General features: G+C 36.0%; 1 long non-coding RNA gene across 1 annotated transcript; it reads left to right on the top strand.

Annotated features, from left to right (window-relative positions):
• The first annotated feature begins 32,336 nt into the window (after positions 1-32,336).
• On the top strand, positions 32,337-48,597 carry LOC116536115. The gene is made up of 3 exons (XR_004262483.1): positions 32,337-32,347; positions 39,959-39,964; positions 48,282-48,597. It is a non-coding gene; the product is annotated as an uncharacterized LOC116536115 (long non-coding RNA).
• The last annotated feature ends 23,492 nt before the right edge of the window (positions 48,598-72,089 follow it).

The following is a 72,089-nucleotide window of genomic DNA, read 5'->3' as shown; positions in this document are numbered from 1 at the left end:
CCGCTGCCGAGTGAACTTTCCTGCAGTCCTGATTATATGGGTGTAGTTAGAACTGCTTTGGCGATGGTGGCCCGCCTCTGTTGGGGCGGAGTCTCTGCTGTGGCGGGTTGCCTTGGCAACGGCGGGCTGCCTCAGCAATGGCGGGTTGCCTGGGCAACGGCGGGCTGCCTCGGTAATGGCGGACGCCCCTCCCCGACAGAGCTGGACCGTCCCGGGTTCAGCTGCGCTTGCTGTGAAACTCTCAATCCAGAGTTTCTGGTTGCTGTTCTTTTGTGGGGGTGGGGCCAGCCGAGCCTGATCGCCTGGCTCCCTGCCTCAGAGCCTTTTTTAAGTTGGTGTTCCAGTCGCCTGTTGAAGAGGCGCCGGGGTCTGTTTGTTTTCCCCTGCGGCCACTCACTGCGCTGGCTTAAACAGCAGCACTGAGGTTTGTGGCGCTTTTTTTTTTTTTTCTGCCCTGGAATCTACTGTCCTGGTTCTCTGCTCAGTTCCCTTTTCGAACCAGCATATGGGCGACTTCCCGTGGCTCCAATCGCCAGCCAAAAGGGCACCCGGACCGGTGTATTTTGTACGGAGAACCGCGGCTCCGGGGCGCCGACAAAGCAGCCGCGCAGGGCAAAGCAGCGGCACCAGCCGGCACAGCCGCGCTGGCCGAAACAGCCGCGCTGGCGACCGTGGAGCTCCTCTGCCCGGGAATTTCCTAGTCTGTGGGCAATAAAAACGCGGCGTCCACTCACCCTCTGCGCTTTCACTGGGAGCTGCAATCCTGAGCTGTTCCTAAACGGCCATCTTGGATCGAAAGTTGTTTTCTTTAAGGATGTTGAATATTGGTCCCCACTCTCTTCTGGCTTGTAGGGTTTCTGCTGAGAGATCTGCTGTGAGTCTGATGGGCTTCCCTTTTTGGGTAGCCCGACCTTTCTCTCTGGCTGCCCTTAGTATTTTCGCCTTCATTTCAACCCTGCTGAATCTGACGATTATGTGCCTTGGGGTTGCTCTTCGTGACGAGTGTCTTTGTGGTGTTCTCTGTATTTCCTGGACTTGAATGTTTGCCTGCCTTGCTAGGTTGGGGAAAGTTTCCTGGATAATATCCTGAAGAGTATTTTCCAGCTTGGATTCATTCTCTTCGTCGCATTCAGGTACACCTATCAGACGTAGATTAGGTCTTTTCACATAGTTCCACATTTCTTGGAGACTTTGTTCATTCCTTTTTACCATTTTTTCTCCATTCTTGCCTTCCTGTTTTATTTCATTGAGTTGATCTTCGACCTCTGATATCCTTTCTTCTGCTTGGTCAATTTGGCTGTTGATACTTGTGCATGCTTCGCGAAGTTCTCGTGTTGTGTTTTTCAGCTCCATCAATTCACTTGTATTCCTTTCTGTTTTGTTCATTCTCATTAGCATTTCGTGAAATCTTTTTCAAGGTTCTTAGTTTCTTTGCACTGGGTTAGAACATGTTCACAGAAGTTTCTTACTACCCACCTTCAGAAGTCTGATTCTGTCATTTCATCACACTCATTCTCCATCCAATCTTGTTCCCTTGCTGGTGAGGAGTTGTGATCCCTTTTAGGAGGAGAGGTGTTCTGGTTTCAGGTGTTTTCATCCTTTCTGCACTGGTTCCTTCCCATCTTTATGGATTTATCCACCTGTCGTCTTTGTAGTTGCTGGCTTTCAGATTGGGTCTCTGAGTGGACGTTCTGTTTGTTGATGATGAGGTTATTTCTGTTTCTTGGTTTTCCTTCTGACAGTCTGGCCCCTCTGCTGTAGGTCTGCTGAGGTCCACTTGCCTAGGGATCACCTGCAGCAGCTGCTGAACAGTAATGGTTGTTACCAGTTTTCTTCTTCTGCTAACTTTGTCCCAGAAGGATACCCACCAAGTGTCAATCTGATCTCTCCTTTATGAGGTGGCTCTTTGGATATACAGGGGTCAGGGAGTTGCTTGGGGAGATGGTCTCTTCTTTATAGGAGCTCAAATGCTGAGCTGTGAGCTCCATTGTTCATTCAGAGCTGCTGGGCAGGTACGTTTAGGTCTGCTGCAGCAGAACTCATAAACCGCTTTTTGTTCCCAGGTGCTCTGTCCCAGGGATTTAGGGCTTTATGAGTTTCCGTTATGCTGCTGCCTTCTTTTTTTTTCCTTCAGAGTTGCCCTGCCCAGCAAGGAGGCAGCCTAGTCACTGTCTGCCTGTAGAGGCTTTGCTGAGCTGCTGTGGGCTCCACCCAGCTGCTGAGTGAACTTCCCTGAAGTCCTGTTTATATGGGTGTAGTTAGAACTGCCTCGGCAATGGTGACCCGCCTCTGTTAAGGCAGAGCCTCTCTGCAGTAGCAGGTTGCCTTGGCTACAGCGGGCTGCCTCAGCAATGGGGGGTTGCCTTGGCAATGGTAGGCTGCCTCAGCATTGGCTGACTACCTCCGTAGTGGCGGGCTGCCTCAGTTATGGCAGACGCCCCTCCCCCACAGAGCTGGACCATCCTGAGTTGAGCTGCGCTTGCTGCGAAACTCTCAATCCAGAGAGTTTCTGATTGCTGTTCTTTTGTGGGGGTGGGACCAGCCGAGCCTGATGGCCTGGCTCCCTGCCTCAGAGCCTTTTTTTTTTTTAAGTTGGTATTTCAGTCGCCTGTTGAAGAGGCGCCACCATGTGTTTTTTCCCATGCAGCAACTCACTGCGCTGGCTTAAACAGCGGCACTGAGATTTGTGGCATTTTTTTTTGCCCTGGAATCTACTGTCCTGGTTCCCTGCTCAGTCACCTTTTTAAACAGACGAATGGGTGACTTCCCGTGGCTCCAATCACCAGCCAAAAGGGCACCCGGACCAGTGTATTTTATACGGAGAACTGCTGCTCTGGGGCACCTACAAAGCAGCCGCGCGGGGCAAAGCAGCTGCACTGGCGACCCGTGGAGCTCCTCTGCCTGGGAATTTCCTAGTCTGTGGGCAATAAAAATGTGGCGTCCACTCACCCTCTGCGCTTTCACTGGGAGCTGCAATCCTGGGCTGTTCCTAAACGGCCATCTTGGATCCACCCCCATAAATGTCGCTGTTGAGTTTTTTGAGTTCCTTATACATTTTAAATGTTAGCCCCTTATTAGATAGATGGTTTATATGTATTTTCTTCCAATCCATGGGCTCTTTCTTCACTCAATTATTTCCTTTGACTTTTTAGATTGATGCAATGCCATTTGTCTACTTTTGCTTTTGTTGCCAATGCTTTTGGGTTCTATCCAAGAAATCACTGTCCAGACCAATAAGGGTGGTCATAAGTGTCAAATGCTGCTGAGAATTCAAGTAAGCTAACAACTAAAAATGTATATTAGAGTTAACAACACAAAGTCACTGGTGACTGTAGCAGGAGAAGTTCCAATAGAATAATAGGAGCAAAAATAAAATTAGATTCAGTTGAGGAGTGAGAGGGACTTTTTGACTTGGTGATGATAGATAGAGTGGTAGCTAGGGAGAGATAATTAAGGGAGGCTTTTATTTTGTTTTCTTTTCCACATAGGCAATTTTTTTCATCCTACCACCAAACCTCATGAGTTTGCTTTGCATATTTCAGATATCTTTCCTTTAGTGAGGTGTGTGCTTATGACTCCTTATTTATACTGCCTGCATTCATGAGTCTGTGTGACAGAATTTCTACTTTTAAAATCTTCTATTAAGCCCTCATGCGATTTATTTTTCACCAGTATTTATATATTTAACTACCTTTTCTACCTCCAGTATCTTGGAGGTTACTAGAAAAGTGGTAGTGCTTGGTTTTCCCCAAGGACAATTAGAAAGGTTCTCAGCTATATACTGCATGTTCTGGGAAAACCACATAGTTTTCTTGTTTTGTGGTGCCAGAAAGGCATAATTACATAGGTGGCATATTGGATTAGACTTAAAATAATCTACCCTTTTCACTCAGAACTGAATCAGGCTGATTTACTGTGATTTTGTTTTCAATAATAAAAAATATTCTAGACAAGAAAAGTTCAGAATTGAAGAAGGGAGTCTATCCTGATTTTGCCTAAAGGACAAAAGCTCCAGTATGATACTCAACAGAAAAACTGTGTTTTCAGTTGTTTTGACTGCAAGATAGATTAACAATTTCTTCTCTGCAAATGATTAAGAAAAACTATTTTTGAGATGAACAATAAAAACACTTCTAATGCTGAAGTAATAATGTGTATGATTACATAGAGACAAGCTTCTGGCTGAATACACTAAAGGTAAGGCAATAAATGGAAAGAGCCTCTCTTAGAGAGCTGAGTTATTAATCAACAGGGCACAGCTGCATGTTTCTGCTCACTTACCTTCTTATAGCACTTAGGTCTCAGTTTTTTTTTTTTTTTTTCACCTTGTTGAGTCAGTTATCATTCAGGTGGCTATATTCCATCCACTAAAATGTTGTCAAACTTTCAAAAATGCTGTGGCTTATTGCTTCCTTTCTTTTTTTCATCCTTCTGAATTAAAACCTTTGTGTATCTTTATTGTAGTGTTTTAAAAGGGCATGTTTGATATGCCACATTAAAAATTGGCATATAGCTTTATGAAAAGTATTGTGTAATTTGACATAAATTCTTTTAAAAATAATACATCTTATAAATAGTGTATTTTCAGAATATTTTATAACTTTTTAAGGGGTTATTTATCTCCACAAGCACTTATTCTTTGTGTTAGAAACAGTTCAATTAGATCTCCTAAATTATTTTAAATGTACAATTCAGTTACTATTGACTATAGTCACCCAGTTGCGCTATAAAACAGGTTTTACTCATTCTATTTTTCTTGTACCCATTAACCATTCTCATCTTTTCCTCAACCCCCTACGCGTTTCCCAGCTGCCAGTAACCATCCTTCTGCTGTCTATGTCAGTGAGTTCAATTGTTTTGACTTTAGTATCCCACAAATAAATGAGAACATGTAGTGTTTCTCCTTCTGTGCCTGGTTTATTTTACTTAATATAATGATACCAAGTTTCATCCATGTTGTTACAAATTACAGGATCTCATTTATTTATGATGGCTGAAGAGTACTTCATTGTATATGAGTATCACATTTTCTTTATCTATTCATCTGTTGATGGGCACTTAATTTGCTTCCAAATCTCAGCTAATGTGAATAGTGCTGCAAAATAAATGGAGTAAAGATATCTCTTCGATATACTAATTTTCTTTCTTTTGGTTATATAACCGGTGATAGGATTGCTGGATCATATGGTAGCTCTATTTTTAGGTTGTTGAGGAAACTCCAAGCTGTTCTTCATAAAGGTTGTACTAATTTACACTCCCACTAACAGTGCACAAGTGTTCCCTGTTTACCACATCCTCACCAGTGTTTGTTATTGCCTCTCCTTTGGATATAAGCAATTTTAACTGGGGTGAGATGATATCTCATTGCAGTTTTGGTTTGCATTTATCTGATGATCAATTATGTTGAGTACCTTTTCATATGCATGCTTGCCATTTCTATGTCTTTTGAGAAACATCTATTCGAATATTTTGCCCATTTTTGATCACATTATTAAATTTCTTTTTATAGCATTGAGCCCCCTATAAATTCTGGTGCTTAATACATTGTCAGAGTAATATTTTATACCATTCTGTGTGTTTTTTCTTGATTTTGTTGACTGTTTCTTTCACTGTGCAAAAGCTTCTTCACTTGATGTGATTCTGTTTTTTTTTTTTTTTTTTTTCTTTACTTTTACTTTGATTGCCTGTGCTTGTGTGGTGTTACTCAAGAAATTTTTGCCTATACCAATGTCTTGGAGAGTTTCCCCAATGTTTTATTGTAGTTGTTTCATGGTTTGAGGTCTTATATTTATGTCTTTAATCCATTTTGATTTGATTTATGTATATGGTAAGAGGGTCACATTTCATTCTTCTGCATATAAATATCCAGTTTTCCGACACCATTTATTAAAGAGACTATCTTTTTTCCTTTGTATGTTCTTGGCCCCTTTGTTGAAAATTAGTTTACTATAAGTGTGTGAATTTGATTCTGGGTTTTCTATTTTGTTCCATTGGTCAATGTGTTTGTTTTTATGACAGTACCATGCTGAATTGACTCCTTTATCATTATCTCCTTTGTCTATATTTATAGTTTCTGTCTTGAAATCTATTTTGTCTGAGATAACTACTACAACTACTCTTTTTGTTGTTGTTGAGAAAGGGTCTCACTTGGTCACCTAGGCTGGCATGCAGTGGTATGATCTCGGCTGACTGCAACCTTTACCTCCCAGGTTCAAGCAATTTTCATGCCTCAGCCTCCCAAGTAGCTGGGACTACAAGTTTGTACCGCCATGCCTGGCTAATTTTTGTATTTTTAGTCGACACAAGGTTTCACCTTTTTGGCCAGGCTGGTCTCAAATTCCTCGCCCATGTGGTCTGCCTGCCTTGGTCTTCCAAAATGTATTGGGATTACAGGTGTGAGCCATAACACCCAGCAACTATGACTACTCTTGCTATTTTTTGGTTTCCATTGGCATGGAATATCTTTTTCCATCCCTTCATTTTCATTCTATTTGTATCTTTATAGGTGAAGTGTGTTTCTTATAGGTGACAGATCAATGAATCTTGTTTTTTTCATCCATTCAGCCAGTCCATATCTTTTGACTGGAGAGTTTAATTCATTTACATTCAACGTTATTATTGGTAAGCGAGGACTTACTCCTGCCATTTTGTTATTTGTTTTCTGGTTGTTTGGTTGTCTTTTCTTTTTTCTATCTTTCCTTTCTGTCTTTAGTGAAGATGATTTTCTCTTGTCATATGATTCATTTCTTTTTCTTTTTTGTGTACCCATTGTATGTTATTTGGTTTGAGTTACCATGCAGCTTGCCAATACTATCTAAATAAATCCATTATTTTAACCCAATAACAACTTAACACTGTTTGCATAAGCAAACAAGAAAAAAAGCTAATAAAAACTCTATGCCTGAAATTCATTCCCCTGCTTTTTAACTTTTATTATTTCTATTTATATCTTATTGTACAGTCTATGTCTTGAAAAGTTGTTATTATTTTTTATTAATTCATCATTTAGACTTTTTACTTAAGGTAAGAATAGTTTACACACCACAATTACTGTGCTATAATTGCTGTGTTTTTCTGTTTACTTACTATTACCAGTTAACTTTGTACCTTCAGGTAATTACTTATTGCTCATTAACAGCTTCTTCTTTCTGATTAAAGTACTGCCTTTAGCATTTCTTGCAGGACAGGTTTTATGTTAATGAAATCCCTGAGCTATTGTTGTTACTGAAAATTTTTTTTATATGTTTTTGTTAAGTTTGAAGGATATTTCAACCATAGAGATTTGCTAGATGTTCTAGGGTTAAATATTTTTAACCCTGCCTATGTTCTAGGGTTAAATATTTTTTCTTCAGCATTTTAAATACGTCATGCCATGCTTTCCTGGCCTGTAAAGTTTCCACTGAATATTCTTCTGCCAAACATATTGGTGTCCCATTGTATGTTATTTGTTTATTTTCTCATGTTACTTTTAGGATTCTATCTTAATCCTTGATCTTTGGGAGTTTGATTCTTAAGTGCATTGAGGTAGTCTTCTTTGGGTTAACTCTGCTTGGTCTTCTATAACCTTCTTATACTTGAATATTGCTATTGTCTTGGTTTTGAAAGTTCTCTGTTATTATCCCTTTGAATAAACTTTCTACCCCATATCTCTTTCTCAACCTTCTCTTTAAGACCAATAACTTAGATTTGCCCTTTTGAGGCTATTTTTTAAATCCTGTGGGCCTGCTTCATTGTTTTTTATTATTTTTTCTTTCATTTACTCTATTTTCAAATAACTCATATTCAATCTCACTAACTCTTTCTTTTGCATGAGCAACTCTGCTATTAAAAAGCTCTGATGCATCCTTCAGTATACCAATTGCACTTTTCAGCTCTAAAATTTCTGCTTAATATTAAAAAATTATTTCAATCTTCTTGTTCAATTTATCTGATAGAATTCTGAACTTCTTTTCTGTGACATCTTACATTTCTTTGAGTTTCCTCAACATAGCTATTCTGAATTCTTTCTCTGAAAGGTCACATATCTCTCTTTCTCTAGGTTGGTCCCTCGTGTCTTATTTAGCTCATTTGGTGATGTCATGTTTTCCTGGATGATGTTGCTGCTAGTAGATGGTCTTCAGTGTCTGTGCATTGAAGAGTTAGGTATTTATTGTAGCCTGGACTTATTTGTATTCATCCTTCTTGGGAAGGATTTTTAGATATATGAATGGACTTGGGTGTTGAGATATAATCTGTATCTTCTTTAGGAGGCACCCCAAATTCAGTAATGTTGTGTTTTGTGTAGAGTCATAAAGTTACCACCTTGATAGTCTTCAACAAGATATGGGAGAATTCTCTGGATTACCAGGCAGAGACACTTGTTGTCTTTCCTTATTTTCTCCCAAACCAATGGAGTTTCTTTCTCTGTTCTGAGCCACCTAAAACTGGAGGTGGAGTGACACTAGCATCCATGTGGCCACCACCACTATGACCGTGCTATGCAGACCTGAAGCCAGCACAGCAGTTAAGTCTCAACCAAGTCCTGCTGTAATCACTCCCTGGCTACTGCCTATGTTTTCTCAAGACTGTGGGCTCCTCAATCAGCAGGTGGCAAAGTCCGAAAGGTCTGTGACCTTCTCTTTGTGGCACTGAGTTTCTTTAGGCCCTGGATAGGTTCAGATGTGCTATCCACGAGTCAGGGACTAGAGTCAAAAACCTTAGGAGTCTACCTCATGTTCTATTGTACTGCGGCTTAGCTGACACTCAAACCACAAAACACATTCCTTCCCACTCTTCTCTCTCTCTTCCAAAGGCAGAGGAGCTTCACCCCCTAGCTATAGCCACTGCCACCATAGGCAACAGGAAGTATTGCCAGACTACTGCTGATGTTCCCTTCAGGTTCAAGGGCTCCTAAGTCACTGTGTTGTGAATGCTGCCTGGCCTGGGACTCAGCTTTCAGGGCTGTGGTCTCCCTTCTGGCCCAGGACAGGTCCAGAGATGCCATCCAACAGTCAAGTCATGGAATTGGAGACCCCAAGACTCCTCTTGCTGTTCTACTTCTCTGTGGCCATGTTGGTATCTGTGGTGCAAGACAAAATCCCCTTTACTTTTCTCTCAGCTTTTCTCAAATAGAAGGAGTTTTGCTCTATAGCCACCACAGCTGGTAACGTCCTGAGTCTCACCTGAACCCAGCGTGTCTCAGATGTCCACTCAAGGCCCTCAACATAATACTTGGGTATCACCGATGGTTATTCAGGGCTCAAGGGCTGTTCACTTAGCAGGTAATAAATAATGCTAGCACTGGGTTTTTCTTTATAGCACAACAGGATTCCTTCTTGCCCAGGGCATGTCTAGAATTGTGCAGAAGATAGGTCCTGGAAAAAGAGCCTCATGATTCTGGCTGGTGACCTATTCTGCTGTAGCTGAGCTGGTATTCAAGATGCAAGACAAAGTCCTTCTCACTCTTGCCTCTGCTTTCCTCAAGCAGAAGGAAGGGGTCTCTCTTGGAGCCATCAGCTATACAGTCTGGTGGAGGGGTGATGCTAACGGTCCCTTGGCTTCCCAAGCTGCTGTCTCCATAGTTGATGTGCCTTCCCAGTCAACTGTCTCTGGGCCCAATCCAGCAGTAGGTCCCACCTATGAGTTGCAGCCCTTATGGCCTACACTGCATTTCAAGTTTATTAAGAGCACAGAACTTTTTAGCCCATGGTGGTGAGGTTTGTGGAAACTCAAACCCCACCACCATGAGCTAAAGGTTTGGAACTGCTGGGATTTGCTATTTGACTCTGGTTAGAGTCGTGTTGAATTCTCCTTTGTGGCCTGGCATCAGCTCAGTTTGATCCAGTTTTCCTTTCTGATCTAACAGGTCAGCACTGAGTTCAATACCTCCCAAATGCTGTGTTCTCCCTCCTCCAGAGCCCAGAGATGCCCTTTCCACCACATTGCCACATTTCTGGGGGTCGGGGGTTAGGGGGCTATTGGCAATTCAAGAACATTTTTTTGTATCTCTTCAGTGCCTCTTTCAGCAATATGGAGTTAAAACTAGGTACTTTGAGGGCTTACCTGATTTTTGGTTCTTAGGAAGGTGTTATTTTCTGTGTAGATAGTTGTTAACTTGGTGTTATTGTGTGGAGGGGATGATTGGTGGAGACTTGTATTCTGCCACTCTGCTCCACCTTGTTTCATAACTTTTTAACTAACCATTTGTGCCGCGTTGGGTTAAATAGGAAACCATTGAAAGGTACTGCTTAGAAAAAAAGCATTTTACCTAATAATTGTTTTTTATGATATTTGAATGCATTATTGGATTGGTCGCAGTAGCAACTTCTTATAAATCAGGAAGTATAATGCTACTTAAAATTAGTATTATTATTACTCCAAATAAGTTAATGCTTTTAGTCATATAATTTTTCTTTAAGAGACTTCAAATGGAAACTAAATAGCAACATAGAATGAAAAAATGGCTTTAAAAGATGTCTCATAAGTTGAAAGGTATTTCAATTTTATTTGTGTATTATAATTTGAAATAATTTAATGTTAGTACTGAAAGTGAACTTCATATGACAATAAAACTGTGAGAGAGCTATCAATACACATCAAGAGGCTGCATATTCTAAACATGTACTTTTGGAATGACATGCCAGTCAATGAAAAATCACAGTTTATGGCGGTTTTCTTTATTTAAATTTCTATGGTAGGAGTGAATAAATATATTTGTGAAGTCAGATTTTTATGGTTCAATTTAGAGTGAAAGGCAGAGTAGATAATACATGCAAGTATAGTAAAAATGCATATAAATGGATGCAGAGGAAAGAATAATGATTTTATATTTTCAAGAACTTAAGAATAAACTCATGTAGATCAGTCCTTTAGGGAAACTTATATTCTAATTAAACCTTTTAGTTACAGGGGTTTGGCCTTTTCTTCCACTTTTAAAAATGTATATAAAAGAGAGTGGTTGGTTGTAATTTTGTATTATTAGCACCCAGAACTAACAAGGATGGATATCAGTTTTGTTTTCTAACTTTTTTCTTCTTTGACCATAGATTTCCAAATGTGCCTCACTGACTTTCACAAGCAATCTTATCAATATTATAGTTGAGCTCTCCTCAGTCTTATCAAATACAATTTCATCACCAGAGAGGAGTCTTAGAGTCACAGGCTTAAAAAACAAGCAAAAAAAGAAAAAAGTCTCAATCAATCCACTAAAATTGAGTCAATACCCCTAACAACCTATATATTGCAAGATATTGAGTGATCCTCATACAACTATTCAATATCAGCATTAAGTAGGGAGGCTGAAAGCATGAAGGACAAAAGAAATGTTTAATAGCATAGGGGAGCATATACTTTCTGTGGTCAGTTAGTTTACACCAGGAGCTCTATGCAAGAAACTCAGCACTCAGGACTCAAGACAGTCATAGTGATATGGCTCTGATGACTGGAGGAACACCAAGGTCCTTTGTCTCCTGCCAATTAGATAGATGACGCAGACACATGTGGAGTGGTTTTAAGGAGCAGAGAGTTTAATAGGCAAAAAAGAAGAAAAAAGCTCTCCAGTACAGAGACAGAGGGAGGTCCCAGTGGAGACAGAAGAACTCTGAGTGCAGTGGAAAACAGTCCTTTATGTTAGGAGGCTGGCAGAGGAGGTGTCTGATTTGCACAGGGCTCAGGGTATTGGTTTGATCAGGTGTGTCATTCAAGTAGCCCATGAAAAAACTGGCCTTCCCCCCAAGCTTTTAATATGCAAATGTGGGTCACCATGATGCCCTGAATATGTGGAGTTACGTGGAGACGGCCATGATGCTTGGCACATTGGGTAACAAGAAGAGGGTGGGAATCACCATGTTGGATGGACCCAGGTTCTAAAAAAAAAGGATGAAACTAAGCTATAGTGAAAGAAAGCAGATGGTGAATTTATTCTAACGCTAGCTTAGGGGAAGGAGCGGAAAGTGTCCTGCCCTTAAATGTGCTGCTTCCCCTTTGGCACAGAAAGCACACACTTTTAAAGGTAAGGGAAGAAAATGAGCAAGGGAAGAGATCCCTCTGCTACCAGGCAGTTATCTACTGGACAGTTGAGTTGGCACCCTCCTGGGCAGAAGTAAGTTGTAAAAGTGGCCAAGTAGGCATACTTTCAACATACCCTCCTAGTAAGTGTGAGTTCTTAGGTGACTCCTGAAGAATGGAAGTTCTGAGGCAACCCTCTGTAGGTGAAAGTTCCTTGGCAGGTATGCTTTGATCTGCAAGTCAACTGTCAACTCTGGAGGAGAGATTGTCTTGGAGCACATAATTAGAAGAACTTGACCTGTAGGGAATATATGGTGAGAGGAGAGGTGAAAGGTTATATTTGCATTTCTGAAGAGCTGTCAATGAAGAGTCAAACTCTGTAAAATATTTGAAAAGATTTATTCTGAGCTAAATATGAGTGACTGTGGCCCATGACACAGCCCTCAGGAGGTCCTGAGAACATGTGCCCAAGGTGGTCGGAGTACAGCTTGGTTTTATACATTTTAGGGAGGCATGAGACATCAATCAAATACATTTAAGAAATACATTGGTTTGGTTTAGAAAGGCAGCACGACTCAAAGCAGGGGCTTCCAGGCTATAGGTAAATTTAAACATTTTCTGCTTGGCAATTGGACGAGTTTGTCTAAAGACCTGGGATCATCAGAAAGTAATGTTCAGGTTAAGATAAAAGATTGTGGAGATCAAAGTTCTTTTGAAGTCTGATAGTGGCTGTCCTTAGAGAGAATAGATGACAAATGTGTCCTGTTCAGACCTTTAAAACGCGCCAGGCTCTTATTTAATCTTATTTAATCTCTTCAGGATCAGGAGGGCATGGAAGAAAAAGATATAGCTATTTTAATAGAGATTCTTTTCTGATGCAAAATTTCCCCCCTCAAGGTACAGATTTGCAGGGCCATTTCAAAATATGGCAAACGAACATGTTTTGGGATAAAATATTTTGACTTTGTTCTTTGTCACATAATGTTATATCAGAGTTGGATTGGAAATTCTCATCACTCATCTGATGAGAATTTATGGTTTGTAGAGCATGAATCTCCAGACCACTTAGATAATAATTTGGGTAAGATAAAAAAAAAAATCAGAGCTTAGTCCTCAGGGATAATTAGGAAACAGTGAGCCAGGGAAGTGAGAAAAGATAGAGGAAAAAAGTAATTAAACAACCTCTAGAAAAATGGGGATACTCTGTTATGTAATGACTAATTGAGTAAGAATTGTGTAAGAAATGATACTTGGTCCAGCCTGGGCAATGTAGTGACACCCCATCTCTACATAAAAATAAAAATAAATAGCTGGGCATGGTGGTGGAGGCTCACATTTGTAGTCCTAATGCCTTAAAAGTTTGAAAAAAAAAAAGGTTGACACAAGGATCGCTCAGGGGTTCCAGACTACAATGAATTATGATTGCCTCACTGCACTCCAGCCTGGGAGACAGAGTAAAACCTTATCTTAAAAAAAAAAAAAGTGATAAGTGATGCTTGGAAATACAGAGTAAGCAAAACTTATACATGGTAAAATTGACAAGTGCAGTCATGTCTCATATAGTTTATAATTTCTTGTGCATGTATATAGCTCCTTGAAATTAGATTTGGCAGCAGTTTAGCCTATTTTGGATTATAAATAAAAGATTTAATTTTTAATTGTACTTATAGAATATTTTATTACTACGCATGAGGAAGAAATGAACAAAAAATTGTTTTGTTATATGGGAAATGGTGTATATTAAATCCCTCTTGTGGGAGCTCATATATAACATTAACATTATTAACACACAGTGCATATTAACACAGTGCATAATAATTACATTCCTGCAATTGGAATCCTGTTTAAACTGTTTCAAAGCTAAGTAGTCATATTTGTACTGATGAAGACTTCTTACATCTTTAGAGGTTTTCTTTAAAGTCAAGTTAGAAGGGTCACTAATCAATCAAATATTTATTATTCTAACTAGTGTACGATTAGGATTGCCTGGAATAATAGTAAATCATATGTGACAAATGTCATCAAATTTTTAAGAAAACTCTGCCAATTATCTTCACGAACAATTTTGTTTGCTACTGACATAACGTTGAATTTTAAATGCATTAGCCGCATACTGTGGAAATGTTTCGTTTTCATGGGCGTTAATTTAGAGTCCAAAGGTTCTGACTTTCAACTGTTGAGTTTTCTGAAGTAAGAAAAGAAAAATAGCTCAGAGCAATTTCAGGTCTGTGAGCAATGCAAAATTTATCAGGGCAAGAAAGACATGAATATGGGGACTTCAGTCATGGCCACCCTCATCCACTCATGCTCTGGGGCAAGTGTTTAAAGGCATTTTTTTTTCTGACTTGCTGTCTCACCCATTATCTTTATGTCTTGGAATTTGTGATACAAAGAACAATGTATAGTCGATTGATAGCTTATGTTAATTTAACGTAAATTATTGACAAAATTAGAAACTGCTTAAAAAACCCAACTACAGCTTCTGCTAATCGAATGTATAATCAGGACATCTTGAATCCCACGTAGCTATGTTTAAGCTTTGAGCCGAAATAAACTCTGTGCTTAATTTTATTTTCTGAATCTCGTTATTTAAGGTTAACAGAACCAAGTCTCACCACAGACCTCAATGCTTGCTTTTTTGCAGGACTATCAACTTTAATCACTATTCTCCTGATACCCATGGCTGGCTCTATTTTCCATGTGAGTACATTAACCTTGTGCTCAGGGCAATTTAAGATCTTGATGCTTCCCATTCAACTCACTTTTTCTGTATTAAACCTGTAATACTTAACTTTATACTGAGATATAACAATAGACAATACAGAAACCTGTGTATGAAATACTTATACCTCAACCTCTGGTTGCTCTGTGATTTTTTTGTATAATGAAGTCACAACCCTTCATAGTAATAAGGGCCTTGCATAAAAATCTCCCTCGTTTTCAACAATGCCCTTAGGCAGGGAGTTCCCTGAGCTCCAAATAAGACCTGTTCCCCTAGGCAGAAGTTTAGATCTCTTTATCCTTATGGTCCACATTCCACCTGGACAGAAATCTTGTCCCACTGCATAGGAACTGAGATTCGGATTCCACTGTTCCAGGAATGACTCTTTACAGGTAAGCATGATAGGGGATAAATGGCCGCCCTTTGTCTTCTTGGCTTGCCGCTTCTGGCATGGAACCTCCTTTCTAAAAGTAATCTGAGAAAGAAGCTCATGGTGTTCTCAGCCTACCACGCCTGAAGTAAAGCTTTTGCCATATGAGTATTGATGGGGAGGAGAAGGAAAATGCAGTTCCATGCGACACTTGCTTGAAATCGAGTTTTTGCAATATGGGTCTGGGAGAGAAAAAATGAGAAATACTAACAGCTTGCCCCTCCTTTAACAGTACTGACTCCATGTTTGAGAAAAGCTTCCTTGTTTCAATGTGATTATTCATTTGTTTAAATTTGTAGTTTATTCACTAAAAACAGCCTCAGGAAGACAGGACCTTCAAAAAGAGATAAAAGAAAAATATGCAGATCAACAACTCTGGAAATGGACTGACTGGCCTTATAGAAATAGGCTAATATGCCTGCAGAAGGCCACAAAACATTGACCAAAAAAGCAATGATTAACTGCCAACCTGAGACTGTCATGAGTACCTGCCCAATGGGTTTACCTTGCCTCCTACCTAGACAGAGCTGATTTATCAAGACAGGGGAATTTTAATAGAGAAAGAGTTATTCTTGCAGAGCTAGCTGTGCAAGAGACAGGAGTTTTGCTATTGCTCAATTCAGTCTCCTTGAGCCTTTGGGAATCAGAGTTTTTTTGTTTGTTGGTCTTTGTTTTGTTTTTTGAGACAGAGTCTCACTCTGTCACCCAGGCTGAAGTGCAGTGGCATGATCTCGGCTCACTGCAACCTCCACCTCCTGGGTTCGAGAGTTTCTTCTGCCTCAGCCTCCCAAGCAGCTGGGACCAGAGGCCTGCACCATCATGCTCGACTAGTTTTTGTATTTTTAATAGAGACAGGGATTTCACCATGTTGGCCAGGCTGGCCACAAACTCCTGACTTTGTGATCCACCTGACTAGGCCTCCCAAAGTGTTGTGACTATAGGCGTGAGCAACAGCACCTTGCCAGGGATCAGAGTTTTTAAGAATAATTTGGTGGGTGGGTGGGGCAGTAAGTAAGGACTGCTAATTGGTTGTCTCAGAGATGAAATCATAGAAAGTCAAAGCTGTGCTCTTGCACTGAGTCAGTTCCTCAGTGGTAGCCACAAGACCAGATTAGCCAGTTTATCCATCTGGGTGGTTCCAGCTGATCCATCAAGTGCAGGGTCTGCACAATATCTCAAGTACTGATCTTAGGTTTGATGCTATCCCCAGGAGCAATTTGGGAGGTTTAGAATTTTGAAGCCTCCAGCTGCATGACTCCTAAACCATAATTTCTAATCTTATGGCTAATTTGTTAGTCCTACTGAAAGGAGTTATCCAGCATGCTTTAGGCAGACAGTAAGGGCAGGGTCCCCAGAGAATTTCCAACCTGCCCCCCAAGTGTTTACACCAGATGTTTTCTGCAGATAAGGTAACCTGTACAGAAGGTTTCCCCAAATATGTGCAAACCAAACTAAGGCCCCTTATGCACACTGTAGAGGATGGGGTAGAGCCTTTTACCAAAAAAGGAACCCAGTCTCATCAGCTTAAAAATAAAAGCCCTGTATTAAACTGAGAAGGGAGCAACAGGCAACCTGCTTTCAGGACCTCCCTTTTTGCTGAGAGCTTTCCATGCACTCTTCAAGTGTCCATGTGCTTAATTTTTCCCAGTAATGATACAAGAAACGATCTAGCTGAGCTAAGGAGCAGAAAAATCCTGCATCACTACAAAGACAGTAGTCCCCAGGCAAGAAGGGTTTGTTTGGGGAAAGGGCTGATATTAAACTATAAATTATAAAACTAAGTTCCTCCCAAAGTTAGTTTAGCCTGTGTCCAGGAATGAACAAGGGCAGCTTGGAGGTTAGAAGAAAAATGAAGTTAGGTAAATCAGATCTCTTCAACTGTCTCAATTATAATTTTGCAATAACAGTTTCACGTGTTTTGAAAGAATGTGTTGATGACTATTTTTCCTAATTTCCCATGAAAATACCTGATCCAAGACACTGTTCTTTGAATACTAGTTTACTGCTACCCCCAAGTTGCTGGCTTCTTGCATTAAGCTAACTTTCATTTTACTAAAGCTAGTCTTTTGAGTTTTTGGCTTTCAAGGGACAAGGGGCACAGATCTGAGTTTGGTTATACTTCCAGCTTTAAAATGTGGCTCCAGACTGGAAGTTTGGGGCAGAAAGCACCATCTTTTTGGCTACCCATCTCCAGGATAGGATCATAGCTCAAATGCATGGAGAGAGCTTGGGGCTATGGAGTCCAGCTGCATGCCAAAATGCTGTGTGTAGTTTTTCAGACCCAACCACAGGCAATTACAAAGGCTTTGCCTGAAAATCTCATAGGGAAAAACCGCACTCCCCGCACCAGACGTGGGGCATAGCCAGTGCATTGAATGTCTCCACTGAGCAGCAGTCAAAGCCTCTGGCCCCCTCTGAGCCAGCAATGCTCATAAACATATGTATTCCCAAATGAGGTGTCTCTATTTAGAGGCCACCTTTTCTGTGGGCCTCAGCTATGGCACTTTTCAGTCACCTCCACTAAGATCTCCTGACCTTTGGTTCTCAAGGCTTATAAAATAGTAGGACTGTTTTGTTTAGGGCTCCTTAGCACTGAGACAATTCCTATGCCTGCATTGCCTGTCATAACTTATGCCTACCTTGTGCCGTTCCCTAGGGAAAAATGGAACATTAGGGAGTTAGCACTATTTTCTTCTTTGTCTCTTGCCTGCACTATCATGGTAAGTGGATAAAGGCTTGATTATTTCTATTATTTTGGCTTGTTGTCCTAATTGACTACCTAAACACCTGGCAGCTAGACATGGTGTGATGGGTAATGGAGCAGGTCATGACTCAAGTGTCACAGACTCCTGTTGTTCTTACTGAGATTTAGTAGATTTTCTTGAATAAATGTTTCTGTATGCCCTTACGGCAAGTTCTAGAGATTTTAAATGATTATTTTCTGTTTCTTTCACCAGTCAAATTGTAAATTTGCTAGGAAGAGGATTCACCTAGATCTTAACTCCGCCATTTCAGAAGCTCTAATATTCCTGAGTTATATTCTTGTCAGAGTTGGTAGTGACTTTAACTTAGGACATCCAAATCTTTTCTTAAACCTTGGCTTTACAAATTATCAAACATAATGTAAAGAGTAAAAGTAAAAATGTAATGGTTTTGGTTAATGAAAGTGGTTGTGTGTTGGACACAATGAAGTAATAAATGGGCAAAAGGAAAATGGTGTACCGCTAAATCATTGCAACAAATTAGAATAATACGGGATTCAAAAGTGTGGGCATCATTAACATATATGCTATAATTAAAAATCAGTTAACTTTATATAGACCCCAAATAGTTACAATATGCTTAAGAACTGTTTCCAGAATGGCAAGTGAGAAGTTATTTGCCAATACAGTAAAGCATCGCAACACCCTGTTCTCCAAGACAAGAACACAGAAGAGTTCCTTCTAGATCACAAAGAATAAGCATTATTTTACAATTTCACTAAATCACGATATCTTTAATGACATACAGGGACTGTGGTTTATCCAGTTTTGTATTCTCCTCAGGATTTGGCATTATGCTATTTAGGAACCAGAATATTTGATGGATTTAAGCTTAGGTATAATCTCATTTACCCTTACTTATTAATAGTTTTAGTAATTGAATAAATATTTGATATAATGTTACATATTTGGAGAAATCCAATGATACATATTAAGGTTGTTGCATTGCAATATGAGGGATATCTTATTTTCCTTGCAGTCTCTTGTTTGAAAATAACTAAAATGTCTCAAAAAAGACCATTTAGAACATTGTATACATTCTACTGAATGACATAATTTATTTTCAAATAAAAGTACTGCATTTTTTCTAACATGTTTTTTTCTTTGGCGTTATCTCATGGTATGTTAAAGTTTTCTAATGAAGTCATCAAACTGTTGTTGAAATGAGTGCTACAGAGTTAAGTGCTTATGGCACCAGTGTTATAGCCTCCACATCTTTACCTTGTCATTAAGGTGGGATACAGATAGACAACCTATCCCTCCATCAGTCTAGTAATCAGCTGATTAATAGGATTCATCCACGTTTAGGTATTGCTGATTTTTTCTAGGACCTGATTGTGTTATTTAGTTAATATAAAATATATAGGTGTTTTGTTTTGTTTTGTTTTGTTTTGTTTTGGTGTAACATGATCACAGTGTGGATCAACCTGAAAACAAAGTAAGCAGTTAAATTAAGCATGAACAGTAAATTACAGAATTACCCCACAGGAGTAAATTTAGTTTTGACTGCTAATTCAGTTTTTACTCTTCACTAAGCAGTTAGTACTTGCGAGATAGCTCTGTAGCCAGGGATATCAATATCCTATTCTGATTTGTTCTGTATTTAAATCTACTGGGTTCTTAAGAGTGTCTCAAGGAAATTCACAAGCTGCCTGTATAATTAACTCAATTTTTACTTATTATTACTGTCCCTACTACAAATTATTAAAAATGCACTTCCTTCAGTGATCTTGCAAATTTTGTCAAACAAGTCATTGCTGAACCCTTTATCTACCCCATTCCATCCTGTAGCCTGTATATCCCTTGCAGGTTGTAAAAAGTGTTTTGCATTGTTTTGTTTTATATAGAATACCTTTGCTAGACTCTTAAGTCTAGTAAAAGTATCAGGAATATAGATATTATATATACAAATAATATGTATATAATATATATTCAATGATATTATATATGCCACATATGGTAATACCTCCTTCTGTTTTCCTTTTAAATAGACTTTATTTCTTTTACAGTAGTTTTAGGTTCACTGCAAAATTGAGCAGAAAGTACAGAGTTATTCTATACCTCCTGATTACACACATATACACTCTCACTTCCAATATCTCTTCTTCAACATCCCATAGCAGAATAGTGTATCTGTTACAATTGATTAATCTACATTGACATGTAACTATCACCCAAAGTCCATAGTTTTAACTAGGTTTCATCTTTGTGTTGTACATACTATTGAGGGACTTATCTTCCCGGGTCTGCAAGGGGCATGGTTTCAAAGGCAGGAGTTTCCCGGCTCCATGCCTTCATTCAGGAACCAGAGCGGTTTCAAATGCAAAGTTCGTTGTCTGGGTTTCCCGCACATGGGCTAGGTAGGGAAAGCCAGGTGAAGCTCCTTTGTCCGAAAAAGCCAGGGAAAGCTCTGAGAGGAGGGGGCTCCGTAACTCAGGGCTGTGGACCAAGTTGCCAATCCAGTATCAGAGTCAAAGATCAATCACTCCAGAGGAAGTTTGAAAGAACTCTCATTGGATGAGAATATGAATGGGGAGGGAATAACTCAAGGGTTAAAACTCCAGCTGCTCCTTACCTATACAGATTCCTTTTCTGGGTCCCCTCCCACAGCAGCATTGGAACGGTCTTTAACTCTCTACCTGTCTAATAAATCACTTTTCCACAAAACTCTTTGGGTCCGAGCCTCTGGGGCCCGTTTCCCCATTCTTTGGGGTTAGCCAGGCTAAGAACCTCTTCGGAATTGGGAGGGATGCGTCTTTGGGATGCATGCTCCCCCGACTCCATTACACTATGAGGTTGGACAAATGTATAATAACATGTATCAACCATTATAGTACATACAGAACAGTTTCATGAGTCTAAAATTATTTGTATTTCACCTATTAATTTCTCCTTCTCACCCATCCTCTGGCAAACACTGATATTTTTACTGTCTCCATAGTTTTGCCTTTTTCAGAATGTCACGTAGTTTGAATCCTACAGATTCATAACTTTTCAGATTGGCTTAATTCACTTCGTAATATATATCTAAGTTTCCTCCATGTGTTTTCTTAACTTGATAGCTCATTTCCTTTTTTACACTAAATAATACTCCATTATTTGGAGATGCCACAATCTATCCCTCTGAAAAAACATTTTGGTTGATTCCAGACTCTAGTAATTATCAATAAACTGCTATAAATTTCCTTGTACAGGTTTTTGTGTAGATATAAGTTTTTTCACCATATGGGTAAATATCAAGAAGCACACTGCTGGAATATATTATAAAATATGTTTAGCTTTGTGAGACACTGCCCGTCTTCCAAAGTGGGCACTATTTTGCATTCTCCCCAGCAATGAGTATGAGTTACTGTTGTTCTATGTCCTTGCTAGAATTTGGTGTTGTCAGTATTCTGGATTTTGGCCACTGTAATAGATGTGCGGTGGTATCTCAAGGTTGCTTTAATTTTCATTTCCTTAATGGTATATGAAGTGGAGCATCTTATCTTATTTGCCATCTGTAATCATCTTTTGTCTTGCTTTTATTTTACTTCCTCCAAAGTTGATCACTGAGTTAGTTCATCCCTTTGCACTAAAAACATCTCTATTTTAACTCTTTTTCCTGCTTGCCCCAAGAATACTCACCTGTGGCACTTGTGGCCACAGCATTTACCCCAAGATAATTTTGCCACAAAATATCTCATTTTTATTATTATTTTTGCACCACTCTATTGACTTCAGAAACAAAATACATCATTCTATTTATAGCATTCTAATTTTAGTAGAACTATTTCCATTTATAAAATGTAGTAATTCTCAATTGGTAAATATCAAATCCTTGAAAAAGTAGGATTCCTGTGTCTGATGTTAACATTGTTCTCAAACAATTTTTGGCTGAAGATTCATTTGATAAATCCAATTTTTCTGAAATAGATGATTCTGATGGCTCAGATGATTCTGATGTTAGCTCTGTTTAGAAATAACTCCAAAAACAGCTTTTAATTTTATTTCCACATTGAAAATTAGTCAGATTTGCTTCGGATTCAAAGAGCATGTTTGTGTAAAACGTAATGAGCACTGGCAGCAAGCTGCACTTTTTTTTTTCTAAATGGGAAAAGTCTACCTACATACTCTGCTTTTCTGTTGGTTGCTAACTTCTGACTCCTAATAGTGAAATCAGATCTTTACTTTTTACAGAACTCTCTATTATTTAATTGAAAATAATTAGGTTCTTGGAAGTACTGCCCCTATTCCTCCAAAATATAGAAAATCTCCCTATGATGCTTTCTAGCTTCCTCACATTAAAGAATTTACAATGTTGAGCAGGGAGCAGCATAAATTACTCGCATTTTTAACTATTTACTTCTACTGAACATGATGTGTGAGATATATAGGAGTTTAATTCTGAGTCTGATCACAAATCAGATACATGGCTCGCTGGATTAACTGCAATTGATATTTAATGCCCCAGCATAGAGGCACTAAACAACATGCTCCTAAGCTTTTATCTGATTTAAATATTTTCATACATATATAATAACCTTCTCTATTTCTAAGCAGTCTCATTTATCCTGGGAAGAATAATGGAGATGCCTGAAATATGGTACTAAGATCATTCTGAGTAATCATGAAAGTGTTTTGGCAAATGTTTGTTGACAAAATTATTTTTAGATATCTAGAAATAAAAGGAAAACTATGCAGTTATCAGCAAGTTTGTGTGATTAGTGGAAAATTACTACAGATGAGATTTTTGCATTCATTAGCAATTTTCTGGCAATGGCTTCAATGAACAGCACTAAAATAAGAATCCCTGATATCAACTGCTAACTTGACAACTCTTTCAGAAGTTTTCATTATTTCAGAAGCTGATGTCTACTCAGCATTTGGTCCTATATCTGTCCTATGATGGAAGATCATCTTTGAGAAGTGACTTTCAAACTTAGTTGACCAAAATCCTTGGTGAGAATTGCATTTTATGTTTCAAACCACACACACACATTCACTCATACATGAGAAACAAAAATTTTGCCAGATAATACTTATGCTTACTATGAACAATGTACTCCGACGTTTTCTATTTTACTCAATTTCATTTTTGTAAAAGGATGGTTAGAACAAACTCAAGTTGATTGTTTTACCAACCAACGGGTTTTTAACTGCAATTTGATGAATACTTCTCTGTGGTTCCTTTGCAGTCATGTGCATAAATGTCACCTGTGGAACTTAGAAAAATGCATATTCTTGAACCCCAACCTAGAAATTCTGATTTAGTAGGTCTGGGGCAGAGTCAAGTTAGGTCCCTTTTTAAATGGGAATGCTTCTTTTTTTTGATTTTGGTTTTGAATTTTTTGGTGTTGTTTACTAACCTTTGGAGAACTTAGTCTAGAGAATCTGTGGTTTTGATTGTCCTGGCACTACTCTTGGAGAAACTGTTACATTGAGAAATTCTCATGAATCTTATCCTGTGTATTTTAATTAAACATTTTATTTTACAGTAATTATAAATTCACATGAAGGTGTGAAAAATAATACAAATGTCCCACATGCCCTTTGCCCAGTTTCTGCCAATGGTAACATTTTGAAAAACCGTACTATAATGTCACAACCAGGACATTGACATTGACACAATCAAGATAAAGAACAATTCCAACAAATCAAGGACTTTATTATCGTTATGTAGCCACACCAACATTCCTCCACACTGCCTATCTCTTGCCACTGACAACAAATAGTCTGTTCACGACTGCCATTTCTTTCAATGCAATAATGTTATGTAAATGGAATCATAAACCATGTAAGCTTTGAGAGTTGTTTCCTTTTTCAAATTTTACTCAGCATAGTTTCCTGGAGTTGCATCCAAATTGTTATGCATATCAATAGCTTGCCCCTTTCTATTGCTGAGTAGTATTTCCTTATATGGATGTACAATAGTTTCTTTAATCGCCCATTTATGAACAACTAGATTTTCTACAAATTTATCTGTTAACATGTTTTTATTTCTCTGAAATAAGTGCAAGTAGTAGGCCATATATGGTACTTGCATGTTTCCAGAATTCAAGATTATGAAAGCTCTTTTAGAGGTGTCTTAATCGTTTTACGATTTCACCAAAAATTTACCAGTGATCCAGTTTCTCTACACCCTCAATAGCATTTAGTGTTGTCTGTACTGTTTTTTTCTGGCTTAATACACTTTATTTCCTAGAACAGTTTTAAATTTACAGAAAAATTGAGACAGTAGTATGCACAATGTACCACACATCCAGTTTCTCCTTTTATTAGCATTTTACGTTAGTATAGTGCTTTTGTTACAATTAACGAACCAATATTGATACATTGTTTATAACTGAAGCTAAATTTTAATTTTATTCAAATTTTCCTATTTTTTTAACCTACTATTTTCTTTTATTCCATAATCTCATCCAAGATGCAACATTCTCTTTAGTTCCCATGTCTCCCTAGGCCATTTTTGGTTGTGATGGTTTCTCATGTTTTCTTTAGTTTTGATTTCCTTTAGAGTTTTGAGGAGTGCTAGTCAGGTATTTTGCAGGCAGTTCCTCAACTGCTATGCTGTAATGATTACACTGGAGTTAGGGATTTGGGGAAGGAAGACCATAGAGATAAAGTGCCTTTTTCATCACATTATATCATAGGTATACACTGTCAATGGGACTTGATCACCTGGCTCAATTAGTGTTAGTCAGGTTTCTCTTTTCTGAAATTACTTTTTGTTCCTTCTCTCAATACAATAAACCTTAGAAAAAAAATCATTATGTACATTCCACATTGTAAAATGGGAAGGAATGGAGAGTTATGTTATGCCTTCTTGAGGAGGGACTATCAACATAAAATATTTGGAATTCTACACAGATGTTTCCCTTCTCTTCCATTTATTAACATATTTTTACAACTTTGACAATTCTGATAGGTGGGATGGGATATTTCATTATGGATTTAATTTGCATTGTCCTAATGTCTAATGATGTTTAACAACTTTTAATGTGCTCATTTGTATGAGTATATCCTCTAGGGTGAAATGTCAGTTTTTAATTTTGTTGAGGTGCAGCTATTGTGCTTTTGGTGTCAGTTATAAGAAACAAACATACATACAAAAAAGTCACTTTGCCTATACCTAAATCCTGAAGAATTTATCACATAATTTTTTCTAAAAATTTTATAGTTTTGCATTTCTTAAGTTCCAGATCCATTTTAACTTATTTTTTGAGTTATAAGATGTGATGTTAAATCAATGTTCAACTTTTTTTTCCTTAGGAATGTCCTATTTCTTCAGTTTTTTTTTTTTAAATTGCTCTTACACTGTTTTTATTAAACTGCTCTTACACTGTTTTGTCCCTTTGATATTTGAATCTATACCTCTGTCATGCCATACTGCCATGATTATTGTAGCTGTATCATAAACCTTAAAATTAAGCAGAGTATTTCCGTTTACATTTTAACCTTTTCAGGATAGTTTTAGAAATTCTACAGCCTGTAGCTCTTTCATATAAATGTTATAATAAGCTTGTCTATGACTAAAAAAAAGAAAAAAATTCTGGAGTTTCAATAGGAATTATATAAATACCTAGGTTAATATGGGGTTAATTGACATGTTACAATGTTGAGTCTTCTAACACATGAACATGGTATGTCTCTCCATTTATTTAGGCCTACTTTCATTTTCACCAGCATTATATAATTTTCAGCATATATGTCATATATATTATAAAGTAAGTATGTCATTGTCTTCAGAGTGATTGCAAAGGTTATTCTGTTATTAATTTTGATATATCAGTCTATAGTTTTCTTTTTTATACTGTTTTTGTATGGTTTTGGTATCAGGATAATATTAGCTTTGTAAAATACTAGTCTCATAGAAAAATTCCTTCCTCTTTTATTTTCTGGATTTTAGTGTATGTAATTAATGAATGATAATTGTCTTTAAAATATTTGCTGGAATTCTCCAGTGAAAACATCTGTACTTGTTGATATCTATTTGGGAAGCTTATAAATTATAAATTTAATTTTATTGTTATTGTACTATTTTAATTGTATATTTTATCTTAGTGGAGTTAGGTTAGTCACAAAATTCAGTCATTGAATTTATGAAAGTAATGTCGTTTCTTTGTTATTCTTGTTACGGTTGCAAAATTTATAGTGATATCCCCTATTTCATTTGTGATATTAGTGACTCGGGTTTTTTTCTCTATTTATCTCTGTCAGTCTTGCTAGTGTTTTGTCAGATTTTTAAAGAACAAGATTTCATTGCCTTGACATTCTCTATTTTCCTGTTTTCAATTTAGTTGATTTCTGCCTTTGTCTTTATTGCTTCTTTCGTTCTGGTTGTTTTCAGTTAATCTTGCTCTATTTTTTTTTTCCTAGGTTCTTGAGGTAAGAATTTAGTCTATTTATTTGAGGTGTTTCCTCTTTTCTAATGTATTTAGTGCTATAGCTTATACTTTCAGCACTGCTTTAGCTACTTCCCATATACATTTCTATTTTCTATTTTTATTTTCATTCAGTTCTATATATATTTTAAAATATATATGTATGATGTTGAGTCATTCCTTAATCTGTCTGAATCTCAATTTCTGCAATGAAAAATAATAAAATTAATAGGATTGACTTTATAATTTTAATAGGAGAATTAAAATAATACCTGTCTACCTGATCGGCATAAGATAATGTGTGAACTGCCTGACACAGTGTTTGGCATACAGCTACTAAATATTGGAGGTGGGAGTAAAACCCTAATTAAAAAAAAATTTTATTATGCTTTAAGTTCTGGGGTTCATATGAAGAGCGTGCAGAATTGCTACATAGTATACACATACCATGGTGGTTTGCTGCATCCATCCCCCTGTCGTCTACATTAGGTATCTCTCTTAATGTTATCCCTCCCCAATCCCCAAACCCTGCTATCCCTCCTCTAACCTACCCCCACCCCCCCAGCAGGCCCTGGTGTGTGATGTTCCCTTCCCTGTGTCCATGAGTGAGAACATGCCATGTTTGGTTTTCTGTTCTTGTGTCAGTTTGCTGAGAATGATAGTTTCCAGATTCATCCATGTCCCTGCAAAGGACATGAACTCATCCTTTTTTGTGGCTGCATAGTATTCCATGGTGTATATGTGCCACATTTTCTTTATCCAGTCTATCATTGATGGGCATTTGGGTTGGTTCCAAGTCTTTGCTATTGTAAACAGTGCCACAATGAACATACAAGTGCATGTCATGTGTCTTTATAATAGAATGATTTATAATCCTTTGGGTATATACCCAGTAATGGGATTGTTGAGTCAAATGGAATATCTATTTCTAGATCCTTGAGGAATCACCACACTGTCTTCCACAATGGTTAAACTAATATACACTCCCACCAACAGTGTAAAAGCATTCCTATTTCTCCACATAATCTCCAGCTTCTGTTGTCTCCCGATTTTTTAATGATCACCATTTTTACTGGCATGAGATGGTATCCCAATGTGGTTTTGATTTGCATTTCTCTAATGACCAGCGATGATGATGTGTTTGTTGCCTCCATAAATGTCTTCTTTGGAAACATGTCTGTTCATATCCTTCCCTTGCTTTTTGATGGGGTTGTTTTTTTCTTACAAATTTGTTTAGCTTCTTTGTAGATTCTGGATATTAGCCCTTTGTCAGATGGGTAGATTGCAAACATTTTTTCCCAATCTGTTGGTTGCTGGTTCACTTTAATGATAGTTTCTTTGGCTGTGCAGAAGATCTTAAGTGTAATTAGAGCCCATTTGTCTAATCTGGCTTTTGTTGCCATTGCTTTTGGTGTTTTAGTCATGAACTTGCCTATGCCTATGTCCTGAATGGCATTGCCTAGATTTTCTTCTATGGTTTTTATGGTGTTAGGATGTATATTTATATCTTTAATCCATCTGGAGTTAATTTTTGTATAAGATGTAAGGAAGGGATCCAGTTTCAGCTTTCTGCATATGGCTAGCCAGTTTTCCCAACACCATTTATTAAATAGGGAATCCTTTCCCCATTGCTTGTTTTTGTCAGGTTTGTCAAAGATGAGATGCTTGTAGATGTGTGTCATTAATTCCGAGGCTTCTGTTCTATTCCATTGGTCTATATCTCTGTTTTGGTGCTGGTATCATGCTGGTAAAACCTTAATTTGTTTGACTCCACAGTCTAAGCTCTTGACCATTATGCCATATTAATTGGAAAAGAGAGGATTGGCAGAAGTCATTCTATGTGGCACTATTTCTCCACAATCTTTGACTCCAGGATATACGGTTTCAGATTAAAGTGAGTTTAAATACAACATTGAAAGTTTGAGGTAATTTCGGATAGTGAAATACACAACTAGGACTCAAGTTCAGAAAACTGTATAAGTTTTCAAGCCTTTATCCCTACTTAGAGATGGGATGAATTTAACTTTCTTTGTGGTTTACTAGAAAGGACTTTGAAGACAGTGTCGTAGCAAATATTTAATTGATTATACTTAGAAATAATCCAATTAATATTATGTGCTTTGCATTTATAAATGCACACAGGGCAATGTTTACAATTTTCTTAATTCTGAATTTTTAAACATCTTTATAATGGACATATCTCATGTTCTCCATAAGCTTAAATAGTCCAAAAGACTATTTATGCTACAAGAGGTTCAGAAGTTATCCACATTTTGCTTGTTTTTACTATTGCTTTAAGTTAGAAGCAGTTAACGAATGACCTCTATTATGTTGTTTCCTTTCTTTTCCAGGCAGTTGACATTAGAGTTCACTACTGGATTGCAGATGACTTTTGTCTCCTTGGGAAACTATGAAACCAATAAGTTTCTTCCCCAAGGTTGGCATTAATACTGAAATTTTAATTGCCTGGCAGTATTAAAGTTCCTTGTAATTCTTAAAATTTTTGTCTAAAGCTGTTCGTTGCCTGCTTTTGTGTGTTTAGTATATACAGGGTTAGTTTGTTCATCAGTGTTTTATCCTCTTCCACATCTTGGTGATGCTAGGTGCACTAAACTGTTTCTTCTCCCCATGTACCTCTTAGGTCTAACAAAAAAAGAAACAAAGTAACTCTGCCATTCGTCTTTGTAGGGCACTCTCCTTAGTGAGGATTTTCTCTTTCAACCAGAACTAAAAGGTGACTAATTTTTTAAAACTAATTTGGGCTTGTTTTTTGTTTTGTTTTGTTTCTGTAGTTCTCTTGGGCCATTAAAGTAGTAGTTTTGAACTCCATATACCAATGGCACTTTCACAAATTTGCTACAGGCAGAAAAACAGCTTTCTGATAGAGCTAAGCAGCAGGTAAACTCAACTATGGATGACATTTGGACAATTCTTATCATATGAGGCCATAGTCTAACGACTTGTGACCACTGTGAAAACAGGAAGTAAATTATATTTTAAAAGTGCAATAAACTTGTTTTAGTAGCAAATTTCTAAAGTATTTATCTCTCCTCTTTTTTTCCTTCTTGGTGACAACTTTATGTCTGCCTCTATCTGCAGCACCTAATTTCAGTTTTCTTCCTCTAGTATCTTCTTTTCTCTGTGTGTGCTTTAGAAGGACGATTAAAATATTACAAAGAACATGGGATTACAGTGAAAAAAATCTAGGTTCTCACACAATTCCATTACCTGAGGCAAATTAACCAAGCTCTCTGAGCTGTAGCTTCCTTTATGTGTGTAATAAAGATAGTAATGACTGTCTCACAGAGCTTATGTGAGGACTGAATTAAATCACAGCTGTGAAAAGAGTTAACAAATTTCATATTTATAATAATGTTCCAAGAGAAACTTTGACTATACTGTCGTGGGGGTCAATCAATTAAGAATAGAATTATATTTGACACTGAAAGACCCTGACTCTGACTCTGAAAGTAGCACATAAAGAAATGTAGTCTGACTCTTTAATTTCTTCCTTAGGCAGACATTTCACTGTTAACTATATCCCCTTCTACTGAGTAACAAGAAGAATTAAAAATATAAAAGGAAAAACTGTCGGGAGTCTCAACTTCCTTTTCTCCTCATTTCTCTGAGCTTCTCCGACAGATACACCTGGAAGATTCCTGATGTAACAAAAACATAGAAATTATATCATAGACAGGAAAAAAATATTTTCCCTATTAACCCCAATAGGATGGGTTCCATATAAATGTAACTCGGAAAAATTCTCATAGTTGATACAAAGATACAAATAGCAAAGTATAAGTTATTTATGAAACTTTTCTTTTCTTAAAGCATTTTTAAGGAATTAGTGTTTAATACAACAAAAGTGTATTAAAATATTTATATTCATAACCAACACATATAGTAATCAGGTATTTATTGTGCCCTCTCTATGTATTCAACATTAGGAAAGAAGATTTGGGGTATACAGAAGAAACATGAAGAGATAGTTATCAACCCTCAAAGAACTCGTAATCTAGTTACAAAGATCACACTGTCATACAAAACATATCAACGGAGAAAAGTAAAACGAGCTCATAATTATGTGCTAAATTATGCACAGAGCACACATAAATTTATGAAAATAGGCATTTAATTGAAAGCATGACTAGTTAGGAAATGTAGCATTTTCCAAAACTGGAAAAATATAGGTGGGAACATGCTAGGTACTCCCTTCAGTGACTGCTTAATGTTAATATTTGCACAGAGGAGGCCTTTACGGTGCACCAAATCTACAGAGATTTTAATGTTATGCAACGTTTTATTTTTAAAACCCTAGTGGGATGCATAATAAATTTATGTATAAAAATAGTTTTAAAGATCACTGGGTTGTTTTAAGCTGTTTGTTGAAGACAGCATACTCTGCAATTCTTAGCATAAATGCATAATATCTCTATACTTAAAATATTTTTTGTACCATATCAGAATAAATTTTGAATTCATGCTCATAAAACTCATACAAAATGCGGTATATTTTCAAGTGGATATTTCTTAAACTTAGAGTAAATTGTGTTCCTGAAAAAGGCACTAAAATAAAAATTATGTGGATCTAAAAAAGATATGTCATCAGTAGATGGTTGTGACTGCAAGTTGTCCAGGTTCTTGGGATTTTGAACAAAGAATAGGACAAAACACCCAGCAAAGCAAAGAAAGAATGAAGCAACCAAAGAAGGAAAGCAGGGATTTATTGAAAACAAAAGTACATTCCAAAGGGTGGGAGCCTGCCGAATACAGAATATTCTTGAGTCCAAATAAACCCCTAGAAGTTTCCCATTGGCCACCTCATGCTCACCTCATGTAAATGAAGCGGTAGACCACAATCAGTCTGATTGGTTGCAGAAAGCAGCCAACCAGAGGCTGAAGTGAAGTTATAAGGTCACACTCCTTTTGCAACCAACCAGAAGCTAGGGTCAAGTTACAAAGTTATACTTCTATGCCAACCAAGACTTGGCCCACAGTCAGCCTGATTTTTTGCAGACAACCAATTCTACTTCATAGAAAAGGTCAAAGGGAGTAGCCTCTGATCCTTTTGTTAATTAGGCATGGAAAGTTAGGGCTTTCCTTTCAATTTAGTTATAGGAAGTAGGCGTGAAACAGCTTTAAGTTCCCTGTCTCCGGAACATATGTTTTTGCCTCAATTGTGCACTGAGGGAAAATGTCATAATGAAGGGTGGTATTCCCTATTATGGACTTTCATTCACTCAACCGTTCATCTATTTATGTATTAAATAACATATTCTGTGCTAGTGCTGTGCTAAGTACTAAATATAAAATAGATCTTGCTTTTACTCAGGTGGAGTTGACTCTAGTGAGAAAAGGAGAAAATAAACAATCAAACAAACGAATAAATGTAGAATTATATAAGTTGCTATGTGCTATTTAAATAAAAAGAGCAAAAGGAGATAATAACAGTGGAGGCCAGGGTATCTACTAAATTAGGCTTTCTCAGCAAAGATTTCTTATAAAGAGGTGATGATTTTAAAAAGACAATTTTGTAAAAACCCTGTGAAACAACGTTCGAGTCAGAAGGGCCGACATGTGCATATTCAAGGAATGGAAAGGCCACTCTCACTGGAGCACAAGAATCAAATATGAGAGTGGCATGAACTAAGATTGAAGAGGCAGCAGTGGCTAAAAGTCATGGACTCCTGTAAATCACTAGGACTTTATTCTAAGTGCATCAAATGACATTGTTCTGTTTGAAGGGGACAAGAGACACAATCTGATTTCCATGCTATAAAGATTTTTCTAGATTATTTCTAGAGAAAGAATGAGAGAGCGATTAGAGAGAAGAAGCATAAATCCAGTGCTTGTCTTCATATCAAATAAATGAAAAATTATATGCCTTCATTTCACTTGGCATGATGCTTTTGGAAATATGTTTAATGAATGGGGCAGTAGAGTGACACCGGGAATGTAAAGTTTATGAAAGCAGGCACTTTGTTTCTACATAAGAGGTACTTAGCTTAATACAGTACCTAGAAATTCATCAAAAATATTTGTTAAATCAAATAATTCATAAATGAATAACAATTTCAATTTAATGTTAGTTATATAAGTGATTTCTAAAAACAATGCCTATAACTTGGAGAAAAACTGTGGTGTCTCAATGTAGCAGAATTTTTACAACATTCTACACATGGAGGTAGGATCAAATAATATCAAAGAGAAGGATGAGATCAACTTTGCTTTAAAAGGAAGAAAATAGTATGTGAAAGATTAATGAATCATATAACTTGTATACTGCCTATTATAAATACAAAAATTAGTAGCATGAGTAAAATAGACAAAGCAGTGTAACTGTGCATTTTTCTGAAGTTAATTGCTCTGAAATAAGAAATGTTTGTATTAGATAGGTGCAAAAGTGATTACGGTTTTTGCCATTAAAAATAATGGCAATTACTTTTGTCCCAACCTATAACAAGGTCAGCAGAAGATTAAAACATAAGAAAAAATAGAAAGCAGAAGTGACTTCTTGGCAACATGTATAATAAACACAATTATTGAACATGCTATACATTTTTTTATAAAAAAAGAGGAAAGGAAGCCAAACAAACCCTGTCCTTAACAAAAGTCAAACATTAATTAGCTGACTTGTCTATCCTAACATTATTTCTAGTTAGTATTTATCTATGAAAAGGACAATAGTTTTTACATAAACAGCTTTTTAAAAAAATATGTTTTTACTATTTCTCCACAAATATAGTGACTTTGAAATCAACTAAATCCTATAATTGAGGTTGCAATCTTTGCAATATATATTTGAATTGATAAAAAAGGTATAAGAATCTAATGTACATATCTGCACAAGATCCACTTTCCAACACAGTAATAATTAAGGAGTTAATGATAAATATCAGTGTAGGCTCACGTTTGGCACTAATCATTTATTAATTCTCCCTAAATCTATGGGAATATATTTATAACAAATTGAAAGGTGTAGTTCAAAAAGAGTTCCATTATGTCCGCAAACATCAGTAACTAACACAACACAAAGAGGAAGCCATCACAGAATATAATACTCACGAAAAAACCTTTATTTTAAAAGTAAGGAATACAAATATTTTAAGACCGTTATGGCTCATATGGTTGCTAATGGAACAAGTACTGTGTTTCTTGGCAAGTCATTTACCAATGTCATTTGTTGCCACTTCTCAAAAATAGGATTCCACAGTTTAATAAATCTAGGCTTCAAGTGGAAATGTGTAATTTGAAAACACAGCAAGTGCGGTCCTGTTCACAGCATCACAAATCTGTGAACCTATAGTTTTGTCTGTTACACAGCAATGTGTAATGCTCTAATCTATTGGCTCTGTCTTGCCTCTGTCCTTTCAAATGATTTTCAGCAGTGAAGACTTATAATATCTGTATTTTTTCTGTGTTTATAATGAAACACATATTCATTTTAGAGTAGCTCTTATTCTAAATATGACCCTACTAATAACACAATTCTTTGGTTATGAATAAGTTTTGTATATATTCCTGGAAGAGCAACATCTTAAGGCTTAGATCAGATTTGTTTTTCATTATCTGGGAAGGTTTCTGGGACCATAATAGACGTATAATGACTCAAGGCTTATGCCTACTCACAGATTGTCTCTTGATGAGTCCTATTAGGACTCATAGGACCCTAAGAGTCCTAATAGGACTCTTTCAATGGATTCTATTCCCATGTTCCTTTACCTTGAACAACTTTTAATACAATGCACAGGTACAAAGGTATTTGAAAAAACTCTCCTCAGCACTACATTTGTGTATACTAAATTAACCATTTTTCAGTTTTTATGTTTGAGGATCCTTTAGTGTAACTTATTTCTGCAGATATAATTAGAATGCATTTTGGGGAATATGAATATATAATTTAGAAGCAGTGTTGCTTTGAATAATTTTTATCAAATCAATAATTTATTGGTTGTGTAATAGTATATGTAGAATTTGCATGCCGAAGGCTAAATTGCATAAAAATTATGTGAAAGTGGAAGCTTACATTGTTGAAGTATAATAATTAGAAAAATAATTAGAAAATTGTTTAAATAAAACTATGGGTGTTATTTACATTCCAAAACTAACCAAAGGATTGTGGTTAGAGTCAGCAAATCAGCTGTCCAAATGTCAACTTTCAAGAAGTGAGGTAAAATTCAATAAAAAGCAAGATTTCTGTTTTATAATTATTTACAGGGAACAATAAAGCAAAAATAAAGATGCAGATAGAAAGTTTGCAAGTTGGCCAAAGATCTTAACTGTCCAACATTACTTTTTTTCTTATTGGGAATAAAAGAAGTATTAGTGAAGAATATCGATATAGATGGTGCAGTATTGAATCAAAAAACAAGATGATTAGGTTAGTAAGTGACTAAATTATAAAACAAGCAATGTGAATGAAAGGGCAGATCAGTTTCGGGTGCGGTGGCTCACGCCTGCAATCCCAGTACTTTGGGATGCTGAGGTGGGCCGATCACCTGAGACTGGGAGTTTGAGACTGGCCTGACCAACATGGAGAAACCCCACCTCTACTAAAAGTACAAAATTAGCTGGGCATGGTGACACATGCCTGTAATCCCAACTACTTTGGGAGGCTGAAGCAAGAGAATCACTTGAACCCAGGAGGCAGGGGTTGCAATGAGCCAAGATCATGCCTGGGCAACAAGCGGAAAACTCTGTCTCAAAAAAAAAAAAAAAAGAAAGAAAGAAAGAAAATTAAAAGAAAGGAAAATGCCCATCAGTACATTACAGAAAGCCAGGCAGGAGAAAAGCCAATTAGCATTGACTAAATTCAGTTTTGAGCATATGAAGTTGTGATGGAGTTAAATAAAAAAAAATCAACTGACTTGTAGTTGACTTAGATGATTCACTTAATAACGATGAGTTAAAAGGATATGTATCAGAGCTAAACTAAGAAAAACTGAAGGTTAGGATTAAAAAATAGTGGCATATATAGGATAACATCTCAAGACTCAAATTGAAAAATGGGGTATATTCCTTTGCATTGGACCTTAAAAAAAATGAGCTATGAAGAACTAATTATTAGAAAGCAGATTATTATTTCCAAAGCTTAGTAATTGCTTTAGCTAAAAGCTACCACATTCTTGTTAGTAAAATAATGTTAAGCCTCTAGAACCCTTACTTGATGTTACTCAAAGGGTGGAATATAGAAAACAGGCCAATTCTCTGGATTTGAAATTTCTTAGTGCTGGGCCATGAATCTGCATTTCAGCAAATCACCTTGTGATTGTGATATGTCTTAAAGTTTAAAGAACTGCTGTGTGCTTCCTTAATGTAATGTATTTAATCTTCAATATAAATGACCATTCATCAAAGAATTTTGAGCAAAGGCATGACACAATCAGACCTATGGCTGCCGTGATAAAAATAGTCTCTTGGAGCAAGGGTGGAAACAAAGAGATCAATTTGGAAGCTACTGCAATAATCAATGTGGGAAATGATAGTAGATTGGACCAAAAAAAGGTAGCAGCAGTGATACTGTCTTTCTATGCTTAAAGTCAAACTGGTCATCTAATTCAATTTACCAAGGGTACATCTAATTCAATGCATCCAAAGGTACTAGTCAATGATCTTTGGGTTACACGTTACAAATTAGTAAAAATAACAACAAAAAGGTAACTAATTGCCTCATGCAACTGAAATGTCAAGAGTAAATTTTTTTTCAGAAATAAAACCATGCTGTAGTTTCTCAGCTTATCTCTTGCTTATTTCATATCGATTTATATCTATCCGTTTTTGTTGACTCATCTCTTTCCCATTTAATAAGGGCTTTCTCAGTTTGGCAGTGGGAGTTGGGAGATGCCATACCTGCAGATGGCATCAGTTGTATATTTCTCTAGCTTTCAAACCCAACATAAAAAAGAAAATCTTCTTTCCCTGTGTTCATATATGAAATTTGAGAACAGGATTTTGGTTGTCTTGGGCACTTTTCTTTAGGAGACTCATCGAGGCCAAGGAACTAGGGTATTATAAATTATCAGGCCTGGGTAGGTGTTAGTTTGTTTTCACACTGTGGATAAAGACATAGCTGAGACTAGGAAGAAAAAGAGGTTTAATTTGACTTACAGTTTCACATAGCTGGGGAGGCCTCAGAATCATGGCAGGAACTGAAAGGCAATTCTTAAATGGTGGTGGCAAGAGAAAACAAGTCAGTTGCAAAAGCAGAAACCCCTGATAAAATCATTAGATCTCATGAGACTTATTCACTACTATGAGAACAGTATGGGGGAAACTCATTTAAATTATGTCTTACTGGGTTTCTCCCACAAAGTGGAAATTATGGGGGTAAAATTCAAGATGAGATTTGGGTGAGACAACAGAGCTAAACCATATCATTCTGTCCCTGACCACGCCAAATCTTACATCCTCACATTTAAAAACCAATCATGCCTTCCCAACATTCCCCCAAAGTCTTAATTGATTTCAGCATTAACCCAAAAGTCCACAATTCAAAGTCTTATCTGAAACAAGGCAACTCACTTCCATCTATGAGCCTGTAAAATCAAAAGTGAGCTAGTTATTTCCTAGATGCAATGGGGGTACAGATATTGGGTAAATACAGCCATTCCAAATGGGAGAAATTGGCCAAAATGAAGGGGTTACAGGGCCCATGCAGGTCCGAAATCCTGTGGGGAAGTTAAATTTAAAAGCTCCAAAATGATCTCCTTTGACTCCGGGTCTCGCATCCAGGTCACACTGATGCAAAAAGTGGGTTTCCATGATCACAGGAAGCTCCACCCCTGTGGCTTTGCAGGGTACAGTCTCACTCCCGGCTGCTTTCCTGGGCTGATGTTGTCTGTGGCTCTTCTGCGTGCACCGTGCAAACCATCGGTAGATCTACCATTCTGGGGTCTGAAGTGGTCCTCTTCTCACAGCTCCACTAGGTGGTGCCCTAGTAGGAATACTGTGTGGGGGCTCTGACCCCACATTTCCCTTCCACATTGCCCTAGCAGAGGATCTCCATGAGGACTCCACCCCTGCAACAAACTTTTTTTCTTGGCATCCTGGTGTTTCCATACATCTCACATCTAGGCAGAGGTTCCCAAACCTCAATTCTTGACTTCTGTTCACCTGCAGGCTCAACACCACATGGAAGCTGCCAAGGCTTGGATCTTCCACACTGTGAAGCCACAGCCTGAGCTGCATGTTGGCCCCTTTAAGCCATGGCTGGAGGAGCTGGGACACAGGGCACCAAGTCCCAAGGCTGCACACAGCACAGGGACCCTGGGCCCCTCCCAGGAAACCACTTTTTTCTCCTGGGCCTTTGGGCCTGTGATGGGAGGGGCTGCTGTGAAGTTTCCTGACATGGCCTGGAGACACTTTCCCCATGGTCTTGGGGATTAACATTAGGCTTCTTGCTACTTATGCAGCTTCTTCAGCTGGCTTGAATTTTTCCCCAGAAAATGTTTTGTTGTTGTTGTTGTTTGTTTGTTTTCCTATCACATAGTCAGGCTGCAAATTTTCCAAACTTTTATGCTCTGCTTCAATTCAAGAGTCACCTCTTGAATGCTTTGCTCCCTAGAAATTTCTTCCACCAGATACCCTAAATCATGTTTTTCAAGTTCGAAGTTTCACAAACCTCTAGGGCAGGGGGTAAATGTCACCAGTCTCTTTGATTAAACATAACAAGAGTTACCTTTGCTCCAGTTCCCAACAAGTTTCTTATCTCCATCAGAGACCACCTCAGTCTGAATTTTATTGTCCATTTTACTATCAGCATTTTGGACAAAGTCATTCATCAAGTTTCTAGGAAGTTCCAAACTTTTTCACATTTTCCTGTCTTCTTCTGAGCCCTTCAAACTGTTCCAATATCTGCCTGTTACCCAGTTCCAAAGTCACTTCTACATTTTTGGGTATCTTTTCAGCAACATAACACTATACTGGTATGAATTTACTGCATTAGTTTGTTTTCATGCTGCTGATAAAGACATATCTGAGACTGGGAAGAAAAAAGCAATTCAATTGGATTTACAGCTCCACAGGGCTGGGGAGATCTCAGAATCATGGCAGGAGGTGAAAGGCACTTCCTACTTGGCGGCAGCAAGAAAAAAATGAGGAAGATACAAAAGCAGAAACCCCTGATAAAACCATCAGATCTTGTGAGACTTATTCACTACCATGAGAACAGTATGGGCAAAGCCACCCCCATGATTCAAATTATCTCCCACCAAGTCCCTCCCACAACATATTGGAATTATGAGAGTACAATTCAAAATTAGATTTGGATGGGAAACAGGGCCAAACCATATCAGTAGAACAGGTAGTCATGCTTATGACCAGGAGATTGGGTTCTATTTTGTAAATACCATTAGAACCACAGAGTGGATAAGAGGTAGCGCCCCAAAAGAACAAGGTTGAATTTATCAGAAAAAAAGTGGAAGTCATTCTAGACCAAAAAATACAATGAGATGTTCACTATACTTTGCTTTAAGACTGAGAATTATACTTGTATATTAGTAAAATTATCCTTCAGCTTCCTTAGTAGATGATATTTTTCACTTTAGAAAATTGTCATACCTCTAATAAAAATTGATTATTATTTTTAGTGTCAGAAATAATTCACAATGACTGCAAGACTATATGCAAAAATAATACTGTTAATTAAGAGAATTATAAGAATTACTATGGCCTGGAAAATAATCACTGAACATCATCTGGGTATTTAATTAACACTTATAGTTTGTTACCTTTTATTCCATGATGATTAATCCATTAGCAATTCTATTGGTGCAAATAAAGAAACAAATTACTTTAAATTTTCATGCCTACAAAGGAATAAAATGCATTGTGATTGTTATTAGATTTGCCTTTTGTTACACTAATACAAGTAATATGCCATCTAATCTTTTAATTAAAAAAGAAAAATGAAATGTGATTATTGAAAATGACAAATGGATAATCTGTTTACAAATCTCTTTATAATAAAAGAACAAGGATCTTTGAGAGAAAACATGTCAATCACAACTCTTCTTCAGATTATATATGCAGATATTAAGAATACACTAAATATAACATAAATTATGTTTTCCACATCAATTCAATGATTCATATATTTATGGAAACCCAGTTACTGATTTTAAACAGGATAAGAGAAAATACTGGATCTACAGTAAAAAGATTTTGATTCTTGTTTCAGGTCTGCTGCTGTGATAGGCATGATTTCTAAAATAGCCTCCTAAAGATGTTTTACTCTGATCTCTAAAACATGTGGATATGATGAGACATCACTCCTGTAATTATGTATGTTATATGACACACTTGACCTTGAGATAGTAAGAATATCCGTGATTGTTCAGGTGGTCCAATGAAACGGTGGACATGAGCCCTTAAGCACAGATAGCTTTCTCTGGCAGAAGAGGAGGTTAGGAAGACTGAAAGCATAAAGGACTTGATGTGTCACTGTTGCTTGAAGATGGAGACCACATTAGAAGAAATGTGTGCAGCTTCTAAGACCAGATAACCAACCCCAGTTGGTAGCCAGCAAAGAAACAAGTACCTCAATTCTACAGACTTTGAAAATATTATTTTTCTCCTGAGGCTTCAGAGAAAAGCCCAGACCTGTTGATATATCAATTTCAGTCTTGTAAGACCCAAAGAAGATAACTCAGTTGATCCTACCTGGACTTCTGACCTACAGAGACGGTGAGAAAATAAATAGGAATAGGTACTGCTGTTAAGTTTCTAGTTTGTTATAACTGCAGTAGGATACTAATACAGCTGCTAAGAGGTGAAGTGAGTTAAGTTCTGTGGACCTTCTTTACCACGTCTGCTAAGTGAAATAGCTGGACTATATTTGTATCAACTAATCTGAGATTCCATATAACACTGTTTTGGAAGATGTTAATTTTATGGCTCATACCTGAAAATTTATAGATTTTAAAAGGTCAACTATATTTAACAAACGCTCTGAGTATTCTGTATTTAAATTAAAAAAAAACTATTTTAAACTATAAGTGTTTCAATATCTTTACTACACATATAAATCCTATGCATTCAATATTAAGAAATTCTCAACTAGAAAATTGTATTTTCTTTCTAAAATTATTTCTTATAATTCATTAATAAAATGAATATTTCATAGGAATATATATATAATAACTATGTCTTTTGGTTTTCTGAGAAAATTAAGCCTCATTTTCAGACGGTCTGGGTTCTTGTCACCAAATATTAGTTTATATAATTTTTAGTTCTAAAGGCATATTGACCAATGGTGACACATTGTGGATACTCAACAGCTAACTGATTCTGATACACTCTGATGAAAGACAGCTTTTTCTTAGATGGCGTGTATTCAAATATACACATTTGCAACCATATTCCACTGCTTATGCAGCCACTTAAAGATAAAAATACATTGAGGAATAAATCCTTGGATGATTTCATCATTGTCTAACATCATAGAATGTACAGACCTAGATGGTATATATAGCCTACCACATACTTAGCCCCATATGGTATAGCCTGTTGTTCTTAGGTAACAAACCTGTACAGCATGTTACTGTACTGAATCCTGTAGGTAACCATAACAACAATGGCAAGTATTTGTGTATCTAAAAGTATCTAAATCTAAAAAAGGCACAGTAAGAATATGATACAAATGGGGTATGCCTTTATAGGGCACTTGCCCTGAATGGAGATTGCAAGAAATTGCTCCAGGTGAATCAGTGAGCAAGCAGGTAGTGAAGGTGAAGGCCTACAATGTTATAGTATACTACTGTAGATTTTATAAATACCATACACTTTGGCTACACTTAATTTATTTTTTAAATTTTTCTTAAAAAATAAATTAGCCTTAGTTTACTATAACTCTTTTACTTTAGACATTTTTAATTTTTCAAAACTTTTTGACTCTTATAATAACATGTAGCTTAAAACGCATGGTTGCCTGAGGTTGCAATTTTTTGAATTTTTGCAATCAGACCTTGGTGATGACCTTTAGCAGTAGGAGATAAATAACTTTCACATGCTTAGCATTCCAATAATGGAACACTAGGAAAAAATGGGTCAGCACACAATTGCATTGTACAACTGTACAAAAATAATTTCTATTATTTCCTTATTCTATATGCTTTCTTCTATTTTAAAAATATTATTATTAATATTTTCTCACTCTTTAAAATTATGTTTTAGAAACTGAGACACCAACACACACATTAGCCTAGGCCTACACAGGGTTAGGATCATCATTATCACTGTCTTTCACTTTCATGTCTTGTCCCAGTGGAAGGTCTTCAGGTATAATAACACATGTAGAACTGTCATCTCTTATGATAACAGTGCCTTCTTCTGGATACCATCTGAAGGACAGGCCTGAGGCCGTTTTACAGTTAACTTTTATGCTCTATAAGTAGAAGGAGTAGACTCTAAAATAACAATAAAATGTATAGTATAGTAAATACATAAACCACTAACATAGCCATTTACTATCATTATTAAGTATTATTTACTGTACATAATTGTATGTGCTATCCTTTTATGTAACTGGTAGCACAGTGGATTTTTTTAAACCAGCATCACCACAACCACATGAGTAATGCATTGTGCTACAAAGTTACAGCACCAAACATAATACTAAACCCAGCTCTGCCACTAACCCACTGAGTGACTTTCACTAAGCCAGATGATCTCTTTAGGTCACTAGGCAATAGGAATTTTTCAGCTCCATTATAATCTTATGGGGCTACCGTCTTATGTGTGGTCTGTCCTTGACTGAAACATCAATGAAAATGAGAAAGAAATACAGTGATGTATGAGGCACAAGGCTGTATTTCTTTCTCATTTTAATTTATCTGAAGCACTTCAAGAAGATAGAGTTCCCAGAAAAATCACTTTACTGCTTTCTTCTGACCTCTGTAAATCTGCTTTCTTCTTGTCATTCAGATCTCAATGCAAATACTACTTTTCTTAAAGAAACTTATTTCTGACCATCCATCCAAAGCAAAACATCCACACTCTTTAGCAACATATTTTATTTCTTTGCGCAATTTATCACTATCTTATATATTTTTGCTTGTTTGCTTATTGCCTATGTCTCTTCATTATTATGTAAGTTTCATGAGAGATGACCTCTTGTCTGCCTTGATAATGACTTCTGAGTAATCTAGTAATAAGATCATCTTCTTTTGCAAACTTAACATTTTAACCTGTAATTTTCTTGTGCTTTACAAGGTGTTTGCAATTCTAATTTGGAAACTATAAATGTCTAAATATTTATATAAGTATCTACTTTTTAATTGTAGGGTTAGATGAAGATAACAAAATTTAAAACTGTGGACTCCTTTACAGGTTTTTCAGAAGCTCAAGTTCTATAGATTTTCTTCAACTGAATCTATTCTGACATTTTAATCAGACACCTGCCAGTACATATTACAAAACTCTACAATGATTTTTCAAAAACACTTTCTAAAAAGTTGCCATGACAACCCCCAGATAATATTTTGACACTGTCTCAGAATTTTAGTTTTCAGCTCCAGAAACTTTAACATATGGATTAAAAGTTGATATTTCATTTATATTAAATAGTAGTTCATTTTTTTCTTTAAAATTAATTGTGAAATCTATTAAATTATTTCATTAACGTACGTACCCTACTCTTCTGAAACAGCTTGGTGGGCAGCACCAAACTTAGAATACTAAACCCAGCTCTTCCACTAACCCACTGTTTGACTTTCACCAAACCAATTCACCTCTCTGGGTCTCAGTTCTTCATTTATAGAATGAGGAGATTGACTACAGAACCTTTATGTTTCTTTCCATGTCTAAATTTCTAGAAATATAAATTATTAATATCTGAAATGATAACATGCTTGAATGTAATGAAGATATTCATCACTCTCATCTAGCATTCCACAACTGCAAACCAGTTTTCTTTTTTAAAAATATTATGGATATATAATAGTTTTACATATCTGTCAGGTAAAGGTGATATGCAAACATTGTGTAATGATTAAATCAGTGTAATTTGGATGTTCATCACCTCAAGAATTTACCATTTCTTTGTAAAGAAATGGTAAAACATTTCAATTCCACTCTTGTGGTTATTTTGAAATACACGGTAAATTTTTCTTTACTATAGTTGCCCAATTTATGCTACTGAACACTAGATCTTATTCCATCTAGCTTTATTCTATATAATTTTTTTAACTACTGGGATCTATAAACATAGCAGGGTATCTTAAATAATGTTTTATGACACATGTACAATAACTATAAATGAGAAAATACTTTGCAAGAACTTTGTGTTTCCAGTTTAAAATATTTAGCCTTGTTTGCTTTTATACCACATAGAGATAAGGTTATATTAGTCATTGCTGACTTTAAGATAAAAACCGATAACTTTAATCAAAACTAATTTCTCCTTCTACCATATTCCTATGGTACATTATTCCTCTGTTGTTGTGTTCATTAGATGTATGTGTATTTATATGTCTGACTCCTATACTACTTTAGAACCCTTGGAGGATTAGAATTGCCTCTTACTCATCTTTGGAGAACTCTTAACTCCTACAATGGTCCACTAGGCCTAGTAAAGTCTCAATAAATGTATTAAATTAAATTGAATCAAACTGTATTAATTAAGGCCATACATTTTTTTAAAACAGGAGCTCATTTTTTTTTTTTTTACTTGCATTGGGGACCTTATTGATCAAATCATCATCAAAAATAAGATTGAGTAGTAATGCTCACCTTTCAAATCATGTTCAAATGTAACTAAATTCCCTTCATTTTTATTTTCTTTAACTTTATATCTTGAAGCTATGCTTACTTTTTAAAGATTTATAATATTCATTTCATGTGTTTGACTACCATGATGTAGATAAATCAACTGTGTTACTCGTTTTCTTAACACGTATGATTTGAGCACAGTAAAGAATTATGGTAAATATTTATATTTTGTCACTTCTGAAAGATATATTTGATTCATTAGATATCTGATAATTTTCTAGTATTAGTAGACTTCAGAATTGTACTTGTAGACTTCAGAACTGCATTTATCTTTTCAAAGACTTAGGGTCAGAAATAGAGTTATTTGGGATGAGAAATCATCATGTGGGTGTAATATTTTGAGAGTAGAAACACAATGAGGAGAGCCAGCCTTGAATTTTTATTTTGGTTTAAGTTGATATTTTTATGAATGTTGGTTATGTATGGCACAATCAGTACATAACATAATTTGATCAAACTTATAATTGTCATATTCTTCCTTTTTGCTTCATCAAGTTTATCAGTTTTGCTCTATAAAAAAACTTGTGTATTTAATTAGAAATTTACCTTATTTTTTTCCCCCATTTATTTATTTTATTGCATTTTAGGTTTTGAGATACATGTGAAGAACATGTAAGATTGTTGCATAGGTACACACGTAGCAGTGTGATTTGCTGCCTTCCTCCCCATCACCTACATCTGGCATCCCTCCTCTTGAGTAATCTGTCAGAATAAGCATATGTGGGTATTGGAATTACTATGCAGTATGACAAATTAATTTATAAGGTTATATTTTCAGTGATACATGAATATATCCATTAATATGCCCCAAGGAAACTAATTGTATGTCATAGATGAATTAGAGATCCAGAAATCTAACCCAGAATTAAAAGATTAGCAAATAATAGTATAAACAATACAAAATACACAGGGTAAGTATTTGGTCTTCATATGCTTAAAAAAGGTAATTGACATTTTTTACTTTGTGAGATTTATTCAAATCCAGTAGGTTAGAGTTTGTTGTAAAATTCTCATAAAATTATCTATCATTTCATGTGAAATTGTGCTATAAAGTAAGATATTTTTTATATAGAAAAGAGGCAAAAAAAAGTTAACTATCACTGATTTTTAAAATGTCACTTTGAGCCACTTAGTAAAAAAAAAGTAAACACTCTGTTAAATAGGGTGCCTAAGTTATGATAAAAAGGAGATCTGTTTAGTAATATTAACATCATGCATTATCAAGCATTATATTGAATTTCAAAACATGTTCCCATATATTATCTCATTATCATTTGTTGTTCAGTAGGTTGTCAGGTAGGATTAACACTTCCACTTTACACAAGTAGAAAAATATCACAAAGTTTAAGTTACTCATCTAAGATTTCATAACCAATTAATGTGAGATATCTAATGAAGCAATGTATAAATCTTTTTAAAAAGTATAAATTCCATTATATAAGCTTGACTAATGTATTATAGACAAACAAATGAACTAACTGCCACTAAGGATGATAGCAAAGAGATTAGGGTAAATCTGTAAAATAAGCTTATCTCATTTTGTTTGCTCTTATATAGCAGAGAATTCTATGCTAGAAAATGGAGCCGTTGACTTTACACCTGTGTGAGTTAAAAAAAAAAAAACACACCAAAAAAAGAGGTACACTCACACACACACAACCTTCTGACCTATTTTGCTCTGAAAATAAATATACTGAATGAAATATGCTTTTAAAAATATAAATTCATTCACTAGCTGATAGGAAAGTGAGAATATTAAAATTCTAAAACTTAATTAAAAGCAGAAAAATATTGTTCTGCTCTTAAGATAGTTTCCATACCAAATGAACTTGTGCTTCGGTTTTCACCAACTCACAGGGAAAGTGGTACAGGAAAAACATCCCAAAGACCACTCACAATTCAGAGTCTAATAGAATAAGGCCACCCTCACCAAATAAAGTTGGACCTCTCAAGTGCATTATCCTTAGTATTGAGTGTGAACATATACATTCAGGGATTAGAAAGAGAACTTGCTGATTTTGAACAATCCTGCTAAGTAAAAGGAAAAAAAAACTTCATTTCCCTTGATAATTTATAGCAACAATGTTGCCCTCATATGGCTTTGCAGCCTAAATTTTGTACTACCTGAGTAGTCCAAAGAACATCATGTTTAGAGTTTCATTAAAATTGTTTCTAATCGGTAATGCTCCAAGATGCCTTGCAGAATCCATCCCAAATCAGTTTTGGAAACATAAGAGGTTAAGCGAGATGGAGATTAGTATACAAATCTCAGAGTTTTAGAAGGAGAAGAAAGGGAGAATGAGGCAAAGGCAATATGTAAAGAAACAAATACTGATATATTCCCCAAACTGATAAAAGACAATCTTCTACAGATTCAGAGATTCTAATGAGTCCCAGGCAAGGTAATTAAAGAAAATATACAATGCATTTGCAGAATTCAGTCTATAGAAAAAAATGTAAACTGTATGAAAAAGCAAAGTACATAGATGAAGAGACTTAAAGAGACTTAATACATTAACCAATTATAATGTATGAATGTTATTTGATGCTGATTCAAACAAACAGTTTAATATGTTTGAATATTTGTCCCTTCCAAATCTTATGTTGAAATATGACCTGTAGTTTTGGAGGTGGGGCCTAGTGCAAGGTATTGCATCCTGGAGGCTGATCCTTTATGAATGGCTTAGCACTATCCCCTTGGTGATGAGTGAGTTCTTCCTCAATGAGTTCATATGAGAACCCGTTATTTTTAAAAATGTTTCACCTTCCCCCATGTCTCTCACTTTTGCCTTTTCCATGTGATGCCACTTGCTCTTCCTTTGTTTTCTGCCATGATTGTAAGCTTCCTGAGGCCCTCACCAGAAGCAGATGCTAGAGCCATGCTTGTACAGTCTGCAGAACAGTGAGGCAATTAAAACTCTTTTCTTTATAAATTATCCAGTCTCAGGTATTTCTTTATAGCAATGCAAGAATGGACTAACACATAGTTTAAAAGAGAAAAATGCACATTTCAAAGACTATCTGAATAACTCTTACTATTATTGTATATTTAATCATATTAAGGAGTTATTATTAAAATTTGGGGGTATGAAAATGCTAACATGGTTATATTTTTATAAAAGAGTTTTTATCTTTTAGAGATATTTCTTAATTTTTGCTCGGAAAAATCAGTATCTGGGATTTGCTTCAAAATAATCTGAAGATTCAGAAGTAGAGATGGCTATAATTCTAGATAAAACAAGATTAACTGTGAGTAGATACATATTGAAGTGGGATGAGGTATATATATGGGGATTAATTAAACTATAATTTCTACTTTATCAAAATATAAATAAAATTGTTAAAAGAAATATAAAACTAGATAGCAGAGAGAAACTGCAGAATACCCAACTTCCTCACAAAAAATACATCATCTTAAAAGCAGTAAAAAAAGACAGATTATTTTAAAAAAGACATAGCGAGCTTCTCAACAGCAAATATGAAAGCCAGAAGATTTTAGAATAATGTTTTCAATGTGCTGTGAGGAAATAAATAAGCTAAATTTGCATGTTCAATGAAACTCTCTCAAAAAACAAGGGAAAATAAAAATATTTGTAGGCAAAAAAAAAAAAAGTAGATAATTTGCAAACAAACGATTCTATGGGGAATTTTAAGGAATGCAGTTTTAGACAAAAGAGAAATAAACCCAAATAAATATTATAAGTGTGAGGGTAAATCTACATGAAATGGAAAATAAAACTGATTGAAATCAAAATAATGATATTTTTCATGACTTTTCTAAGGGGATCAGCAAATGAGATATAATTAAAATACATAAAATCAATACATATATGTGAGGCATTATCATAATTAAATAGTTTTTAAGATCTTGTTACTGATCAGGATGGTAAAGAATTATAATTTTTATATTAATAATTTAAATATAAATTTAAAAAATCCTAGGGTGACTACTAAAGAATGGAAGAAGAAGATAGCATGTAAGCTAGTAGGAAAAAAAAAGAGCAAAAATTATTAAGTCTAAAAAGAGAAAATGAACAGTAAAAAGAAGACAAATATAAAATTCTATGGCAGATATAAACTCATATATGTCAATAACGTGCAGTTATGTACCACATAACATTTTAGTCAATGATGAAACACATATACCACAATGTTCCTCTCAGATTATAATACTGTGCTTTTACTTTATTTCTGTTTAGATATATATCAATGCACAAATACCATTGTGTTACAATTGCCTACAGTATCCAGTTTAGTAACATGCTATACAAGTTTGTAGCTTAGAAGCAGTAGGCTATGCCATAGAGCCTATGCGTGCAGTAAGCTACACCATCTAGGTTTATGTAAGCTACACCATCTCTTTTATGTTCATACAATGAAATTACTTAAAGATGCATTTCTCAGAATGTATCCTTATCATTAAGTGACATGGTATAAATGTAAAAGGTATAACTACTGTACTTAAGATAAAAATATATTCAGTTTATATGGGGCTCTTTTAGAGAACCACATACAAGGGGTTCTATATAAAACATAAGGATTCAGAAAATTTAAAAGTAAATGGATGATAAAAGAGCTATGCAAGGAAAATATTAAAGAAAATAAATGCAGCTGTGTTAATATTAGCCAAACTATAAATTAAAAATATATTAGTGGAAATACAAGAGTATCCAATTATTAAAATGTAAGGTGTAATTTACAGAAAAATAATATGATAATTCTAAACTTACATACCTTACTGCATAGCATAAAACATAGGAAGTAAAAATAGGCAGATTTTCAAGATAAATAGAAAAATCCACTATCATAATGGGAAGTGATAATAATGTTATAATGTTTCTTTAAGCAAGGTATCAGCAAACTATGCCACACAGGCCAAACTTTGTCTGTTGCCTCTTATTGTAAATAAAAATTTATTGTAAATCAAGCATATCCATTTATTTAAGTATTATCTATGACTTCTTTTGTGTTATGATGACATAGATAAGTAGTCATAACAAAGATCATAAGTCTAAAACATTTATAATCTGATCCTGTAGAGAGAAAAATAAATGCCAACCCCGATTTAAACAGTTAGATGTTATCCAGTAAGATGAAAAAAATCAGTAAGAATACCATAAGAGATTTTAAAAACAATAACAAGATATTTAATAAATATATAGAGATGTTTCTACCCAATAAATGCAAGATACATATTATTTTTACAAAAGCTGATTCCAACATAAACATATATATATATTGCCATAAAGTAAGTATCAAACAGTAGGTACTCATGGACTTAAACATGGCAATCATGAACACTGGAAACTTCTAATGTAATCACCCAACAGATACTTCCTGACATTTCTTCAAAAAAATATTCATGGATACTGTGGCATTGCAATAGAGAAAAAGTTAAATTGACATGAGGTTGGACCAAGGTGGAGAACTGGAGTTATCACTCAAATTAAATCTTCCTGAAGGTTTGGAGGTTAAAGTTGTATGGACAGTTTGGTGAACAGGGGATAGCAAATGAGTGGTACTGATTGGTTGGGGACAAAATTCTAGGGGTGTGAAAAATGGTCCTTGTGTGCTGAGTCTGCCTCTGGGTGGTACCACAGGATCAGTTGAGTAATGAGTCATGAGTCTGGGTGGAATCAGTCTGAAATATACCTTCAGAAAAACAATCTTATGTTCTACAATAGTGATGTTATCTATAGGAGCAATTGTGGAAGTCATAAACCTTGTGCCCCCTGGCCACATGACTCCTAAATAGTAAGGGATTATAAAATCTACACTTATACCTTGGCAGAGTTCAGGCTTCTCCCATAATCCTATTGTTGTAGCCTTTCATTAATCTTACAAAAATGGTTTTCAGGCCCTGGACAGGAAAGGGATTAGTTTTAGGAAAGAACTAATATCATCTTTGCTTTCCTGTTAAATTATAAACTAACTTCTTTCCACAGTTAGGCTGGCCTATGCCCAGGAATGACCAAGGAAAGTAGAGAGGTCAGAAGCAAGATGGAGCCAACTATGTCAGATTTCTCTCACTGTTATAATTTTAAAAACACAATCTCAGAAGAGTAGTAAGGGAGGGACACAAAGTTTGAAAAACTAACTGTTGTGTACTATGCTCAGTATTTGGGTGATGGAATAAATCATACTCCAAATTTCAGCATCACATAATATGCCCAGATAAGAAAACTGCAGAGGTATCCTCTAAATCTAAAATAAAATTTGAAATGATAAAAAGCAAAAATTTCAAAGAACTTAGTGACAAAAATGTTATTTTCTGACACAATTACTGAGAAATAAATAACAAAGAATAATTCAGAAAAAAATTGTTAACACTTTTATGTAACTCATGAGTTGAAGAAGTAATCTAAAATAATTTTAAATAAAATAAAAATATCAACTTTCAAAACTAATTGGGTGAAATTAAAAGAGCATTTGGAATAAAATGTATAGATTTTATGTATAATCAAAAAGAAAATATAACAGACTTATGTTAAGAATCCAATGAAAGCCATTAAAGATAAGCCAAAAACAAAATCTAAGGAAATAGAGGGAATAAAATGAAAAAAATAATTGACAACAGAAATTAATGAATTAGTTTTTTTATTTTTAGTAGAGACGGGGTTTCACCATGTTGACCAGGATGGTCTCGATCTCTTGACCTCGTGATCCACCCGCCTCAGCCTCCCAAAGTGCTGGGATTACAGGCGGAACAAGAGTGAAACTCCGTCTCAAAAAAAAAAAAAAGAAATTAATGAATTAGAAGATAAAAAAATGGGGTAGATAGGACCAAATAGTCATAAGTTTATTTAAAAAAAACAAACTAATAAAGTTGACAAATCACTGATCAATAAGAAAGGACAGACAGCAAAAATAATAATATGAAAGGAAAAGGCTACAAGTTTGCAGATACAGAGAAGATTAAAAATATTAGAGTAAATTATGAACAATTTTATGTTTTTTTTCTTTTTTTTTTTTTTTTTTTTTTTTTTTTGGGGCGGAGTTTTGCTCTTTTTACCCAGGCTGGAGTGCAATGGTGCGATCTCGGCTCACCGCAACCTCCGCCTCCTGGGTTCAGGCAATTCTCCTGCCTCAGCCTCCTGAGTAGCTGGAATTACAGGCACACGCCACCATGCCCAGCTAATTTTTTGTATTTTTAGTAGGTGGCTCAAGCCTGTAATCCCAGCACTTTGGGAGGCCGAGGGGGGTGGATCACGAGGTCAAAAGATCGAGACTATCCTGGTCAACACGGTGAAACCCCATCTCTACTAAAAATACAATTTTATGTTTTAAAGTATTACATATAATGCATCAATTTGTAGAAAAATGTATCATACTAGAACAGACTGAAAAAGAAATAGTAAGGAAATAACAACAAAAACGGTGAAGTAGGAAGTTACACAAATTTTCTCCTCCATATAATTAATGAGAACACTAGTTAAAAATTGACAAAATTAATTTTTTAAAATTTGAAAATTACTCAATGACTTGAAGCAATTCTGGGGAACATTTATTCCAGAAAAAAATGTCTGAATCTCAGTAAGAACAGCAAGACTTGTGGCATTTAACTTGCATTATTACCATTATACTCCATCAGCTCTTCAAGGGCCTTGAAAATCAACAACCTGCCATTACAATAAAAAACAGTAGCCTAACAGCTATAAGAGGAGACAGAGAGGGAGTAATGCACTTTCACAAACACATTCCAAGAGATATATTATTATTTGATCCATCTGATAGTTTCCTGGAAGACTGTACTCAAAAAGGCTCTTGGATTTTACATGATACAGAGCTCACCCATTACACTTTTTCCATGACATCTTTCTCAGGAACAATCAGAGGCAATTGTTAAACATCATGGTTGCCTAAGGCAGTAGGTAAGAGTTGGGGGAAACAATAATCTAATCAAAAAGCTTTAAAAAAGCAGATAACACATGAAACGCTTATACTGAGTGTTTTGTTTTCTTTGTTGTTGCTGTTGTTGTTGTTGTTTGAGACAGGGTTTTACTCTCATCAACCAGGGTGGATCTTGGCTCACTACAACCTCTGCCTCCTGGGTTCAAGCAATCCTCTTGCCTCAGTCTCCTGAACAGCTGGGGCTACAAGTGTGTGCCACCATGCCAGGCTAATTTTTGTATACTTAGTAGAGATGGGGTTTTATCATGTTGTCCAGGTCAGTTTCAAACTCTTGACCTCAAGTAATCCACTCACCTTGGCTTCCCAAAGTTCTGGGATTACAGGTATGGGCCACCGTTACTGGCTATAGTGAGGTTTTAAAACCTCTGATATACTCCAGGGGTCTGGGAATCCATACCCACATTTACAGCTGTGCACATGACCTGGATTGTGTACAGACTAAAGATAAATCTGGAAAGCCCCTAAGCTATTACCTCTGGCTTACATTGAGACTTCACAAGCAGGGAGTGAAGGCTAAGTCAGACATGTAAATATCCTTGCTGAGAACACATATACAGAGCCACATTACAAAGACTGGAAGACTAATTGATTCTGGGAATTTAATGTATCTCTGTCCAATCATTAAATGACTATTAAGCTAATTGAATAAGACTTCAGTGCCCACAGATAACAAAGAATACAGGCTTTATAAAATTAGTTTTAAAGAGTAACTAAGTAAAAATAATAACAAAAATCACCAAAAAACTGTAACAACAAAACCTGGGCAAAGTGGCAAACTGATTTCCATAATTGTCATATTTTTGTTTTACTATGAAAATACCTTGATAGAAGTGAACATACGGCAAGAAGAACCAAGTTCATGCATAGTAAGACATGGCTATCAGAACACATTGTGAGTGAATAAAGAATTCATACTGCTTCTGCCCTTTACCCAGCAACAGAAGGCTCTAGGATACCTCCTCCTTAGTTCACTTCTCAAACTCACCCTCCTCCTCAGCCATGACTTCCTGGTACTATTGGTATTCAGACAGCAGGTTGTCGATGTTGCTTTCAGCCTCTATGAACTCTTATCCATGCCCTCACTCACATACGGGTTCAGGAAGACCTCTCACCTAAACATGGCTGTGAACTGCTCTGAAATGCGCCTGAACAACTCCTGGATAGTAATGTTATTACCAATGAAGTTGGTGGATATTTTTAGCCTTGGGGTTAAGATGTCGCAGACAGCTGTTTTCACACTGTGGGGGATCCAATCAGCAAAGTAGCTGCTGTACTTGTTTTGGACTTTAAGCATTTGCTCATCCACTTCTTCATGGCCATGCAGTCCCTGAAAATGGCAGCCACTGATGGGTAGCAGCCATGGTGAAGGTTGCAGGTGCCAAACATCTGCTTGGTGAGCTCAGCCATTGTCAAGGCTCAATACTGCTGGCTGCCCCAGCTGGTAAGTGAGGCAAAGCCAGGCAAGAAGTATAGGTGGGAAAATGGGACTATGTTCATGGCTAGTTTCTGCAGTCAGCATTTAGCTGGTCATAGAAGTGCAAGCAATTGTTGACACTACTCACAGTGGAAGACACCGGGTGGTTAAGATCACTGTAGTGGGGCATGGGCAGCTTTAGGGTTTTGAAGCAAATTTCGTAGAGAGCTTAATTATAAAGGCATAATGTCTCATCTGTGCTTTCAATGAACTGGTAGACTGGGAGAGTGGCACTACAGGGTTCCACAACCATGTTTAACACCTTGGATGAGGGCAGTGCATTGATTGTGTTTACAATCTTATATGGGTGCTCCTCCTGGATCTTGCTGATGGGAAGGGTACTCATCACAGACCTAGTTCCCCAACTTAGGGAGTGGATCAGCTGAAAGCCCTGCAGGCAGTCACAACTCTCTGCCTCCTTTGTCACGACATTCATCACCAACTCCACCAGCTATTTAAAGTGTCCCATTTTCAAAGAAAAATTATGAGACATGCACAGAAACAATGTGTCATGGCACATACACAGAGAAATGTAAGGTCAATAGAAACTGTCTCCAGGCAAGCCCACAGGTCTAACTAAGAAAGACTTCACTGAACTATTTTAAAAATATTCAAAAAGAAAAAAGAAAATTCTAATAGCTAAAGAAATCTTTGAGAACAGTATCTTACCAAATAGAGAAAGTCAATAATAAAAAATTACATACAAAAATATATTCAAATAGAAATTCTGGAACTTATACCTATAATAGCTTAAAAATTACTAGAGAGACTCAACAACATATTTAAGAAACTAGAAGAAATAGTAATAAGTGAATTTGAAGACAGATCAATTCATATCATGCACTCTGAGTATTAAAAAGGTAAAACAATGAAGAAAAATTAACACATCACAGACCTATGGTACGTATTCAAAATGCTAGTGAAAAAATACAGTCAATACACAATTATATATCCAGAAAACTACCTTTGAAAAGAACTGATTACATTTTCCAAATTAAAAAAAACTGAGGAATGCCTTCACTAGAAAATCCACCCTCCAAAAAATACTAAAGGGATTTCATTAGATTTAAATGAAAGAACACTAGGCAGTAACTAAAATCCACATAAAGAAATGATCCCAGTAGAGTAATTCTGCAGATAAATATAAAAGGCAGTTTAAATGTATTTTTATTTGTAACATTTTCTACTCCTAATTTAAAAGACAGCTGCATAAGGCACTAACTACAAATTTGTTCTGAGGTATAGACAATGTATAAGAAGATAATTTTTATGTTAATAGCAGTACAAAGGAGGGGAAGGAGAATGATATTTTCTATGATCTGAATTTTTACCCCTAAATTCGTATGTTAAAATTGTGACTCCCAAGGTGATGGTATTAGGAGGGGTAAGAAGAAAAAGCCTTTAGAAGGTGGTTAGGTTATGAGGGCAAAGCATTCATGAATGGATCAGTATCTGTATAAAGAAGGCCCAAGAGAGCTACTTTGCCTATTCTATCATGTGAGGAGAGTGTGAAAAGGCACCACCTATGAATGTGAAAATTGGCCCTCAACAGACACTATATTTGCTGGCACCTTGATATTGAATTTTTGAGCTACTACAATTGTGATTAATAAATTTCTGTTGTTTATAAGCCACCCAGTTTATGGTACTATGTTATAGTAGCCTGAATGCACTAAACAGAAAATTGGTATTGAAAGTAGGGTGTTAATATAACAAACACCTAGAAATGTAGAAATGGCTATGGAACTGGATAAGGAGTAGAAGCTAGAAGAGTATGTGGTGCATGCTAGAAAAATCTTACATTGCTGTGAATAGATCATTAAGGGATATTTCAGTAAAATTCTAGAAAGAAACTAGAAGAGCTAGAGCAAAAATCTTAAACTTCTTATGAGAATATTTAAATAGTCACAAACAGTGTTCATAGAAATATGAACACTAAAGGCTATTCTGATGAGGTTTTAGAAATGATGAGCATATTGTTGACAATTGGAGAAAAGTATATCTTTCTTATAAAGAAGCAAAGAACGTGACTGAATTGTGCTTCTGTCCATGTTTTTTGTGGAAGGTAGAAACTTTGAGTGATGAAATTAGATATTTGGCTGAGGCAAGTCCTAAACAAAGTGTTGAAGGTGTGGCTTTATTTTCTCAATTGCCACTAGAAAATTTAAGAAGAGAAAAATAATTTAATGATGAATTTGTTAATCAAAAGGGAAGCAGAGTGTATAGAATTGGAAGATTCTCAACCTGTGTATATTGTAAAAAAATAAAATAAGAAAGCATGTTAAGGAAAAAACATCAGAGGTGTGGTCAAATGATTGATAAGGAGATTAGTCACCCATCTAAACAGAATCTAAGCCTTATTTTCAAAGACAAAGAAAGAACCCAAAAGACAATTTACAAATTATCAGGGCTGTCACTCCTATCACAGGCTCACAGTGCATAATTCCTAAAAAGTGTGGGGCCACTATAAAGAGTTTCCTTTAGGGCAGTGCCCACAGGAGCTGTGTGAGTGGGAATATTCTTATAGCCCCAAACTAATAAAGCCATTATCATGTGATCCCAGCCTCAGATAATATTAAACATGTGAGTCAGACACAGACCTGCCATGAAGATTGGGGCCACTGCAAAGAACTACTAAGAGAATAGGACCTAGGCACAAAGTTGCCTTGAAGGCAAGGTTGTCCAAGGTAGTAGGGACAAGGTCACTGTCCCAGTATGAGTTTGGAAGACATGACTCTCACACTAGTTGATTTGGAAGATAAAACCAGTGTCCCAGCAGTCCAGGAGGGCATAACATCAAGTCAAAGAAGTTTGTTCTCAAGACACAAGATTTGATGTTGTCTGACTTTTGGTTTCAGGCTTACTTGGGACCTTCTCCTTTCTCATTTCTCCCTTGTGGAATATGAATGTATATCCTATGCCTGTCTCGCCATTATATTTTAGAAGCACATTTTTTTTTTTTTTCATTTCAAAAAAGTTAAAAGTTCCTCCACTTTGGAGGAAAATTTACTGCAGAATCAGTTGTACCTTTAGTCTCACACATATTTGATTTAGATGATATTTAAAAGAGACTGAAGTTTATACTTTTGAGTTAATGCCAGAACTAGTTAAAAATTTGGGGGCTCCTTGGATAGAGTAAATGTATTTTTTATGTAAGAAGGACATGTTTTCTATGAGGGGCATTGGTGGTATGCTATGTTCTGAATGTTTTTGTTCTCCCAAAATATATATGTTGAACTTCTAACACCCTAGGATATACTATTAGAAGTTGGAGTTTGGGGAAGGTTATTAGGTCACAAGGATGGAGCCCTCATGGATAGGAATAGGGCCCTAATAATAGGGGCCTAAGGGAGACTCCACTGTGTCTTCTACTATGTGAGGACATAGCAAGAAGGCACTCTCCATAAGACAGAAACCAGGCCCTCACCAGACACTGAATCTGCTGTTGCCTTGATATTTGACTTCCTAGCCTCCAGAACTGTGACAGACAAATTCTGACTGTTTACTGACTGTTTATAAGCTACTCAATATATGGCATTTTGTTGTAAAAGCCCAAATGGACTGACACAGAGTTGTATAGAGGGAAAGTTTTTGTTTATAATTGAAATTATGTTGTCATTAATCTAGACCAGATTGTTACTAATTAAAGTGCTGATTGTAAGTGGCGGGATATCCATATACTAAAACTCAAAAATATTAATTCTTCACAATATTAATCCCTTTCCAAAAGGGATTCACAGATTCAATTCAGTCCCTATCAAAATATCAAAGAAATTCTTCACAGAGATAGAAAAAAAAAAAACAATTCTAAAGTATACAGTGGAAGGACAAAAGACCCTGGATAAACAAAACAGTCCTGAGCAAGAGAATAAAGTTGAAAGTGTTACATATTACCTGATTTCAAAACATACTAGTAAGCTATCATAACCAGAAGTGCATGACACTAACATAAGAACAGATACATAGGCCAATGGAACATCATAGAGAATCCAGAAATAAATCCACATATTTATAGTCAACTGATTTTCAACAAAATTCTGATAAGAACTAAGGGATAACTTCAACTTCACCCTCTGAAGGTTCCCAAAAATCATCTGACTAAAGGCAGATTAATAGAAGAAGAGGCAGCCAGGCGTGGTGGCTCACGCTTGTAACTCTAGCACTTTGGGAGGTCAAAGCGGGTGAATTGCCTGAGCTCAGGAGTTTGAGACCAGCCTGGACAACAGGGAGAAATCCCATCTCTACTAAAATACAAAAAATTAGACAAGCATGGTGGCGTGCGCCTGTAATCTCAGCTACTTGGGAAGCTGAGGTAGGAGAATTGCTAGAACCTGAGAGGCAGAGGTTGCAGTGAGCCAAGATTGTGCCACTGCACTCCAGCTTAGGCAACAGAACGAGACTCTGTCTCTTAAAAAAAAAAAAAAATAGAAGAAGAGGCATACAAATGTATTTATGTGCATGAAAATCATACAAGAACTCAAAGAAGTAGTCAGATGGCCCAAGCTTTTATACTATTTAGGTTGCAGCATAAATGGGGGCTCATAGGATGACAAAACATATTACGGTGGCAAAACAGGTTATGAGAGGTGAAGAAGAGAAGGCCTGGCTAGCAAAGATAAGCTTATTATGTAGATTAAACCTCACAGTTAGCAACCCTAACAGAGAATAGATAGTAAATGTTTGTTTCAGACTTTTACTAGTATTAGAATCTCAATAGATCTGGACAACAAAGAGCTTCAGAGAAAGCCTGGCTATATCAATGCAGATTTTTTTCTACATATGCAAATTTACCACACAAAAGACAACTTTTCAGGGCTTATTCTGTTGACAGATCCTCTGAACAAGCATCTGAAAATATGTTAAAAAAGTATTTTGGGGGGTAAAAAGTTTTGGTTTCCTTAAGGTACCAAGAACATTCCTATGGGAAAGGGGACCCTCTTCAATAAAAGGTGCTGAGAAAACTAGATATCCGTATGCAGAAGAATAAAACTGCACCCATATCTCTCACCATTTATAAAAGTCAACCCAAAATTACTAAAAACTTAAAATGTAAATGCAAAACTCTATTATTAATTGATGAAAACATGAAAGAAATGCTTTACAACATTGGCTTTGACAAAGATTTTTAAAATAAAACCTCAAAAGTACAGGCAATAAAAGATAATAGAGACACATAATAATATCAGAGTAAAACACTTTTGCACAGCAAAAAATACAATCAACAGAGTGAAGAGAAAACCAACAGAATGGGGAAAATATTTGCAAACTATTAATCTGAGAAAAAAATTGATATTTAGAATATTCAAGGACTCAACAGCAAAACAACAAATAACCTAATTTAAAAATGAGCAAATGAGGTGAATAGACATTTCTCAAAATATGACTTACAAATAGCCAACAGTTATATGAAAAAATTTTAATATCACTAATTCTCAGGAAAATGCAAATCAGAACCACAATGAAATATTATCCCACCTGAGTAAGAATAGCTATCATCAAAAAGACAAAAATTAACACATGACAGTTAGGATGTGGAGAAAGGGGAACTCTTATATACTCTTGCTGGGAATGTAAATTATGGAAGACAGTATGAAGCTTTCTCAATAAACTAAAAATAGAACTACCATACAATCCAGCAATCCCACTACTGAATATCAGAGTAGTATATACTGAATATATATCCAAAGGAAACAAAATAAGTATGTCAAAGAGATACCTACATTCCCATGTTTATGATGGCACTATTCACAATATCCCAAATATGGAATCAACCTAACTCTCAATAAAAAGATGAATGAATCAAGAAATTGTTATATATACACAATGGAATACCGTTCAGCCACAAAAAGAATAAAATTCTATAATTTTTGACAATGTGAATGAACACGAAAGAAATTATGTTAAATGATATAAGTCAGGCACACAGACAAATACTACATGATCTCACTATCACGTGGAATCTAAAAAGTATTGATATCAGAAATAGAGAGTAGAATAATTGTTATTAGAGGCTTGGAAGGGTGTTGGAAGGGGGATAACCAGAGGTTGTTAAACAGAGACAAAATTACAGTAACTGTAATCAATAATTTATTAAATATTTTCTAATAACTAGATAGCAAATTTTGAAAGTTTCCAACACAAAAAAAGATATATATTTTAGATGAGGAATATGCTAATTGCCCTGATTTATTACCTATTTTATACAAGTATTTAAATATCAAACTGCACCCCATAAATATGTACAATTATTATGTGTAAATTAAAAATATTAATCAGAAAAGCTGAAAAATTATAGTAATCATAAAAGCTCTCAGGAATCTAGTCCTGAAACTAAAAATCTGTTAAAGGCAGTTGGCTTTATTAAGTGCATGTGAAAGGTACAAAGGGACTCAGGAAGTGTGTTTATCACAGTATAAGAGAATTTTTTATATTCTTCAAATAATATATATGGAAATAGATATTTTAATATATAATTATATTTTAATGCTATTATTATATTTTTGCATAGATGTAGAAATGCCATGCCAACTTAAAGTAGACTTATAAAAGAGAAATGATTAAGTGAACCTGGAAATCTCTCTCCTTAAGTTTATGTTTGTGGGTGTATATGAATGTGAATACTAATATGCATGTAAGAGAGAAAATGAACATAGGAAAATTTTATTGGAACAATAATGCAAGTAAGAGTTGCTTGAGACTTCTGAGAATATGGGATATTTAGCTGAAATAAAGAGATCAAATACCTGATTCTCAGATTTTGTAACTCCTCATTCACATATTCGTTTTCATATTAGCAAATTAGCCTGAACTGTTTCCCAAGAGATACTAGAAGTCTGGAAATGGATCATAGTTTGTGTAATCTCTAATATAATACTTGAGTTTTATCTGGTGGTGGTTGTTAGTTTGTTTGCAATTTAACTTACTTTGTGTCAGACACTGTTCCAATCATTTGGAATACATAATTAAGCCAAACAACCAAAGCTTCTGTCCTCATGCAGCATAGATTCCAGGACTGAAAGAATAAATACAACAACAACAAGCAAAATTAATGAGTAAATTCCATAGTATATTTTAAGATGATAAATGCTGAAAACAAAAAAAGTAAAAAAAAGGTACTGCAGAAGGGTAAGGGAAATACTAAGTGCTGGGGATGGAAATGTGAGTCAGGTTACAATTTTTAAAAGATTGAGTATTATTTATTTAGAAGGAAATATTTCAGTAAAATTCCCAAGGGAGATGAGGGTGTTAACCATTCAGATATCTAAAGAAAGAGAGTCCTTGACAAAGTGAACATTAAGTGCAAAATCTTTAAGGCCAGAAATTACCTGGCATGTCAAAGGACCAAGAAGGGGAATGTGCCTGCATCACATTTGTTGCCTTTCAGTAAAGAAAGAATTTATCATCTTCTCATTGGTATAAAATACAAAGACATGTCTCTTTTTGAGACTGCTTGCCTGAAGAGAGCATCTATCATAAGATAAAAATAATCTTATCATAGCCTTAACCCTATCAGAGATAAACGAGATAAAGTTTGCAGACAATTGGAAATAAAATGAGGTATTATATTATGAATTTTAAAAATACTGTCATCTTAATAGATGTAAAAAATTGCATTTAACAATATAGAACATACCTTCATGGTAATATGTCTTAGTAAAATTGAATTACAAAGGATTTTCTTAGTTCCTTAATGGGTATCTACAAATAACCTATAACATATATTAATACCACATCTAGTAATAAAATGATGAAAACTTTTTCTGTTTTAGATGAAGCATAATATAAGCATACATATTATTGTCATTTTAATTCAGCCTTGCTCTGGACGCTTTGGGCAATGGCATATGAAAAGATGCTCACTACCAAATTCATGAATTGCCCACACCAAATATTTCCTTCTTTGTTTAGTCACTTATAAGCTCAAATTTAGGAGTCATTCTTCCCACCTTCCTTTTACTCACTCCCATATTCAGTCGATCACAAAGTCAGATTATTTTTGCCTAAATAAAAGTGTTTTATATCTATCTACTCTTCTACAACTCCATGACCACCATATTTGTCTTAGTTATTATTTCTTTCCTGGACTAGCACAATAACATCTTAAATTGTCCAACAGGTAGATGCATTGATTCTTAACCCTTTCATCAATGTGACTCTTTAAAACATAAATTGAATTGTTAATAGATTGTCATTGCGCTTAGGATGGAAAAAAAAAATCCTGCATGATCTAGCCCTTAGCTATCTCTCCAGTTTCACCCTTCCCCCACCTTTTACAGTTGCATCAATACTGACTTTCTTTCTTCCCATCTTACTTATCTCTCTCCTTCTTTACTTTACCTGTGCTATTCCACCTGCCTGGAAGACACTTCCTTCCCCTTTCATTAGTTAACTTCTACTCAACTTTCAAAAACTTACTTGCTCTAGTAAATCTTCCCTGACCTTCTCTGCTAGGCTGAGTAACTAAAAAAGGATCTCATCGCACCATGTACTTTCCCTGCATAGCACCTATCACACATATAATTATATATGTTTATATGAATCCTTGATTAATGTCCACATATTTTGTAGAATGTATATTCCATAAAGGCAAAAGCTCTGTTTTACTTACCATTGTGTTTTTTGCACCTAGTATTTCCAGACACCTAATCAGTATGTGAAAATATTTAGTGAACATATAAATGAATAAATACATATAGAAGATTTACCTATTCAAGACCATGGCAGACTATGTGTTCCTTATCTGTATATTCATGGTGGCTTGGATTTTGTTTGGCATTTATTACTACTTAGTATATAATTTCCGCCTTTAGAAAAACAATCCGATGACCTATCTCACAAGAATTGTAAATAATACCTTTCTGTTAAGTCTTCAAATAGAAAATTTTTAAAAAGAATAAGAAAAATGAGCAAATTAGCAATAAAGAAAGTACCAGATAATTCACAGACTACAATAGTAATGTGGAAGGCAGAAATATTACTTACAGACTCAGATTTCTATATATTGTAGTGAATAGAACATGCTCAGTCAACATGTCAATTCTAATATTTCAACAAAATTTATTAAGTATATCCTCATAAGTATCAGAGAGATTTTCTTAATGAGTGATTATTTTTGGTTCAAAAGAAGTAGGCTTAAAAATTTCTGTGCTGTGAACATTATCAATACCTCATTCTTAGCACTTATCATCTCTGTGCACGTAACTGGGTTTTTTCTTGAGTGCTGATGAGGCACAGCTCCCCCCAGAGAATGCTGTGGGTTCTCGGCCTCCAATCTCTTAAAGAATAAGCGATGGGACCACTGCAGGTGCACTGTATGCTTGTAAAAGTAAATATCGGACCCAAGAAGTGTTGTAGAAAGGTGATTTTATTTAGGTAGAGAAAAGAGAAGAAAAGGAGAAAAAGAGAAAAACTTCCACGAAGAGTGTGGAAGGGGACTCCAGAGGGGAAATCCCAGAGGGGAAAGGGAGCTCCCACCATGTGGGAGGGGATTCCAGAGAGCTGGAAATCCGGCGTTGGTGAAGGAGGAGGGGAATTTATCCTGGGAGACATTCCCACCTTCCCAAGTTCCTCCGGCTAATGAAAGGAGTTCCTTTAGACTTCTGCTGGGGTTATTGACTCTTAGTTTCTTCCCATGCCCATGAAATTCAAACATAAACCATTAAATCTCCCAGATGGAGAGAGATGGGAGGGGGCATGGTGCTGGGAAATTCTTGCCCTTAAAACTACGCCCCCTAATGGACCCAGAAAGAGAACACATACCCTCACCAATCAGACTTCCAACTACCAGGAATTGTAACTGTTTTCTAAGAAGTTTCTCTGGTCTCTAGAGCTCGCTTTGCCAATATGTAGGGCAAGACAGATATTCTGGAGAATTAACAGCCCCCAGGAGTAGCCCTTAACCAATTACTCGTGAGAGCTGGTAAATAAAAACCCCGCCTGACCAAATTACTTGAGTGGAGAAACTGAAATTTTAAGCTGGCTCTCAGGGTTCCCCTGTGCCATTAAGCCTCAATTGCCATCATTATAACTTGCTTCAAAGTGCATGCTTTCTTGACTTTTTTCCAACATTTGTCTCATTTCTTCACTTCCTTAGTAGAGTTTCTGGATATCCTAACAAAAATAAATTACCTGTGTTTGCATCCTAGCCTCAGGCTCTTCCTTAGGAAGAAACCAAAGTAAGATTACTTTAAGGTATGTTTTAAAAGCTTATTAATGACAAAGATTTCTATCTAACTCCACCTTCAGAACAACCTAGAAAAGTGGATTTGAAAGACTAAAGATGTCAGAGAGCTACCAAGTCAGGCAGAATCTGCATAGCTATTAATAGCTATTATTATTTTCTGGTATAACTTTGCAATTCATTTTTTCTATATCAAAATTTCACTGAATATGTAATACACATTAGGTGCTTTGCCAATTATGGAGATTACAGTATTGAATAAAAAGTGGATCTTTATTTTAAGAAGCTTAATGTTAGTTGAAAAGATAACTATGTAAGCAAATAATTACAATACATTAAATAATATTGGGCAGAATATCTCCAGGGGATTGTGGGTACCTTTATTCAAGTATTTCTGAGAAAGTGTTCAGAGAAGGTTTGATAGCACTTATGTTTGAATAGAGTTTTACCAGGTGAAACAACTTCATCTGTAGTTTTTATTGAAAGATATTTCTGTGTTTTATTATTGAAATACATAACACTTACCTGAAATTCTACTAAATTCCTGTCTGCAAAGTAATATAGAATATTTAGCATAGCAATTGATGCAAACCACATATAAGATTTACTAAAACATAATTTATTATTTTTAGAAAAACAGAAATAAGTTGTGAATACAAAATAAAGTAAGCCTATTTCATTGGGTGGAAAACATTAGGTAATCAATATTAAAATAACTAATTGAATTAAACAATTAAACTTGCTACAACTGTCTAAGGGTGATATTCAGAGCATTGGATGCATCAGACACCAAGTGTTAGCAATATTTTAGCAGGCTTTTTTCTTAGAGATGTTGAAGGAGATTGACATTCCTAGCTTACTGTAACAAAAAGGAGCTTATTTCAAGTCAATGTCCCCAAAATCTCTCTAGTTGGTGATATTTCTATCTGCCTTGGAGGCTATTGATTCAGTAAGAAGATTGAAATTATTACAGATTTTTAAATATTTTTAATTTAAAAATTTTTGGGTACATAGTAGGTGTATACATTTATGTAAGAAGATTGATATTATTACAGATTTTTAAATATTTTTAATTTAAAATTTTTTGGGTACATCGTAGGTGTATACATTTGTGTAAGAAGATTGATATTATTACAGATTTTTAAATATTTTTAATTTAAAATTTTTGGGTACATAGTAGGTATATACATCTATGGGGTACGTGAGATATTTTAATACAGGTATGCAATGTAAAATAAGCACATTATGGAGAATGAGGAATCCATACCCTCAAGCACTTATCCTTTGAGTTGTAAACAATCCAGTTAAACTCTTTATTTTAAAATATATAATTAAGTTATTATTGCCTATAGTCACCCTCTTGTGCTACCAAAGAGTAGGTCTTATTCATTCTTTCTATTTTTTTTTTGGGACTCATTAACTATCCCCACCTCCCCCACTCACCCACCCACTACCTTTCCCAGCCTCTGGTAACCATCCTTCTATTTTCTATGTCCATTAGTTCAATTGTTTGATTTTTAGATCCCACAAAAAAGTGAGAACATGTGATATCTGTCTTTCTGTGTCTGCTGTATTCCACTCAATGATCATCAATTCCATACATATTGTTGCAAATGACAAAATCTTATTCTTTTTATTGCTAAATAGTATCTCATTCTGTACATGTGTCACATTTTTCCGTTATCTTTTGATGGACACTTAGGTTGCTTTCAAATCTTAGCTATTGTAAACAGTGCTGCAGAAAACATGGGAGTGCAGACTTCTCGTTGATATACTGATGTTCTTTCCTTTGGATATATACCCAGCAGTGGGATTATTGGAACATATGACAGCTCAATTTTTACTTTTCTGAGGAATTTCCAAACTGTTCCATTGCTATAAAGATACCTGAAAATATGGAAGCAACTTTGGAAGTTGGTAATGGGCAAAGTTTGGAAGAATTTGAAGGGATCACAAGATAGTAACATGAGGGAAAGTTTGGAATTATTTAGAAATTAGATAAATGATCTTGAACAAAATTCTGATAATAAAATGGACAGTGAAGTACAGGCTGATGAGGTCTCAGATGAAAATGAGAAATGTATTGGGAACTGAAGCAAAGGTCTCCCTTGCTATGCCTTAGCTAAGAACTTGACTGTACTGTGTTTATACTTTAGCAATCTGTGGAAATGTGAGCTTAAGACTGATGACTTAGGGTATCTGGCTGAAAAAAAATGTCTAAGCAGCAAAGCATTCATGATGTGGCCTGTCTGCTTCTAACATCCTATGCTCAGATGTTGGAGCAAAGAAGTCACCTAAAACTGCAACTTATATTTAAAACAAAGGCAGAGCATACACCTTTGGAAAATTTGTAGCCTTGTGGTAGAAAAGAAAAGCCCATTTTCAGGGGAAGAATTCAAGCAGGCTGTGGAGCAACAACTGGCTAGAAAAATTACCATAATTAGGATCCAAGTGCTAATATCCAAGATAATGGAAAAAAAATATAAAAAACCTAAAAGCCATTTCAGAGATTTTCAAGGCAGCCTCTCCCATCACAGGCCGAGGCTTAAGAGCAAAGTGTTGTTTCAAGGGCCAGACCTGAGGTTCAACTACCTTATGCAGTTCAAGACATTGCTTCTTATATCTTGCTTGCTCTGGCTCTAGCCTCAGCTCAAAGTGCTCCGCATACAGCTCAGGCTGCCATCTGAGAGGTTACAAGCCATAAGCTTTGGTGGCTTCTATGTAGTGTTAAGCCTACATGAATACAGAATGCAAGAGTAAGAAGAGGCTTGGAAACCTCCACCTAGATTTCAGAGGAAAGTTTGGGTGCCCAGGCAGAACTTGGCTGCAGAAGTAAAAATCCTGCAGGGAACCTATCCAAGGGCAGTGGCAAGGAAAATGTGGGGTTGCATTCCCCACACGGAGTCCACAGTGGGCACTGCTTACTGGAGCTGTTGAAATGGGGCCACCACCTTCCAGTCCTAGGAATGGTAGGTTCACTGGCAGCTTGCATCTTGAGTCCAGAAAACACACAGGCACTAAACACCAACCTATTAGATCAGTTACATGTGCTGCATCCTGCGAAGCCACAGAGGCAGAGCCTCCCGGGTCCTTAGGAGCCCATCATTTGCACCTGTGTGCCTTGGATGCAGGACATGGAGTCAAAAGAGATTATTTTGGAGGTTTAAGATTGAACACCTTCCCTGCAGGTTTTCAGACTTTTGTTAGGTCAATTTCTCCCTTTCAGAATTGGAATGCTTATCCAATGCCTGTACCACCATTGTATCTTGTAAATAATTATTTTTGATCTTACAGGGTAATAGGTAGAAGGAACTTGAATCTCAGGTGAGAGTTTTGACTTTGGGAGTTTTGAGTCTGGACTGAAACAAGTTAGGACTTTGGAGTACTATTGAGAAGAAGTGATTGTGATTGTATTTTTCAGGTGTGAAGAACATGAGATTTTGAGGGACCAGGCAAAGCGTAATATGCTTTGGATATTTGTGCCCTCCAAACTTCTTGTTGAATTGTAAAACTCAGTGTTGGAGGTGGGGCCTCGTGGGAGGTGTTTGGATCATGGGGGTGGATCACTTATGAATAGTGAGGTGCTGCCCTCTCAATAGTGTGTTCTCACAAGATGTGGTTATTTAAAAGTGTGTGGTGCCATCCACTTGCTCTCTTTTTCTCTATCTCACAAGTGACATGCTTGTTCCTCTTTCACTTTCTGCCATAATTGGAAGCTTCCTGATGTCTTCACCAGTAGCAGATGCCAGCACCATGCTCCTTGTACTGTCTACAGAACTATGAGTCAGTTAAACCTCTTTAAAATATAAATTACCCAGCCCCAGTATTTTTTATAGTGGTGCAGAAATGGCCTAACACACTTACTACACTGCTATAATGACTTTGAACATGTTTTTCTCATTTCCTTCTTTTTTTCCTTTTCTCTCATTTTTTTTCAGATTCATGTGGTTGGAAATTTCTTCTTAAGAAATAAAACACATTTCAGAAGTTTCTTAATGCATATAAAATCAATTTCAAATTCCTGAGAAGGATATTGAAGACCCACTGCATCTTACCAACTCCTTTTTGAATCTTGTTCCTCAGTACACGTCTTCCATTCATTACCTCTTTGTTCCAATGTACTTATACACATTACACTTGAGCTCTTTTAACTCTTTGTCTTTCTACAAATACTCAATTGCCTTTCTTTTAATTAAATTATTATGTAATTCATTTAGAAAATATTTACAAAGTGATCGTTATGTGCTAGGTACTTTGCTAGAACACTGAAGATATAGTGAGGGAAAAAGGTGACAAAGTTCTCCCTTCAAAAAGCTTATAGTTTCATGTAATATTCAGATAAACAATTGTAGTATCATATAAAAAAAACTCTTACAGAGCAGTAAAGTGCCTTATTGGGGAAAATGGCAGACAGGAGGCAGGACTACATTGCAGCTCCCACTCAGATGGACAGAGCAGCTTATGGAGACTTACATCATGAAATTTTTCTCCAATAAATACCACAGGAACATGCCAGGAAAGCTGAGAGAATCCACAGATTCTTTGAAGGACGCAGATTGCTCCTGTAGGCCCTAGGAAACAATCCAATAACTGAATGCCTAAAGTATAAAAGTATGAAAGGACTATCATCTGCCCATAAAAACACCCTCACTGGGGAGCCTGAAGGTCTAGATCTCCTGAGATTTGACCTTACCTGGAGCTGAAACAATTTAAGAGAACCTGGTGAAATATCAGCGAGAAGAGACATGTGGACTTTCTTAAATTGTCTCAGTCCCCAGGGATCCCATTTCTGACTTTGTCTTGCAGAAGTCCTACAGGAGAGCTGCCAAAGGAACTGGAAAAAGATCACAGGGAGAGGAAACCTCCAGTTGAACTTTGTAACAATTTTGACCAAACATAGTATCCTGGTCAAAACTCGGTGGAAGGGGCGAATCTGGTATGCTGGCACAGCATAAAAGCCGATTCCTGCTTGCTTTCGCAGCTCAGAGGCTGGTCAGACTTGGGCGAGTTCTCAGCCTTGCTCAACCACTGCCTGGAAACAAGCTCAGTACTATTGGGGCAGGCAAAATGCAAGTGAGGCCAGTCTTTTGTCTGCATGACAGCTGGATGAGACCTGTAACTGCCAGCTTTCCCCTACTTTCCTGCTGACATGCATGACACAATGAGGCAGCCATAATCTCCCTGGAAACATATATCCATTGGTCTGAGAACCACACCTTCATCCTCCAAAGCAGCTGCAGCAAGCACTGCCCAAGGAGATTTTGTGCTCACACATGTCTAACCCTGTCCCTACCTGATGGTCTTTCTCTATCCACCCTGGTAGTTGAAGGCAAAGAACATATTCTCTTGGGAGCTCTAGAGCCTCACCCATAGCCTGATTATCCATATACTACCACAGCTGATGCTTTCTTGAAAGCACAATATCCTGGAAGGAGGCCAACCAGCAGGAAACTAGTGTAATAAACAAAACTACAACTAAGGAACCTCAGACAGTTCATTTTACTCCCTGACCACCTCCACCAGAACAGGTGCTATTATTCATGGCTGAGAGACCTGAAGACAGTTCACACCACAGAATACTGTGTAGATACACCCTAGTACAGGCCTGAAACTTGGTAACCCCACTGGGTGGCTAGATCCAGAAGAGAAATAATAATCATTACAGGTAGGCTCTGAGGAAACCACATCCCAAGGAAAAGAGGGAAATCACTACCTCAAGGAAGAACCCCATGGAAAAAAAAATTCTGAACAGCAGTCTTTGAGTCCCAGATCTTCACTCTGACATAGTCTATACTCAAATGAAAAAGAACCAGAAAAAGAATTCTGGTAATTTTTTAAACACCCCCAAAAGATCACACTAGATCTCCAGCAATGGGTTCAAACCAAGAAGAAATCCCTGAACTGCCAGAAAAAGAATTCAGAAGGTCAATTATTAAGCTAATCAAGCAGGCACAAGAGAGGAGTAAACCCCAACTTAATGAAATTAAAAAAATGATACAAGAAACAAAAGAAAAAATCTTCAGTGAAATATATATCATAAATAAGAAACAATCACAACTACTAGAAATAAAGAACACACTTACATAAATTCAAAATGGACTAGAAAAGCCCAGCAATAAAATTGAACAAGCAGAAGAAGGGACTTCAGCACTCGTGGACAAGGTTTCAAAATAGCCCAATCCCAAAAAGACAAAGAAAAAATGTTTAAAAAATGAACAAAGCCTCTAAGAAGTTTGGGATTCTGTTAAACAACCAAACATAAGAATAACTGGTATTCTGAGGAAGAAGAGAAATCTAAAAGTCTGGAAAACATATTTGAGGGAATAATTGAGGAAAACTTCCCTGGCTTTGCTAAAGATCTAGATATCCAAATACAAGAAACTCAAAAAACACCTGGAAAATTTATCTCAAATAGATTATCACCCAGGCACATAGTAATCAGATTATTTAAAGTCAAGATGAAGAAAAGAATCTTAAGAGCTGTGCGGCAAAAGGACCAGGTAACTTATTTAAAAACTATCAGTTTAGCAGCAGATTTATTAGCAGAAATCTTACAAGCTAGAAGAGATTGGGGCCGTTATCTTTAGCTTCCTTAAACAAAACAATTATCAGCCAAGAATTTTGCATCCATTGAAACTATGCTTCGTAAATGAAGGAAAGATACAGTCTTTTTCAGACAAACAAATGCTGAGAGAATTTACCGCTATTAAGGTGGCACTACAAGAACAACTAAAAGGAGCTCTAAATCTTGAAACAAATTCTCAAAATACACAAAAGTAGAATCTCATTAAAACATAAATATAACAGGACTAATAAAACAAAAAGACAATAAAGAAATAAAAGAACAGCAAAGTATTCAGGCAACAAATAGCATGACAAATAGAATGGTACTTCACATCTCAATATTAACGTTGAATTTAAATGGCTCCACTTAAAAGATACGGAATAACAGAATGGATAAGAATTCACCAACCAAGTATCTTCTATCTTCAAGATACTAACCTAATATATAACAACTCACATAAACTTAAGGTAAAGAGGTGGAAAATGATATTCCATGCAAATGGACACCAAAAGCAAGCAGAAGTAGCTATTCTTATATCAGAAAAAACAAACTTTAAAGCAGGCACCAGTTGAAAAAGACAAAGAGGGACATTATATAATGATAAAAGAACTAGTCCAAGAGGAAAATATCACAATTCTAAATATGTACTCCCTTAACAATGGAGGTCCAAAATTTATAAAACAATTACTACTAGACCTAAGAAATGAAATAGCCAGATGCACAGTAATCAATGGGGACTTCAATACTCCACTGACAGCACTAGACAGGTCATCAATACAGAAAGTCAACAAAGGAAGAGTGAACTAAAATTGTACCACAGACCAAATGGACTTAACAGATAGGAATGAAACATTCTACCCCAAAACTGCAGAATATATACTTTATTCATCGGCACATGAAATATTCTCCAAGATAGACCATATGATAGTCCACAAAACAAGTCTCAGTAAATTAAAAAGAAAAATTATATCAAGTACTCTCTCAGGCCACAGTGGAATACAATTGGAAATCAACTTCAGAAAGAACCCTCAAAACCATGCAAATACATGGAAATTAAATAACCTGCATCTGAATCATCTTTGGATCAACAATGAAATCAAGATGTAAATTTAAACATTATTTGAACTGAATGATAATAGTGACATAACCTGTCAAAACCTCTGGGATACAGCAAAAACAATGCTAACAGAAAAGTTTAGAGCATCAAATACCTACATCAAAAAGCCTGAAAAAGCACAAATAGAAAATCTAAGGTCACACCTCATGAAACTGAAGATATTAGAACAAATCAAACCCAAACCAGCAGAAGAAAAGAAATAACAAAGATTGGAACAGAAATAAATAAATTGAAAAAATAAACTAAAAATGATAAAGGAAACAAAAAGTTGGTTCTTTCAAAAGATTTATTAGCAAGATTAATCAAGGAAAGAGAGAAAATCCAAATAACATTAATTAGAAATGAAACAGGAGATATTATTACTAATACCACAGAAATAAGATAATTGAATGTTACTATGAACACCTGCATGTGCATAAACTAGAAAACCTAGAGGAGATGAATAAATTCCTGGAAATATACAACCCTAATAGATTAAACAAGGAAGATATAGAACTCTGAACAAACCAATAACAGTAAGATTGAAACGGTAACTTAAAAATTGCCAAAAAAAAAAAGTCCAAGACCAGGTGGATTAACAGCTAAATCTCTCAGACATACAAAAAGAATTTGTACCAATCCTATTGATACTATTTCACAAGGTACAGAAGGAGGGAATCCTCCCTAAATCATTCTATGAAGTCAGTATCACTTGGATACCAAAGCCAGAAAAGGACATAACCAAAGAAGAAAAAAAAAAGAAAAGAAAACTATATACCAATAGTCCTGATGAATACAACAGATATAAAATTCTTAACAAAATACCAGCGAACTGAAT

The sequence above is a fragment of the Sapajus apella genome, unplaced genomic scaffold, assembly GCF_009761245.1.
Source record: "Sapajus apella isolate SASKATOON/1434 unplaced genomic scaffold, GSC_monkey_1.0 scaffold98, whole genome shotgun sequence".
In the NCBI taxonomy this organism is placed as follows: domain Eukaryota; kingdom Metazoa; phylum Chordata; class Mammalia; order Primates; family Cebidae; genus Sapajus; species Sapajus apella.
This window is presented reverse-complemented; position numbering and strand designations above follow the sequence as displayed.